Source organism: Canis lupus, chromosome 3, assembly GCF_003254725.2.
Source record: "Canis lupus dingo isolate Sandy chromosome 3, ASM325472v2, whole genome shotgun sequence".
NCBI lineage: Eukaryota > Metazoa > Chordata > Mammalia > Carnivora > Canidae > Canis > Canis lupus.
This window is the reverse complement of record NC_064245.1, coordinates 16,754,663-16,826,751: the sequence shown is the minus strand read 5'-3', so window position 1 is coordinate 16,826,751 and position 72,089 is coordinate 16,754,663. Positions and strand designations below refer to the sequence as shown.

The following is a 72,089-nucleotide window of genomic DNA, read 5'->3' as shown; positions in this document are numbered from 1 at the left end:
CACGATAGCCAAACTGTGGAAGGAGCCTCGGTGTCCAACGAAAGATGAATGGATAAAGAAGATGTGGTTTATGTATACAATGGAATATTACTCAGCTATTAGAAATGACAAATACCCACCATTTGCTTCAACGTGGATGGAACTGGAGGGTATTATGCTGAGTGAAGTAAGTCAGTCGGAGAAGGACAAACATTATATGTTCTCATTCATTTGGGGAATATAAATAATAGTGAAAGGGAAAATAAGGGAAGGGAGAAGAAATGTGTGGGAAATATCAGAAAGGGAGACAGAACGTAAAGACTGCTAACTCTGGGAAAAGAACTAGGGGTGGTAGAAGGGGAGGAGGGCGGGGGGTGGGAGTGAATGGGTGACGGGCACTGGGTGTTATTCTGTATGTTAGTAAATTGAACACCAATAAAAAAAAAAATAAATAAATAAATAAATAAATAAATAAATAATAAATAAATAAATAAAAAAGAAACACATCAAACTGTGGAAAAAAAAAAAAAGATAGTTGGGGGTTTCCTTCTAGAAGTTAGGTTATTGATAAGAATGCTTTTATCTTGTAAATCACTAAGACATTTTGTAAACTCTGGGAGACTCCAGTCTAGAGGACTATATAGACTATAGTCTAGAGGACTAACCCTATAAATTAACTATTTGTTTTCCTTTCCCTTAGTTTTAGGGCAGCCAGGAGTACCTGACAAATGCCACACATATCCCCACTCTGGGTTGGGGGGGGCTCAGTTGGGGGGTGTCAGCTTGTGGTTTGTCCTCAGATAGCCTTCTGTTCCCTCATCAATTATATTATGGGGTAACAAAACCATATTACATATTACCTCCCAGAATTTACAGATCTTCAGGAAAACATTAAATTCACTCAAAACAGGAGAACTATCTTCTCTAGAAGTTACCTTATGTAACTTAGGTAGGTATTTACGTAAGAAGTTACCTTACGTAACTTAGGTATTTATACCACCAGAGGTACAATCTGAGGTCACTCTGTGAATTAATACCCCAGATATCTAGGTCTCTGTGAGATGCTAAAACCAAGTAATATTTTGTCATGAATATTAAAATCAAAAACCAATTCAGAGTCATAGCAATACGAGTGCATAGCAGTTACCAATTTGCTATGCCTCCAACTAAGATACAATATGATGAACAAGGATGGAGATTAGAATTTTTCCACAGGTAGGAATAAATGGCATGGTAAACTTTAAGCCCATTAAGAATTGCTGCTAAAGATTTGGATTATTTCAATCTTTCTAGAAGCTTATTTTATTTGAGTAAACATACTCTGAGTTGAGTAAACATACTTTACACTATACTAAGTTGAGTAAACATACTTTACACTAAGAACAAGAAAGTATATTTCTCAGAGGTTTGCCTTTATAGATGAAAATTTAATCTTGGGAGTGGAATGGGGAACATGTGTTTGGTGTGCCTCATGATTGAATTGTAGCCTTAATTATAGGTTTTATAGTTTAAAGGCCACTGGATCTCATCTTTCATTTCAACACTGCTACCTATGAGGATACTCTAGCCATTTTGTATCAAAGTTATCCTGTTTTCAAAATAATTACAAATGATAACTATGTTCATCTGACAGATGAGGCTGTGTTTTAATAAGGTAATACATATAAAAACACTTTAAAACTACAAATTTCTAAATATCTTTTTTTAATTTTTTTTTTAAATTTTTATTTGTTTATGATAGTCACAGAGAGAGAGAGAGAGAGAGAGAGAGGCAGAGACACAGGCAGAGGGAGAAGCAGGCTCCATGCACCGGGAGCCCGACGTGGGATTCGATCCCGGGTCTCCAGGATCGCGCCCTGGGCCAAAGGCAGGCGCCAAACCGCTGCGCCACGCAGGGATCCCAAAACTACAAATTTCTGTACAGCTATGTGGTGTTGTTACTATTTTGATTGTATGTGCCTCAAGATGTGAGCCTTTGGCAGAAGAAATATGAAAAAGATTGAATGTAGGCATCGGATTGTTTGAATATGGGAACACTCACTTTTTGCTCTGGATCCCTTTAAATACTTAAATTATTGAGGACACCCAGCAGGCTTGTGTGTATGTATTATGTATACTGTTAAAATACAAAATGGAAACTGACTAAATTCAACTTATTGGCTTCCTTAAACAATTCAGGAATCCGGCAGCCTCCCACCTAGCAAGTAGAGGGGGATTCTAAGGAGTTACAAAATGGAGGGTTTTTACAGGAGGGTGGGATGAGAAAGTTATTAGCAAAAGAAAAGGATTTTTCTAGGCATGGTTGCTTTCCCCTAGGAGGAAGAACAAGGGCATTTATTATGCAGATTTACCTCATCTTCCTCTGGGGGTTGGAGAAGGCCCCTGTAGCAGATTACTTTAATGGTATTTACGGGAAAATTCTTGAATAGTGAAAAGTAAGTTTCTGGGGGAGGTTAAAAATGCAGTTAGATTAGGTATTAAGCTCCAGTTTGAAGATTCAGCCTCAATGATGCCATTGTGAGCTTGTGGTCTTGTCTGTCTTTCTTCTTTCTTTCTTTCTTTTTTTTTTCTTTCTTTCTTTCTTTCTTTCTTTCTTTCTTTCTTTCTTTCTTTCTTTCTTTCTTTCTTTCTTTCTTTTTCTTTCTTTCTCTTTATTTAAATTCCATTTAGTTAACATATACTGTATGTTTCAGGGGTAGAATTTAGTGATTTATCAGTTGCATATAACACCCAGTGCTCATTATCTCAACTGCTGTCCTTAATGCCCATCACCCAGTTACCCCATCCTTCCAACCCACCTCCCCTCCAGCCACCCGCAGTTTGTTTTCTAGGGTTCAAGGTCTCTTATGGTTTGCCTCCCTCTCTATTTTCATCTTATTTTACTTTTCCTTCCCTTTCCCTTTGTTCATCTGTTCATTTCTTAAATTCCACATATGAGGTTTTGGGTTTTTTTTTTTAACAATACATTGATAACCAGCTAGAGGTTAAATCAGAAATTTTTTAAAAAAAGTTTATATATAACAGCCATAGGAAACCGATTATTTGTTAATATAAATAAAAGATTTTTTAATAAAAAAGCCTTATTTTTGAAAGCCAAAAATTAGCAAGAAGAATGGCATTGTTTAAAGTTTTGCAGTTTCTTTAATGTCTGGCTTATGAGAAGACATCTGAATTCTCATATCTATTTCTGCATTCATTCTGGTGACATGTTGCTTTAGTTGAAGTATTGAAAGAAAATTCATTCTTACACAGGTATGTGATCAGAAAAGGGAGTTCGTCTTGGACTGCTCATAGCTCTTAGGGACCACTAAGCATTTTCTCACTAACTTTAAGAACTGCTGCTCAAGAAAAAGATAATTGAAAGAATTAACAATATTAGAGTTATACCACTTAACTCCTTATTTCTAAGTGTTCTGGCATAAGGGTAGGCATGAAAACTTTGATATTTTGGCTGATGGAAATCATTCTATCCCAAACTTGACCTTTTTATTACTTTCAGGGAACAGCTCTTTGATTTTGAGGGAAAATACAGTTTTTAATAAGAGAAAAGAGCTTTAAGTTGCCAACTGAATTCAGAGTCACACTTTAAAATCTAATGTAACCTTAGGTAAATTTTACTTGCTCTTAAGGGATTTTTCTGAGAATCAAACAAGGTAGGCTGTTCTGAATAAAGAAAAGTCTATCTTTGTTATCCTTCAATTTGGAGAGAGGCCATCTGCAGTTGAGGTATTGAGATATGGGAATTGAGATATTGCATGCCCCATTTGCTAAATGTGACATACTGGTTTAAAAACTATTGCTCTCTCAAAGGCTAGTTCCAGTAGCCTTGGTTTGAAGTAGAAATTAATGATTGGTCTACTGCTTATAGGTGGAGTAGGTGGTGGACACTTACCTTCTGGTCAAATAGGGACTATTGGGTCTGATTCAGACACTATAAACAACAGAAGGTAATGTGACACAGTATTTGGTCTCTCCACCTACAGTATTTCCTCAGCCTTCACAACAATTTGGAAATGAGTCTGTTATTTTATAATTATTATAGAGGTAAGGGATTTGAGATCTGTACAAATCGACTCTCTCCCTCAAAAAAATCCCTGATCTGGTAAGGAGCAGAACTTGGAAATTGTCCCACACCTTTGAAGCCCATGTATTTTCCTAGATCATTTTTAAAGATATTTAGGAAGAAATGATTTCCCACTTTTAAGAATTTACTGAAATGGGGAGAAGGGGGAAGAGAGGTTTTTTATGAAGTTAGATGCCCAAAGTGCAAGCATGCGATTTGTCACAGCAGTTTCACAAGAATTTGTGCTATGCAGAAGTCTGTTGGAAGTATTCAAGACTTCATGGCTCAAAAACAGAGTTGAACACAGACTCAAAATTTCTTAACTACTGCATTTTGGGTATTTAAATCATACAATCTGAAAACCTCAAATACAGAAACATGTTTGTCACTGACAAACCTGGTTAGGTTCTTGAGCTATATAAGCTGCACTCTGGGAGAGAGGCTTTATTACTATGAGGCAAAGTCAAATTTGGCAACTAAAATATTAAGAAAATAGAAGGTTACTGGTTTGCAAGTGGTCATGGGGTGGTGATCTGATTGATTAATTAGTGACCTATGTAGGTTGGGTCTAATCCTCACCTGTGTGCATTCTAGAAACTTGTGGGAAGAAACCTGCTTTGATCTTGTTAGGAAAAAACAAGAGTAAAGACTAGAGTAAAAGATGATCATTTCTTTCAAAGTATGGATGAGGATGGATAGAGGAACAATAGCCATGCCTTCTCTAGATTTATAGACAAAGTCACTGTGGCTCTGAGCTCCAGACCTGATGTGAGCTTTAACAACGTGCATTCCTTAATGTACCTTTGTGGATATATCCACTTTTAATTCCATAATGATTCAGATGTACTTGATTTAACTCTTCTGTTTCCTTTTTGGCATAGAGTAGGTCATTTGAAACCGAGGCACATAAGCTACACACATGCACACAAATACAGACTTAAGGTTTTAGAAGCAGAGTCTTTTTGAGTGGCATTCCAACAGAATCTTAAAGGCCACTTTGTCTCGTACTACTGCTAACTTACCTACTGAGGTCATTCTGTCCTCTTTTCTAGACAACCAGTGTTGGGAATAATCACTATTAGCATTTTATTTTTTAAAGATTTTATGTATTTATTCATGAAAGAGAGAGGCAGAAACATGGGCAGAGGGAGAAGCAGGCTCCATGCAGGGAGCCTGACGTGGGACTCGATCCCAGGTCTCCAGGATCACGCCCTGGGCTGAAGGCAGGTGCTAAACCGCTGAGCCATCCGGCTGCCCACTAAGAAGAGCATTTTAGATGAGGTAACCTAAGTCTTGGGGGAAATAGCGTCAGTCGATTTTTCTTTGCTCCTTTTAACAGAGGAATAGGTATGCGATACTTGCAAAGTAAATTTAAGCTATTTATCAGTGATGTCTCACATTCTCACTGGAAATTCTAGATCTTATTAGTTTCTTCCTTCCTTTTTTTTTCCTTTCTTCTTTCCTTCTTTCTAATTTTTTCAAATATTATCACTATGCCAGCCTTTGTCCCAGGATAAGAACTGGGAGTCGTAATGCTTAACTTTTTTTTTGGTTGCAATTTTCTAATTTTTTAATAAATGACTTAGGAACCTTAGAGTGTTGGGAGGCCTGGGTGCCTCAGGGGTTGAGCTTCTGCCTTTGGCTCAGGGTGTGATCCCAGACTCCCTGGATAAAGTCCCACATTGGGCTCCCCACAGGGAGCCTGCTTCTCCCTCTGCCTGTGTCTCTTATGAATAAATAAATACACTCTTAAAAAAAAAAAAAAAAGGACCTTAGAGTAGTTGAACAGGAAATTAGTATAGTGAAAGTAAAATAAACATTTAGAAAAAAAATAAGTACATGGATAAATCATAGGTGATTTCTAAATAGTCATTTAGGGAATTAAATACTGAATAGTTTTCCTGGAAATGTTATTCTCTCTCTGATAAAATGAGCATTCTGAAAATCATGACAATTTTTTTATTTCTAGAGGTTTCCTATTGCAGCCAAAAAATACACACATATATATTTAACTTAAGCTAGAAGGTGGTACTGGAAACAGTTTTTTTCATTTACTGTATTACAGGATGCTTGAATATTATAGAACAATCAGTTCTTTCCTGCCATCAAAAAAGCCTTCAAGAGATATGGGATAAGAAAATAGTCATACTGTGAAAGTCATTCGCTTTGAATCCTGATTCCATGTATTTGAAAAAGGACTACCAAATTTGGTGTTATATCTTAATATATTTTGGTGTATTGATAACAATAGTATAGGAAAATGAAGAGCAGTCTTTAAGAAATATTTTAGGATTTTTAGTTTCAAGGATTGCTTTATTTTTGACTTCTAAAATACCCTAAGTCAGTTCTAGATAAAACCTATTATTTTGTCTCAATTACAGATAATCTAAAGAACAAAAACCAGTTATTTAATGGCTTACTAGAAATATAACAGCTTTATTTTCTCTCTAAACTAAATTACTATAGTACTGCCATTTTAATATAACTTTTTAAAAGATATGATCAAGGATATGATTTCTTTATTTCCATTCTGCATTTCCATTTATTTACTTTTTAAGATGGTCCTTTACATTAATAACTTAAAGATATTCAAGTACTATAGATAGCTAGAGGCATCATTGTTAGACTTGAAAATATGTGGGATTCTGATCCTTCGCTGGGCTTTATTGATTTAGTCATAAGGCACCTAAACACACAGTACTCTTTTGTACTATAAGTTGAAAAGCCTTTCCCATGCAGTTAATGTTGCAACTTTTGCCCCAATCAATATTTAGTTAGCAGCCCGCAGGAATGGTGGTAAACTTTGTTCTACACCAGTATTTTAGGTAATAAAATATTAAATCATTTCTTGAAATATAACAAGATTTCTTTTTCAGATTTAATGTGACAAGATAGTATTTTATACTGTTTTTATTAGCAGTATAACAAATGGTGAGTAAAAAATTCAGATACAGTGCAGACAGACTTAGGCTGTCAGAACTAGTGCGGTGGCTTTGTCTGGCTCTTAGAGCACAAAACCCTTAGGTAGGATACATACAGAAAATCTGTTGTCAACAAATGACAAATATTTTAGGGTTCAGTTTATAGTTATTTTCTGTAGGATATTACTACTCATATAAAACACATATTCCAGGATATTCAATTAGACACAAAATGTGTATAAATTATTTTCAATTTCTATAGAAATTAAACATTTCCTAATATCCTTATATGGCACTATTTAACTATAGATGTTTTGGAGGGAGAGACACAATATCATACCTCCTCTAACTTTTCATGTTACCTAGAAAAATGTTATGTATTTGTATTTATTGACTAGCCAATATTTGGTACTCAACTGTTTGCTGGAAAAATGTGAAGCAGAGAATTTCTAAGAATGGTGCAATCACATCTGCATTAGAAATCTGGAATTGCCACTCACTGGTTATGTATATTTGAATAAGTTACTTAAAGCCTCTGGATTTCAGTTCTCTCATCCATAAAATAAGGCAAGATTTTTTGAATGTACACTTAAATATCTAGCAGTATTTCCCCCTAAGATGGTAAAATGGCCCTATTTAAATCGGTTCCTTTTCAAGACACCTTAAAATGAGAACAAAAAAGGGGTGGGTGGTAAGAAAAGGAACCGTCACAAATCTTGAATTCTAGGTTATTATGTGAATCCTTAGTTATTAAAGGAAAGTGCACTGAGACATGAAAAGGACTGAAAAATTGTACCAAAATAAAAAAAAAAAGACAATCAGTCTCTTGTAGACTGAATCTCAGAGATAGTCATTTGTCTTCCGGACAAATATTTGAGTATTCTGGTCTAGATAATTTATATTAAAAAATCTTAGAAAACTAAAATAGTTGGTTCAGGTTATGGTAAAAGCCCTCTCCCTTTCTGGCAATTGAATATCACAGAATAATGAATCAACCTACAATAATACACCTCAACCAAAACCTGCTACTTTTCACACAGAGCCAGTACTTAACTTTCTATTACTCATTTAAAAATATTGTACTAGTTTCTGCAATTGAATGAATTTTTATGCCACCCTCTCGCCAAAAAAAATTTATATGTTGAAATCCTAACCCCGCTATTGTGATGTCATTATGAGGTAAGGTTTGGGGAAGTGATTAGGTCATGAGGGAGATCTCATAAAAGTGGAATTAGTTCCTTATAAGAGAGACCCCAGAGAGCTCTCTTGCCCTGTATACTATGTGAAGATACAATAAAAAGTTTGTAACGTGGAAAAGGGTGGACCCTCACCAAAATCCATACTGACACCCTGACCTTGGACTTTCAAGCTCTGAAACTATGAGAAATAAAATGTTGTTGGTTATAAGATGCTCAGTCTATGGTATGCTGTTATAGGAGCCCAAAACTGATTACACCTTTCTCTAGGAAGGTTGTAACAAATTACCATAAACTGAGTGGCTTAAAACAGTGGAAATGTATTTTCTCACTGCTCTGGTGGCCAGAAATCTGAAATCAAAATATCAGCAAGTCTGTGCTCCCTTCAAAGGCACTAGAAGAAAATCTTTACTTGATTCTTGTGGCTTTTATGGTAGCTTTAGGTTTTAGTGGCTTGTGGCTGTGTAACTTACATATCTCCTTCGGACTCTGTGTGAGTTATTCCTCTTCTATTGGTCTCAAATTTCCCTCTTCTCTCTCTTTTTTTTTAATGTATTTATTTATGTGAGACACAGAGAGAGGGACAGAGACATGGACAGAGGGATAAGTAGGCTTCCTGGGGGGAGTTGAATGTGAGCCTCGATCCCAGGACCTGGGATCACAACCTGAGCTAAAGGCAGATGCTCAACCACTGAGCCACCCAGGCATCCCTCCCTCTTCTTTTTCTTATAAGAACTCCCATTACTGTACTTAGGGCCCAACTGGATGATCCAGAATGATTATCTCAAAATCCTTAATATGTCTGCAGAGACCCTTTCTCCAAATAAAGTCAAGAATTGTAAGTGAACATATCTTTTAGAGAAGCCCACTTTCCAATTCATTAAAGAATGAAAAAGTAACCAAAAAAATCACACTTTTGAGAAAACTATTAAGAAAACAAATATAAAAATATAAGGGGATTGTGATTTCAATAATATCAGAGTATTTTAATCAGACTGCCCAGAATTATAAACTAGTAAGGAAATATACATAAATATATTTTTGATGATAGTGAAAGATGACTGAAAATAGACATAGGATGACATTATACCCTTTTTCCTAAGTTTTTAAGTTTTATTTTCACTATAGTGAACATGCAGTGTTATATTAGTTTCAAGCATCCTATATAGTGATTCACCACTTCTATACATTACTCAGTGCTCATTGCTCTTAATCCCCATCACTTATTTTACACATTCTCCCTCAACTCCCCTCTAATAACCATCCATTTGTTCTCTATAGTTAAGAGTCCACTTTTTTGGTTAGTCTCTCTCACCCCCTTTTCTTTTGATTTTTTTTTGTTCCTTAAATTTCAGATATGTGTAAAATTATGTGGTATTTGTCTTTCTCTGACTGATTTTTCTTGACACAATACTCTCTAACTCCTTCCCTGTTGTTGCAAAAGGCAAGATTTCATTCTTTGTACAGGCTGAATAATATTCTTGTGTTTGTGCATGTGCGTATGTGCTTATGCATTCATCTATGAATGGACACTCAGGCTGTTTCCATAATTTGTCAGTTGTAAATAGTGTTGCAATAACATAGAAGTGCATATATCCTTTCAAATTAGCATTCTTGTATTGTTTTGGTACTATGCAGTAGTGTGATTACTGTCATAGAGTAGTACCATTTAAAAGTTTTGAGGAACCTCCATTCTGTTTTCCACAGTGACTGCACCAGTCTCCATTCCCACCAACAGTGCAAGAGGGTTCCTTTTTCTCCACGTCCGCACTAACACTTACTGTTTTTTGTATTTTTTATTTTAGTCATTCTCACAGGTATTAGGTGATATGTCATTAGAGATTTGATTTACGTTTCCCTAATGATGAGAAATATTGAGCATCTTTTCATGTATATGTTGGCCATGTGGATGTCTTCTTTGGAGAATGTGTATTCATGTCTGCCCATTTTTTAAAGATTTATATTATTTTAGAGGGAGAGAGAGAGAGCTCATGGGGTGAGAAAAGGCAGAGGAAGAGAGAGATTCTGAAGCAGATCCCCTGCTGAATGTGGAGCCTGACTGAGGGGTTGATCCCACAACCCATGAGATCATGACCTGAACTGGAAATCAAGAACCCTACACTTAACCATCTGAGCCACCAGGGTGCTGGTCTTCTCCCCATTTCTTGATTGTTTTTTGATTGTTTTTTGATTGTTTTTTGATTGTTTTTTTTTTTTTAAGATTTTATTTATTCATTCATGAGAGACACAGAGAGAGGGAGGCAGAGACACAGGCAGAGGGAGAAGCAGGCTCCATGCAGGGAGCCCGAAGCGGGACTTGATCCCAGGTCTCCAGGATCATGCCCTGGGCCAAAGGCAGCACTAAACTGCTGAGCCACCCGGGCTGCCCCTGAGCTACCTGAGCTGCCCTGTTTTTTCTGTGTTGAGTTGTATTAGTTCTTTATATATTTTGGATACTAACCCTTTATTTGATAATTCACTTGTAAATCTCTTTCTCCCATTCTGTTAGTTTTGTTGAGTCTTTCATTTACTGTACAGAAGCTTTTTATGTTAAGGTAGTCCCAATAGTTTATTTTTGCTTTTATTTCCCTTGCTTCAGGAGACTTGTCTAGAAAAATTTTGCTATGGCCAGTGTCAGAAATTATTGCCTGTATTCTCTTTTAGGATTTTTATGGTTTTATACCTGAGAGGTCTTTAATCCATTTTGAGTTTATTTTTGTGTATGGTGTGAGGAAGTGGTCCAGATTCATTCTTTTGCATGTAGCTGTCTAGTTTTCCTGACACCATTTGTTGAAGAAACATTTTCTCATTGCATATTTTTGCCTCTTTTATCAAAAATTGACCATGTAATTGTGGGTTTGTTTCTGGGCTTTCTATCCTGTTCATCAATCTGTGTGTCTATATTTGTGCTAGTCCCATACTGTTTTGATTACTCTAGCATTGTAGTGTAACTTGAAACCTGGATTATGATATCTCCAGTTTTGTTTTTCCTTTTCAAGATTGTTTTTGGGCTATTCAGGGATTCAATTTTAGGATTATTGGTTCTAGTTTTGTGAAAAATGGTGTTGGTATTTTGAGAGAGATTGAATCTGTGGATTGCTTTGGTTAGTATGGTAACCAAATGTTAGTATGGTAACATTTTAACAATATTTGTTCTTTCAACCAGTGAACATGGAACGTCTTCTCCTTTGTGTCCTTTTCAGTTTCTTTCACCAATGCTTTATAGTTTTCAAAGTACAGATCTTTTGCCTCTTTGGTTAAATTTATTTCTAGGTATTTTATTCTTTTTGGTGCAGTTGTGCATGGGATTGCTTTCTTAATTACTCCTTTTATTGCTTCATTATTAGTGTTTAGAAATGCAACATGGGCAGCCCCAGTGGCTCAGTGGATCAGCCCAGGGCGTGATCCTGGAGTCCTAGGATCAAGTCCCACGTCAGGTTCCCTGCATGGAGCCTGCTTCTCCCTCTGCTTGTGTCTTTGCCCCCCCCCCCCACCTCTCTCTCTCTCTCTCTCTCTGTGTGTGTCTCTCATGAATAAATAAATAAAAACTTAAAAAAATGCAACAGATTTCTATATATTGAATTGATGTCCTATGGCCTTCCTGAATTCGATTATCAGTTCAAGTAGGTTTCGTGGAGTCTTTAGGGTTTTCTATATATAGTATCATGTCATCTACAAATATTGTAAGTTTTACTTCTTCCTACCAATTTGGGTGCCTTTTATTTCTTTTTGTTGTCTTATAGTTATTGCTTGGACTTACACTACTATGTGGAATAAAAGTGGTGAAAATGGACGTCCTTGTCTTACTCCTGACCTTAGAGGAAAAGCTCTCAGTTTTACACCATTGAGTATGATGTTCACTGTGGGTTTTCATATATGGCCTTTATTACATTGAGGTATGTTCCCTCTAAATCTACTTTGTGGAGGGTTTTTATCGTGAATGGAGGTTTTACTTTGTCAAATGTTATTTTTGCTTCTGTTGAGATAATCATATGGTTTTTATCCTTCCTCTATGGATATGTATCATGTTGACTGATCTGCAAACATTGAACCACACTTGCATCCCAGGAATAAATCCGACTTGATCATGGTGAATGATTTTTTTAATGCATTTTTGGATTCATCTTAGTAATATTTTGTTGAAAATTATTCTATGTCCATCATAGATAATGTTCTGTAGTTCTCTCTCTCTTTTTTTTTTTTTTTTTTGATGAGTCTGGGTAAAGGTTTATCAATTCTAATAATCTTTCAGAGAACCAGCTCCAGGTTTCATTGATCTGTTCTATTGGTGTCTTTGGTTTGTTTCTGTTTTATTTCTGCTCTAATATTTATTATCTTTGTTTTGCTTGTTGGAGTTTCATTCTTTTTCTAATTCCTTTAGGAGTAAGGTTTAGATTGTTTATTTGAAAAAAAATTTTAAAGATTTTATTTATTTATTCATGAGAGGCACATAACAGAGAGAGACAGAGAGGCACAGACACAGGCAGAGAGAGAAGCAGGCTCCATGCAGGGACCCTGATGTGGGATTTGATCCCAGGACTCCAGGATCATGCTTTGAGCCAAAGGCAGGCGCTAAACCTCTGAGCCACCCAGGGATCTCCTATTTGAAAATTTTCTTTTTGAGGTAGCCAGCATTGCTACAGACTTCCCTCTAGAACAGTGGTTGCTGTATCTTAAAGATTTTTGGCCATTATGTTTTCATTTTCACTTGTTTCCATGTATTTTTAAATTTTCTTTTTGATTTTCTGGTTGACCTGGTCATGGTTGAGTAGCATGTTATTTAACTTCCATGTATTTGTGGTCTTTCCAGATTTTTTTCTTGTGGTTGATTTCTAGTTTATAGCATTGTGGTCAGAAAAGATAAATGGAATGACTTTAATCTTTTTTGAATTTGTTGAGACTTATTTTTCTGGCCTATTATGTCATGTATTTTAGAAGAAAGTTTTGTGTGCACTTGAAAAATATATTCTGCTGTTTCAGGATGGGATGTTCTGAATGTATCTATTAAATGCATCTGGTCTTATGCGTCACTCAAAGTGTCTATTTCATTATTGATTTTCTGTTTGGATAATATACCCATTGATGTAAGTGGAATACTAAAATCTCTTACCTTTAATGGATTACTATCAATTGGTTCCTTCGTGTATGTTATTAACTGCTTCAAGTATTTGGTCCCATGTTGTGTGCAGAAATATTTATAATTGTTATATATTCTTGTTTGGATGTCCCCTGAATGATTAGCGTCTTCCTTTGTTTCTTGTTATAGTCTTTGTTTCAAAGTCTATTTTCTTCAATATAAGTATTGCTACTCCAGCTTGCTTTTTACATCCATTTGCATGATAAATGCTTCTCCATCCTTCCACTTTGAAATCTGCATATGTCTTGAGGTCTGAAATGCCTTTCTGTACAGATGGGTCTTGTTTGTTTTTTTTAATCCATTTCTTCACCCTGTCTTTTGATTAGAGCATTTATTCCATTTACCTTCAAAGTAATTATTGGTATGTATGTATTTATTGCCATTTTGTTACTTGTTTCATGTTTGTTTTGGTAGTTTTTCTCTGTTCCTATATTCTCTTGCTCTCTTCAATCACAATTTGTTGGGTTTCTTTAGTAATTTACTTGACTTTCTTTCTCCTTATTTTTTGCATATCTATTAAAAACATGGAACCCTTCACAAATTTGCGTGTTGTTTTGCACAGGGACCATGCTAATTTTTTTTGTATCATTCCAATTTTGTATATGTGCTGCTGAAGCAAGCATGGCATTATACCCTTTAGGAAAGGAAAGTACACTGGATAAATTTTACTTTTGTCTGTGTGGGTCCTCTTCTCCCAGAGGGTACCACCCAGTTTAACTTATATAAGGTTGGTTAAATTTGAGCAGAAATCTCATTAAAACTTATTCCTACTGGTTAGAGGAATTTGCAGGAAAGCTGGAAAGTGAGGGGAAAAAAATCAAGGAGAGAAAAGAGTCATGGTGTGGGGAGGGGCTCAAATATATGTGTCATCTCTGTCTAAATTGTTGGCTGGTATATGAATAAACCTGTGTGGGTAAAGTCCAGTAGTACAAAGGAATAGGTACAAGGTTAATAATAATTAGCAAAGACATCAGCTGCCTTCCATGGCAGGTTTATTACGTTTTGAGTTGGAGTCCTACCAATTTAGGTATCAAATAAGACAAAAACCAAAGGGCAACAACAACAACAAAACCCAGAATTCTTCGGAGGTAACTAATATATGACAGAATCTATCATTCACATGTTCCACATGCAGGAGAAAATTCTAGACCTGTAAAGAAACAGGTACATGTGACATGTAGTCACGAGAAAAAACAATAATAGAAGGTCACCCAGACAACAATATCTCGATGTTGGAATTAGTAAACAAATGTAAAGGAAGGAGTATAACTGTTCTTCTATAAAGATGATACATTGTCTACATGGAAATTTATAGACTGTTTGAAGTTATTACTAGACTAATAAGTGAGTTAAACTGGATTTAAGAATCAGTATGCATATATTAAATACATATTTGAAAACAAATGGGAAGTAAAATAAAGTAATTTTTGAGGGGGGCATAATTATAAGAAAATAAAGGTTTAAATAATAAAAAAAGGAGCCTGCCTGGCTCAGTCAGTAGAGAATGTAATTCTTGATCTTGGGGTCATGAGTTCAAGTCCCACATTGAGCACAGAACTTACTTTAAAAATTGAATGAATGAATAAATAGAAAGATATATCATGCTCTTGGAATCAAAGACAAAATGCTGTTCAGGTATTTTTAGCCTAGTTTCTTCCCAAATTGGTCAATAAATTGAACACCTCAGCCATAAACTTATCTAACTTTTTTAAATTGAAAATTGAAAAATTGTTCTAGAATTTATAGTTACTTTCTAAAATCCACTTTTACAAGTGACATTGTATAGCCAAAACAAAATTAAAGAAGAAAAAATAATAATGTAGGAAAGCTTACAATAGACATTAAGATTACTAAAAAGTTGGATTTAAGAAATTGTGTCACTATTTAAAGAAAAGAAATGGATCACTATAATAATGAAATTTGAGAAAAAGACAAACACATATGTGATTCATTCATTTCAAATCTGATGTCAAAAATATTCCATAGGAAAAATATCTTCAATAAATAGTGCTGGAACAACTACATATCCATTTGGGTGTGGAAACAAAACTTGATATCCATTTTACATATACACAAAATTTAATTTGAACTGAATCATAGACCTAAATATAAATACTAACACTGTAAAGACTTGAGAAGAAAATATAACTAAAAGGATTAATTAGCCTGGTCACAGAAAACAACTGTAAAGGACAAATGATAAGTTAAACTTTATGAAAATAAAAATCTGATCCTCAAAAGATACTATTAACAAAATAAAAGTAGGATAAAAACAAACTGGGGTAAAATATTGTCAAAATACATATTTTAACAAAGAATTCACTTCCAGAATACATAAAGATTCTCTAAACTCCACGTAAAAGACTAACAACACAATAAAATTTGTACAAATTATTTGAAAACAAACATCACAAAATGCATGTGTGTGTGTGTGTGTGTGAGAGCGAGAGAGAGATATTAAAACATCTGTTAAAACACTGTGGATACATCATGCAGGGGAAAATAACTGGATACAGAGTAGTAATCTCATTGACAAAGTCTGTATAGCTGGTGAGAATGACAGTTACCTTTACCAATTGTAAAGTAAGGTGGTAAGCCTGTCACATCTCTTTGAGGGAGAATTCCAGGATGTTATTCTAAAGGACAAGAATTTTTCCACCAGAGATCTATTGTGAGTCTATATATAGCAACTATTTTCTACATGCTTTGTATTCAGAGTTTGTAGCTTTATTGGGCCATGTGGTCTTTTCAAAACACTTAATTATACATGACTGGATATTAGAAAGATGTTATTTTCTGGCTGGAGCCAGGGCTTGATCATAGGGTCTAGGTTCGATTAATGGGATTGTTTCCCCTGAATTTTGAAACTCCAAGGAATGAATGCAAGATACAAGAACAGAAAGAAACTATTCTAGGTGGTAGTAGTGGTGGAGAGAGAAAAGTTCAGCTTATCAACAAAGTGTGTTAATGGCAGTAGCTTTGCCAACATAATTTTTAACTTAGGTTTTCTTTTTTTTTTTTTTTTAATTTTTTTTTTTTAATTTATTTATGATAGTCACACAGAGAGAGAGAGAGAGGCAGAGACACAGGCAGAGGGAGAAGCAGGCTCCATGCACCAGGAGCCCGACGTGGGATTCGATCCCGGGTCTCCAGGATCACGCACTGGGCCAAAGGCAGGCGCCAAACCGCTGCGCCACCCAGGGATCCCTAACTTAGGTTTTCTATGTTGATTCTTGGTTTTCCTTTTCGTACCTTACTTCTATTTCTCAAACCTGATTTTCCAGTTTTCCATAATCCAGTCTGCCATGCCCTAGCCTTTTAGCAAATGCATTTTCTAATTAAGGTACCCAGAGCCATTTTCTGTTTTTTTTTTTTTTCAACCAAGTTTGCAAGGATGTTATTACAACCTAATTGTACACTTACATAAACCCCAGTACATTTGAGCATATAAATTTTAAGAAATTCTCTAACTGAATGGACATGGATAATTCTCGAATCTCTATCCATAGCAATTTTTAAATACTGCATTAGTTTGCTTAAAAATGCAGGTAGCTAATCTAACAGCTGCACAGTGCTCCCTCTGTTGGGTGCCACCTGAATGAGAGTCAAGAGGTTGGTGGTGCAGGGAAAGGAGAATGCTGCTTGTCACATGTGCCTTCTCCTGGTTTACTGAATCAGAATTTTTAATATGTATATGTATTCAGGTACATGTCAGAAGTTGAGGTCCACTGCAATATATATATGCTAACTTTGATTTCAAAGTGAGTTGTTTTCTGTTAACTTTATTACATTTTTAGTACACATATGAACAGAAACATTTATGTATGTATGCATGGTATGTATTTATTTGTGTTTTTTAATCTGCCCAGAAAATGTGCTATTTGAGTGACCTGATATATTTCAGTTGCTTGATACTAATGTTTGTGGTGGAAAAAAAAAAAAAAAGCAATTTGAGGTCTTTAAAACCAGGCGATGTGAACCGGTTAAGGATTAGGAGATAGCAAGAGTGGGTAAGGGTTGTCTGACTCACTCTCTTAATGAGTGGGTTCCTGTGGGGGTGGGAGGGGAGGGAGGAGGCTGACCAGCTGTTTTCCATCTCCACTGAAGCTAGTCAAAATAAATACAAGTAGACTGTTGTTGGACTAGATGTTAGAGGCTGAGGTAAGGTGGGTAAAGGGAAGAGGAAATGGCTTACTCAAATAGCTTTAAATGTGGGAAAGAATACTAAGATGAATACTGAGGTACATTTCTGACTAAAGAACAATGAGATAGCTTAAATTATCTCCTTAGTTTCCTTTAAGCCCTTGGAGCCCAGAATTCAGGATCTGAGGGGAACATCCAACTTCTTAGCAGCCAAAGAAACTATATTAAGGAACACATTTACTACTAAATTGTTACTGAATTTAAAGGGAGCTGATGAATGGCTGGCAAAAGGAGGCTGTCTCATGATGTTCTGAAAGCAAAACCAGTTAAGAGGGTCAGCAGATCTCTAATTATAATGGAGCAGTTAACACCACTATAATTAAAGCTGCATCAGCATTTCCATTGCAAACTAATGTTTTTCATGGGTTGAAACTCAGCTGTAAAGATTCAGTCTTGGCTGAAAGTTGGCATATAGGGCTCAGGAACTCAGCAGGGAAGGGGCAAAGAAGGGAGATTTTAAAAAATTTATTTACTGAACTGTCAAACACAAAATATAGCCATTAAGATCTGTTGAGGAAATAATAAATAATACATTCTCTCAAAATTAGTATGCATAGCAAACCCTGAGTGCCATAGGCATGGTGGAAAAAAAAAACATTTAAGTTATACAGATTGGGAAACAAAAAAAAATACTTGAACTGAAGGATGAGTTTTTAATCCTGTGAGTCGTGTCTCTTTTACAGAGAATATTTAGATGTTGCTAAAAACATATTTAGTGTTCTTAAATATTTATTTGCCCAAGAAATTTAGATGACTCCAATGAAGCTGCAAAATGTACACCAGCACAGTGGGGTTAGTTACATAGGACGTTATATCACTTTCTTCCTCTGATTCCTTTGATAGATAACTTTAATCTAAATTCCCTCATTTCTATGAATGTTAACACTTTTCTTTTTATACATGAATTTCTGGATGTTTCTTAATAATGATACACTGATTTACTGTGATATGTTAATTTTTATACATACTCCATTTTTGTACTTTAAAAGGTACAGTTAATAACTCATGAAGGAAAATTACAAGATGTTAAGGGCCTACTATGCACCGGACACATACCTAGTGGCTTGTTTTCAACTTTATGATTCTGCTTGGAATTATTTTTATTTTTGAATATTTATATTAAAAATAATTTATATTATTGCTTTAATTTATGTTACTTTATTATTACCTTGCTTTTTATTTTGCCCTGTAAAATCTCAAAGCTCTTTGTTCTTTGAATGTAATGACACTATTTAGGTAAGGGCCAGTTTGATCATTCTTGTCTAATCTATAACTTTATTTATTATGGTCAAGATTATAAAACCAAGTAAGAAAATCTCACAGAAAAGCCATTTCAGAGAACTTTGATATCAAGGAAAATAAGTTGAATATTCATTATATATTGACAAATACCTGGAAGGATAATAACCAAACTGATAAATGTGATGTGACAGGAGACAAGTAGGTGAGAAATCAGCTTAAGGATGATAATAAACTGACTTTAAACTTAACTGTTGTATTTTGAACTTTCATGGAGAAATACATTTTTGTACTTTTGTGTTTCTGAATGAGTTTTAACAATAAAAATTGAAAGAAAAACCTGTTCTAGCAAATGTGGCAATTAAAAAAAATGAACAGAAGATATGAGGTTCAGTTGTATACATAAGAATATCTTTCTCTTATCTGAACCTGCATTTATGGTTCAAAAGACTTTTAAATATATGTTAACTCAGTAGGAATAAGGAAACCTCTTACAGAATAAAAACAGCCTACTGGTATCTAAAAATGTTCTACAAACTAATCCAAAAGTATTTTGTGTTTTGCTTAGACCTTGCCAATAAACTTCCTGCTGAGTATGTGGTTTATTGCAATTAAAAGAGAAAAGATGGTAGATAATGGATTGGACATATCTTGTGGCTCTCCTTTTTCTCTTCCACCATTTTCCCTCACACGTGTTCCAAACTGTGCTTGACTGGCTACCTCTCTCTGGCAGCCATTCCATTAACAAATTCTTTGGAATACTGACCTAAGTAGCCACTCTCATTGCCTGTAAGTTACCAGCAGGAGGAAAGTGGTGGTTATTAAAAGTCAGCTAAGAAGTAAAAAATAGATTTTAAAGGCTGTGGACATGGAGGGGGGGAGGGGTCTTTGGAGTGGATCCAAACCAGGTTGGCCTGAATTGAGCAGCTATTAACTCTACAAAAGTTTTCTGAGAGAAAAGTTGCCATTCATATTTCAACTTAGAGAAGTCAAGAAGTTAGCCAAACAAGATGTAGATAATCAAGAACAACAGTTTGCAAACCTCAAGGAAACCATGGTGGAAAGGGGGGAAAATGGATATGAAAACCTCAGAGAAAAACCTAATCAAATCAGACTTCTTGAAGGTCCTGGCTCCTCATTCATGGAGTCAGTTACCCAGGCGATGAAAGTATTGAGCATCTATTCCATGTCATTTTTGATTCTGGCCTGGGGATACAAAAATAAATGAGCCATGATGTGATTTTCATATTTATGATCATTTAAAATACATTTTCTCACTTTAGATCACAACTTCCTGCTGAAAGCTAGTTTGATATAGGACTGGTCAAAGTTGAAAGTTGTTTTAGGATTATCTTCTCTGTTTAGTGCTTTAGTCTTCAAATAATTCTTTTTCCTTCTTCAGATATTCAGTTTCTGACTTCACTTAAGTCTCATGTCAATGTGTACATAAAAACATGTTCTCCTAGGATGGATTCAACCTATTAAAGGGTAAAAAAAGCAATTTATAGGCAAGGAATCAACATTAAAGACAAACAACAAAAGAAGGAATAAAATGAAATGACATAGAATAAGGTAGAAAATAAAATGAAGTGAGTTTCTAGTGGTACAGGTTAGCATATACTATGTTAGCATATATTTGTATACATATATTCAACTATATGTGTATATTAATTTATGCCAAAAATGCTTTCCTCCTTATGGTTATTTATATTTTACTTTATTTCTGTTTCTAGAATGTTATTTACATCATTAGTGGATTATAGGAAATGATGGTGATGATTTTCATTTTTTAACAAATACCAAGAAGATACTGCCCTTTTTTTGCCTATACATAAGGTCATGGTCTCACAGTTTTTATTAGGAAAAGCTCAGCAATTTCTGTGAGACTTTCTTTATCTCAGAGAGATAAAAATAAGCATCTTTTCTGAGTATTTTTGAGTGGGGAAGAATCTTTAAAATGTCTACTGGTTCTTCTATTTTCCTAGGGTTTTTTATTTAGCTTTGATTAAGTCAAGACCTATCAGTCACTGATAAAGAGTCATGGAATATTTTGCAGGAGAGTAGGATGATTGATTTCTACAGAAATATGAGTAAAACTAATATATTTCAGTGATCCTTTGATTACAAAAACTGAAAAACTACCTTAAAATAAGAATGGGGCATTTTGATTTACGGAATTGAACAGCACAAAATAAAGTCAGATTCAGTACCCTACCAGGTCTATTGGCTCAATGTCATCAATAAATAGTGACTTGTTCGGCCTATGTTGTCTTTTTTTTTTTTTTTTTTTTTTTTTCTTTTGTGATTTTACTCTCAGGTGTGGCCTCTCATCATATAAGAAAAGTATCCACAGCTGTAGACTGATATATTTTCAGTTTAACAACTGCCTAAAAAGAGTGTTCTCTTCTAGTAATTTCAGCAAAATCCAGTAGACTTGATTAGCTCTAATTGGCCTTATTTGGGTTACATTTAAAAACCTGAAGGACGCCTTGGTGGCTCAGCAGTTGAGCATCTGCCTTCGGCTCAGGGCGTGATCCCAGTCTGAGGATCGAGTCCCGCATGGGGCTCCGTGTGAGGCGCCTGCTTCTCTTTCTTCCTACGTCCTTGCCTCCCTCTCTGTGTCTCTCATGAATAAATAAATAAAATCTTAAAAAAAAAAAACTGAGCAAATCACCATGTCCAGGAGGATGCTATGCCTACATATGACCAATTCAGTTATAGAAGGAGAAGAAAAATCTGAATCATTCAAAGAAAACGAATATTTATGTTTCTGGGAAGATGGAGTAGATATACTTAGCAAGAGGAATACAAAAGTACAACTAATAACTTTGGCTATAATATGTAAAATATAAGGAGACAAAGATGGACAGAAGAAGGCAGACCAAGGAAGGATCTTGAGATTCCAAGGGAAGACAAAGTGATGAGTTCCCTGGGTTTTTTTTTTTTTTTTTTTTTTTTTTTTTTTTTTTTTTGACTTGATATACTTCAGATTGGCAACTGAAGAACTGGCAACCTGGGAAAAGGAAGGAGTACATAAAAGATATCTCAAGAAAAGGATAGTCTTTCTAGTCAAAGGATCACGAAATGGGCTGGCTGGCAGGACAAAACACTAGGGTATATCTTCTCTGTACAAGCCAAATGAAACATACCCACAAAAAGAAGACAAAACAGCAGAGGCTCCACACCCTCTCTCCCAGCAAAGGTGAAGTAGAGAGCCTGAATATACAACCTAGAAAGCAGTAATAAACACCACTTACCACTTACGATGTCAAGATGTCATTGTTGACAACCTTTTGGACTAGAGTTTGGTGAAGAACATTAGCCATGATACCAAAATATTGATCTAGGCAAGAAAAAGATAAATTGGGCTTAATCAAAATTAAAATCTTTTGTTTTGGGAAAGACCATGTTGACAGGATGAAAATATAAACTATAGGCAGGGGAAACTATTTATAAGGTGACAAAGGGATCATAAGTAAAATATTTAAAGAGCTCTCAAAACTCAAATAATCCAATTAGAAAATGGGCAAAAGATATGAAGAGATACTTCACTGAAGAGAGTATATAGATGGGAAATAAGCACATATTAAGATATGCACATCCTGAGCCAATAGGGAAATGTAAATGAAGGTGATGATGACATGTTGCTATCCCCTTCAATAACAGGTAAAATAAAAATTAGTACTAATATCAAATGCTGGTAGGGACGCAAGGAAAGCGGATCTCTTGTACATTTCTGATGGGAATATAAAATGGTAGAGATGATATAGAGTATAGTTTGGCAGTTTCTTAAAAACTAAACACACATTTACCATATGACCAAGCAATTTCACTTTTCTTCTTTTGACCAAGAAAATGGAAATTTATCTTCATAAAGACGTGTATATGATTGTTCCCAGCAGCTTTGTCTTAATAGTTCAAACCTGGAAACAAATAATTTTCCTTCAGTAGATGAATAGCCAAAAAAACTATGGTATATCCATCCACACTATGAAGTAGTACTCAGCAATAAAAAAGAATGCACAATGATACCTGTAACAACTTTGAGAGATTTCAATAATGTGCCGAGTGAAAAATTCAGGATTTTATGTGATCCTATCTAAATAGTACTCTAAAAACAATAAAAGTTATATAAATGGAAAATCAGTAGTTTCTAGGGTTTAGGGGTGATTTGGACACAGGAGTGGGTGTGACTGCAAGGGAATAGTAAGAATAAGATCTTTGTGGTTATGAATTAAATAGTATTATATATTGATTGTAGTAGTGGCTACACAACCCTACACATGTGATACAGTGATAGAGAGCTATACACACACATTGTACCAATGTTACATTCCTGTTTTGGATATTGCTCTACAGCTACGTACCATGTACTTACTGGAGGAAATGGTGCAAAAAGTACAGTGGACCTCTGGACTATCTTCGCAATTTCTTGTAAAATATAATTATTTCAAAGTATGTAAAAGCTTTTTAAAAAGAAACAACAAACCCTGAAAGTCTGGTGATGCTATTTCAAGATGAAGGTAATTAGAGAAAACAAACCTATATCTACTACAGGGAAAAGACAAATTATTTGGTATTTGGTTTCTATCTATATTTACTTCCAAAGGAAATGATGTTACTTCATAAAATTAACAATTAAAAAAAAGATATAATTACTTTCATATTTGTTTTCCTTGAACTACAAAGCCAAATAATCATTTTAATTATGGTATTATGATAATTGCTATTATTATTGTTATTTTAGATTATCAACTTTCTTTTATAAAGTCAAATTTGAAAGAGAGAGGAAATGCTGCTTAGAAATCTTTGATACCAGTGTGCTCTTTCCAATTTGTCCAATTTAACATGCCTGCTATTTCTGTTCTTCTTTTCCCTCCAAGTGAAGTGTGTTAGTGGCAGTCACTAAATAATCATTTTATTTGCTTTTGTGAAATATGTCATAATCCAATGTGTAATGTGTTTTGAGAATAAAATGCTATTTCTGTGCATTTAAAAGTAAGGGAAAACAAGAGAGGATTCACTGTTTTACCAAATGATTAGCAAATTTTGATGAATTGGAATATTTTTCAAGTAGAAAATTTTAGATCAGAATTGATAGGCCTTTGGAAAAGTTTGTTATACCTTCTATATTCAGAAATCAATAAGAAACATTAAAAATAGTGTGCATTTTTTAATAGTAGTCACTATTTTTATCGTCTAAACATAGATTATATGTAGAATTTTCCTTGAACAGGCGGTATTGTTAAACTGGTGCACTGATCAGTTCCTAATGAAATTATTTTTAAAGTTAGTTTAGAGGCATTCCTAACCATCCAAGTCATTGCATAATTATATATATATATAATTGGAGAAGCAGGCTCCATGCAGGGAGCCTGACGTGGGACTCGATTCCAGGTCTCCAGGATCACACCCCAGGCTGAAGGCGGCGCTAAACCGCTGAGCCACCAGGGCTCCCCTAAAAAAAGTATATTAAAGAACTTAGAAAAAATAATCAAAAGGATTTGGTAAAATTTCAGATACCTTCAGAAAAATTTTTCACCAATATGTTCAGTTATCACACTACTCAAGCTTATACATATCTTTAGTTCTTATTTTATCATTCACAGATATCACTACTGAATGCCAGATTTCAATATTGTCAGGGTTCATGATTAAATGATGTAACATCCTCTTCCAAGTGGGCAGATTCGCTATTTGATAGTGGCCCTAGGAGAAAGGTACTAGAAATGTGTATCAATTAAGTTTTTATTGACTATTCATAAAAGCTTATAATAACCACCTGGATCCAGTAAACTGCACGGTGGGTATCCAACTCTATTTACCATCAACTCTGTAAACAATATGTATACTTTAATTTCAGGTTCACTAGCAAAAATTACCATCCAAAAATTGTACATCTTAGTGTTCCAAGCCAAAGTTAACAGAAGGCACAAGAAAGCAAGGAAATAGTGTACACTTAATTTTGGATCTTTCAAAATGAATAGCATTGTCTTAGAATCCCAAATACTTGAAAGAACTATTTACATTTTTCTGCTGACACATATGATGAATTCCAGCCTTCCATATAAGCCATCTTAATACAATGAACGAGAACAGTAGAATCTTTTCAAGTTGTTCAGACATTTATACTATAGTGCCAGAAGATAAGAACCTTGTAAAGTTTTCAAAATGTTAAAAAATCGTGATTTTTGTTAAATATTAAACATGTCAAGTATTTTATTTAACTCTTTCATTTAGGGAATGAGTAACGTGCTACAAACTGAGAATTTGACTTAGATTTATTACTACTGGACAGTGTTCATTTGCATTGTTAGGAACAAAAATCAGTTGTATTATCAGTTTTCTGGAATTTAATGGTTATACTATTTGTCAAACACAATTAAAAATGCACATGTTTATAGAATCAGATAATCCCCAGAGGCACCACTAGTCAATGTGATCATTGCATTTAAAAGATAATCAGTAAATCTTTTGTCTTTTTATTAAGTGTGACAGTTTCTCTTGACAACTTTGTCTCTTCACAGCTTATATAACCACACATAGAATTGTGCTTTGCTCAATATGTGATTTATATTTACCGAATGAATAGGTGAAAGAAGTCAAAGAAACTGGTAACACTTTTCCAAAACAAATGAAAAATCCAAAAAAAAAAAGAGAAAGACTTCTACTTTTAGAAGGTACAAGTTATTTTAGTGGTCATTTATCATAAATATCAGGTATGTAATATATCATAATTATAGATATCTATGTTAGAATTAGTCATACTGAAGTTTGGCTCATTTAGCAATTGTTTTATTATCTAAAGTCTTTAACTGATAAAACCCTTTCAAGCCCATGGTTTATATTATACTAACAATAACATACCTGGTCAGAAATCATGTATCTTTGTTCATCTTTTGCCTTCCTCTTTCTGAGTTTCAGAGCCATTGAGGTCAAATGCAGTCACATCCTTTCAAATAGGAATTTTTCCTTCAAAAAGTTCAAACAATTTTGCATTGAACTTTCATTTCTTTAGAGAATCCAGAAGTGGACCCTGAACATTATGGGCAACTAATATTCGATAAAGGAGGAAAGACTATCCATTGGAAGAAAGACAGTCTCTTCAATAAATGGTGCTGGGAAAATTGGACATCCACATGCAGAAGAATGAAACTAGACCACTCTCTTTCACCATACACAAAGATAAACTCAAAATGGATGAAAGATCTAAATGTGAGACAAGATTCCATCAAAATCCTAGAGAAGAACACAGGCAACACCCTTTTTGAACTCGGCCATAGTAACTTCTTGCAAGATACATCCACAAAGGCAAAAGAAACAAAAGCAAAAATGAACTATTGGGACTTCATCAAGATAAGAAGCTTTTGCACAGCAAAGGATACAGTCAACAAAACTCAAAGACAACCTACAGAATGGGAGAAGATATTTGCAAATGACATATCAGATAAAGGGCTAGTTTCCAAGATCTATAAAGAACTTATTAAACTCAACACCAAAGAAACAAACAATCCAATCATGAAATGGGCAAAAGACATGAACAGAAATCTCACAGAGGAAGACATAGACATGGCCAACATGCATATGAGAAAATGCTCTGCATCACTTGCCATCAGGGAAATACAAATCAAAACTACAATGAGATACCATCTCACACCAGTGAGAATGGGGAAAATTAACAAGGCAGGAAACAACAAATGTTGGAGAGGATGCGGAGAAAAGGGAACCCTCTTACACTGTTGGTGGGAATGTGAACTGGTGCAGCCACTCTGGAAAACTGTGTGGAGGTTCCTCAAACAGTTAAAAATATACCTGCCCTACGACCCAGCAATTGCACTGTTGGGGATTTACCCCAAAGATACAAATGCAATGAAACGCCGGGACACCTGCACCCCGATGTTTCTAGCAGCAATGGCCACGATAGCCAAACTGTGGAAGGAGCCTCGGTGTCCAACGAAAGATGAATGGATAAAGAAGATGTGGTTTATGTATACAATGGAATATTACTCAGCTATTAGAAATGACAAATACCCACCATTTGCTTCAACGTGGATGGAACTGGAGGGTATTATGCTGAGTGAAGTAAGTCAGTCGGAGAAGGACAAACATTATATGTTCTCATTCATTTGGGGAATATAAATAATAGTGAAAGGGAAAATAAGGGAAGGGAGAAGAAATGTGTGGGAAATATCAGAAAGGGAGACAGAACGTAAAGACTGCTAACTCTGGGAAACGAACTAGGGGTGGTAGAAGGGGAGGAGGGCGGGGGGTGGGAGTGAATGGGTGACGGGCACTGGGTATTATTCTGTATGTTAGTAAATTGAACACCAATAAAAAAAAAATAGAATAAAAAAAAAAAAAAAAGAACTTTCATTTCTTAATTAGAGAAATCAAAAGAAGAGGGAGACAGGAACAAGAGGGAAGTAAGATAAAGTAGGGGAAAATGAAGGCTTATTGATTAAGGTTTAATCAGAAAGTCTCTCTATACTTCTCTGTTTAATTCTCTTCTCGAGATAACTCAATATTTTAGATACTAAATAAATTCACAACATGGGTTTAATTGAAATTTTTTTAGTATGCATTTAACAAAGTCACTTTGGGTGGATTTTATGAACTGCAAATTGACTGAATAAGTGAATACAGGCAAAATACACATTTGCCATCAGGCAGTTACCTATCACAATGTCTTACATATATGTGAATCAAGTGAATGTGTTAAGATTGTGTTTTGAATTTGAATTTGAAAGTCCATCCATTTGAATAATTTTAAAAAATAAGCAAAGATAATGCTTTGTGATGGGTACTTTTTGCATAATATAAGTTTCAGGATTTGTAGAAGTGTTGTCTAAATCTATGATAAAGGGTAGCACTATATTTTTAAAGATCATATTCCCCTAGAATATCATATGTACCATATGATTGAACTAGATTTTTTTTCAGACATGATGTACTTTCTTCTTCAAAAATGCTGTATAATAATCATTATCCACTAAGTATCGTCGTGGAGAGGGAGATTTTAAATAGCAATTACTATTACTTCAGATTCATTAAATAATTAAGGGTTGTTGAATGAAAGTGGTAGGTATAATTTTTCAAAAGTAAATCTTTAATATAGGTAAATTCTGAAGAGTATATTTACATGTGGAAAATGAAAAAGAAATGTTTTTCTCTGATAAGATGATATGTTTCTTTTATTTATAAACTGCTAGGGATAACTTTTACATTTTGATCATCATGAGCACTTATTATTCACAATAAAACATCAAACAACCTTGTGAAGAGACAAAAGACTATAAAAGAAGTCTTTTACACATTGATTTTTATAAAAGCATTTTTCCTGTAGAATCGATAGATGCATAAAGGAATAAAAGACAACTGATTTTAGAGTATGAAAAGGGAGTTTATGAAGAGCTGGTCTCCAACTGCAGTATATTAATACTCCTTTGGGCATTCGTGCAGGGATTTAGGTGTTAAATGAAATCCTTTAGAAATTTTGAGTTAATCCGTGTTTTCTGTAGATGTTATTGCATTTTACTACTTATTTGAATCATAACTATAACTTGGACTTTGAATTGTCATATGTAGAAAGTTGAATTGAAGGAAAGAATCAAGAATCTATTTTTTAGGGATGCCTGGGTGGCTCAGCGGTTGAGCATCTGCCTTCCACTCAGGGCATGATCCCGGGGTCCTGGGGGTCCCACATTGGGCTCCACATAGGGAGCCTGCTATCCCTCTGCCTAAGTCTATGCCTCTTACTCTGTATCTCTTGTGAATGAATGAATGAATGGATGAATGAATGAATGAATTTTAAAAAAATATCTTTTATTCAGAGTTGTCAGAGCACTGGAGATCATGTATCTTTTAAAATATTCTTGAAATATTGATACAGTTTAAGAAATATACTAAAACTGCATTATAAATAATGGTTGAAATAAATTTGAATTATATTGCTTAAAATATTAAGAATCTACTAATATTTATCTTTATATTTGTTCACAAAAATATTTAAGAACAAAAAATTACTTTGTTGAAATGCAATTGTACTTTATAGTATTAAAGTTAAGGGACAGACCCATAAAACTTGAAATCTAAAAATTGTAAGCTACATTCATACGGTCCCAGTTCCTTTACCTGCATTCAACTTTGTGGGGTTATATAGGTTCTATTTATATAGAATAAGCCTCTAGACAAGCACTAAACTCCAGATTAAAAAGGAAACAGGTGCCTTTGATCCTCCATTACATTTATATTTTTGATTAATCAAATTAGTCATCTTTCCCTTAAGATCTGTTCCTTCTACATTCCGTATTTTGGAATTCCATATTTTGTGATATTTCCATGTTCCTCTTAGGCAAGCCAATAGTAGTTTTGGGGTAATTAGTCCTCTGACATTCTGACTCTCATTTTATCTAGGCCAGGTCCTTTGTATTTTATTTTCACAGGCTTCACAGTTCCATCTGTTTCAATTCTACACTATTCTCTACTAATCTTGCTTTGTTAGGACTTTTGTGTGTCACCTGAAGTTTAGTAGTTTAATTCATCTCCCCACCTCCAATATCAGTACATCTTTCAATCTGCTAACAGATTTAGATATGATTATGTTACTTCTCAGCCCCTAAATCTAATGGGTATACCTGCTGTTCAGAGAATAAAATATTTTGATGTATCATTTAGATTTCCCTAAGACCTGATCCTTGTCTATCTTTGTAGCTTTTTCTCCCACTCTACCCATTTACTATAAGTCCTATTCGTATATATATATGAATATATATGTGAATAGCTTACATATATATATATGTAAGCTTACATATATATATATAGATAGATAGATAGAGAGAGAGAGAGAGAGAGAGAGAGATGTGAGATATCTATATCTATATATCACACATCTTCTTTATCCATTCATCTATTGAAGGACATTGTGGCTCCTTCCACAGTTTGGCTATTGTGAACATTGCTGCTATAAACATTGGGGTGCAGGTATCCTGTTGTTTCACTATATCTATATCTTTGGGTAAATCCCCAATAATGCAATTGCTGGGTCGTAAGGTAGTTTTATTTTCAACTTGTTGAGGAATCTCCACAAAGTTTTCAAGAGTGGCTGCACGAGCTAGCATTCCCACCAACAGTGCGAGAGGGTTCCCCTTTCTTCTCATCCTCACCAACATTTGTTGTTTCCTGTCTTGTTGATTTTCACCATTCTCACTGGTGTGAGTTGTTATCTCATTGTGGTTTTGACTTGTATTTCCCTGATGGCAAGTGATGTGGAGCATTTTTTCATGTGCTTATTGGCCATGTGTGTAGATCTTTGGAGTCTGTCCATGTCTTCTGCCCATTTTTTGACTGGATTGTTTGTTTCTTGGATGTTGAGTTTGGTAAGTTCTTTATAGGTCTTGGATACTAGCCCTTTATCTGATAGGTCATTTGCAAATAGTTTCTCCCATTCTGTAGGTTGCCTTTTGGTTTTGTTGACTGTTTCTTTTGTTGTGTGGTAGACTTTTCCCTAATGAAGTCCCAATAGTTCATTATCGCTTTTGTTTCCCTTGCCTTTATAAGTGTGTCTTCCAAGAAGTTGCTGTAGCCAATTTCAAAAAGGTTGTTGCCTATATTCTTCTCTAGGATTTTGACATTTCCTATCTGACATTTAGGTCTTTCATCCATTTTGAGTTTATCTTTGTGTCTGGTGTAAGAGAATGGTCCAGTTTAATTCCCCTGAATGTGGCCGTCCAATTTTCCCAGCATCATTTATTGAAGAGACTGTCCTTTTTCCAGTGGATGGTCTTTCCTGCTTTGTCAAATATTAGTTGGCCATAGAGTTGAGGGCCCATTTCTGGATTCTCTATTCCGTTCCATTGATCTATGTGTCTTTTTTATGCCAGTGCCACACTGTCTTGATGATCACAGCTTTGTAGTACAGCTTGAAGTCAGGCATTGTGATGTCCCCAGCTTTGGTTTTCCTCTTCAACTTTTCTCTGACTATTCAGAATCTTTCTGATTCCATATAAATCCCTTAACTTTTGCTTCTTGGGAGGTTTTTAATGACTGCTTCAATTTCCTTGCTGGTTATTGGTCTATTCAGGTTTTTTTTATTTCTTCCTTTTTCTGTTTTGGTAATTTGTAGGTTTCCCAGAATGCATCCATTTTTTCCAGATTGCCTAATATATTGGCATATAGTTGCTCCTAATACATTTTTAAAATTGTTTGTATTTCCTTGGTCATCTCTCCTCTTTCATTCATGATTTTATTAATTTGAGTCTCTTTTTCTTTTTAATAAGTCTGGCCAGGTGCTTGTCTATCTTATTAATTCTTTCAAAGAACCAGCTCCTTGTTTCATTGATCTGTTCTATAGTTCTTATGATCTCTATTTCATTGAGTTCTGCTCTGCCCTAATCTTATTATTTCTCTTCTGTTTGTTCTGGGCTTTATTTGCTGTTCTTTCTCCAGTTCCTTTAGGTGTGAGGTTAACTTGTGTATTTGAGATTTTTCCAACTTTTTGATGGAGGCTTATATTGAAATGTACTTCCCTCTTAGGACCGCCTTTGTTCTAGCCCAAAGATTTTGAACAGTGGGGCTTTCAATCTTGTTAGTTTGCATGAATCTTTTTAATTGTTTTCTAATTTCCTAGTTGACTCATTCATTTTTTAGTAGGATGCTCTTTAACCTCCAAGTGTTTGAGTTCCTTCCAAATTTCCTCTTATGATTAAGCTCTAGTTTCAAAGCATTGTGCTCTGAAAATATTTACAGAATAATCCCAATCTTTTGGTATCAGTTGAGACCTCACTTGTGACCCAGTATGTGGTCTATTCTGGAGACAGTTCCATGTACATTTGAGAAGAATGTGTATCCTGCTTGTTGGATTGGGTGGAATGTTCTGTATATATTTGTGAAGTCCATTTGGTTCAGTGTGTCACTCAAAGCCCTTGTTTCTCTGCTAATCTTCTGCTAAGAAGATCTGACTTTGGCAGAGGGCAGAGTGTTGAAGTCTTCTACTATTAATGTATCATTATCTATGTGTCTCTTTGGTTATTAATTGGTTGATATAATTGGCTCTTCCCACTTTAGGGGCATATATACTCATAATTGTTAGGTCTTCTTGTTGGATATACCCTTTAAGTATGACATAGTGTCCCTCTTTATCTCTTAGTAAAGTCTTTGGTTTAAAATCTAATTTATGTTTTATGAGGATTGCTACTCCAGCTTTCTTTTGAGGTCCACTTGTATGGTAAATGATGCTCTACTTCCTCAGTTTCAGTCTGAAGGTGTCCTTAGGTCTTAAATGAGTCTCCTGTAGATAGCAGGAGATATCTACTATCTACTTTTTTATCTAGCCTGATACCCTGTCTTTTGACTGAATCATTTAGTCTATTCATGTTCAGAGTAACTGTTGAAGGATATGAATTTAGTGTCATGGTATAACCTTGTACAGTCCCTGTTTCTTCAGATTGTTTCTTTGGGCTCCCTCTTTGCTTATTGGGGTCCCCCTTAATATTTTTTGCAGGGCTGTTTAGTGAATACACATTATTTCAGTTTATGTCTATCCTGGAAGCTCTTTCTCTTTCCTTCTATTCTGAATGACAGCCTTGCTGAATAAAGTATTCTTGGCTACATGATTTTCTCATTTAGTACCTGGAATATGTCATGCCAGCTCCTTCTGGCCTGCCAGGTCTCTGTAGATAGGTCTGCTGTTAATCTGATATTTCTCCCCATATATGTTAGGAATCTCTTGTCTTGAACTGTTTTTAGGATTTTCTTTTTATCTTTGAAATTTGCAAGCTTCATATTTTATGTCAGAGTGTTGATCAGTTTTTGTTGATTTTTTTTGGCAGGGGAGGGTTCCTGTCTCCCTCTCCACACCCTCTGGAATCCCAATTAGTTGGATGTTCTTCTTCTCTAAACTATTACTTAATTCTTAGAGGCTCTACTCATGGGCTCTTAGGTTTTTTTCCTCTCTTTTCCTTAGCTTCCTTCCTTTCCATCAACTTGTCTTCTATGTCACTTACTTTCTCTTCTGCCTTACGTACCCTAGTTGTTAGAGCATCCAATTTAGACTATATCTCAGTTAAAGTACTTTTAATTTTGGCCTAGTTATATGTCATTCCTGCAGTATAAGATTCTCTAAAGTGTTTTGTGCTTTTTCAAGATTCACCGGTAATTTTATAATTGTAATCCTGAATTCTATCTCTGACATCTTACTTAAATCCATATCCATCCGATCTGTGGCAGTGAGTGTTACCTCTGGTTCTTTCTTCTGTGTTGAATTCTTCCTTCTAGTCATTTTATCCGATGCAGAATGACTGTAGGAGTGAGCAGAGTCAAAAATATCAACCACGACCAAGCAAAATACACACTTGCAAGAAGTGGTCACTTTTCTATTTGTAGCATTCCAGCTGTTCTCTCTTTACCTCTAAGGTTGAATTCATAGGTGTTCAGGATGGTTTGAAAGTTATCTAGCTAAATTTGGGAGACCAGATGAAATGAGGACCCCTACTCTTCCACCATCTTCCCTCTCTCCTTTATATCCTATTCTTAAATAATTCAGTGGTCCTGGAATGGAATGTATTCCTTCTACCACAGTTTCAAAGAAAATGTTCTCTTATTAGCCTCAAAATCAAGCAGTGTAGTAATTTTAGAATTTAAGCTAATAAATAGATGAATGCATGATACTTTTTTTTTTGTTTTTTTTCATGATACTGTTTTAAGAGAAAAAATCTTCAGGGACATAACATCTAATCACATTAACAAAATATATTGGAAAATGCACAAAATTATGTTAAGTTAGTTTTGTTCTAAATAGCATGAGCCTGTAGATGACTGATGAAATGTAGATGCCCTAATACCAAATAATTGAAAACCTTGAGCTTCAGGGCTCAAGATAAAAGTGAAAAAGTATATGAAAAACATGTCAGGTGATTCTATTTATTTGTCAATTTTTCATATTACTTGAATAAATGCATTTTGTAATAGTTTTGGTAATTCTTCCTTTAAAAAGTTTTTAGAAAGTCATTAAATACAGTTATATAATAGTCTGCATGAAATTTCACAAACTTTAGGAGACTCCAGTTTACAAAAAGTGAAGTATGCTTGAAAGGTTTTATCATTTATGTTCTTTGTTGAGTAAAATATTAACTTTAAAAGTTAATAACTTACTTTTTTGTTAAATATCTAAAGTCATTTATTGACATTCTTTTGATGATTGAATATTTTGTCCTAGGCAACTAAAAAGAAGATAAATAGCTATGATGATTTTAACATTATTCAAAATACATGAGAAAATAAGTGAAGTGTCAAAAAAAAGATTGAATAGGAAAGATATATCAATGAGAGAAAATATTTTTAGTCTTCTTAGAATATTATACAATGGAAAGTAAATGAAAGATTTGAAAAACAAAAATGACAGCATTCTTTTCATAAGATGTTGAAAACAAGAAAATGAAAACAAAAGAAGGGGAAAATAACTGTCTTAATTTTTTTTTTCTCTCTTAAACTGTCATGAAAATGTGAGAATAGTAATCAGAGATTTTAAGTCATGGGAAGAAATAAAGTAAACATGCTTTTAAAGCATCAAAATATTTATTTTACATATTTTAATGAAGGAACAACTATTGTATGATTTATATTAGACATAGAAACTTAAAGTTTTAAACATTATGATTTTTTTTTTTACTATTTGTGCCATTTGCTTTGGGCCTAAGTTTTTATTTTTAAACCTTGAGTATAAGTTGGATGTGGGGCTTAAAATACATTAAATTTGAAATTTATGCTGCTCAGCTAAATGTAACATAATATGATTAAAAATGATTAAAAATGATGGACAAAAATATGTCTTTAATCAAGTCATATTTCTTAGGTGAAGTAGATAAATAAATATTAATATGAAAGACATTTCAAATTTACATAGGAAGTATATCAGTTGGAAATTAAAATAAATGTTGGAAATAATACATTCAGTATTTCATTCACTTAGGAAAATTTTTTCATGGTCAGTATGTGGCAGGCACTGTGTTAAACACTGACAATGCCAGATCCCATGTATATGTATGCTCACACATACCCATGTTATGTATTTTCATACACACAGAAGTGCACATGCACAAATAAACACACATTTCACTTTTCCCTCTTATAGTAATGCATGTATGCAGACATGCTGGCATACACAAATATGCACATGCATGTTGACACACTCATATTTAGTGCATATGTGTATATCTGCACACATATACTGAAGCATACATTAATACTTTCCTCTATACAAAAATACACATTTGCACTCACAAAACCACAATTTAGGGGGTCCCGGGGTAGCTCAGCAGTTTGGTGCCTGCCTTTGGCCCAGGGTGTGATCCTGGGGACCCAAGATCGAGTCCCAAATCAGTCTCCCAGCATGCTTCTCCCTCTGTCTGTGTCTCTGCCTGCCCCCCTCCCACCCCGTGTCTTTCATGAACGAATAAGTAAATAAATAAAATCTAAAAAAACAAAAACAAACAAAATACCACAATTTGGATTAAGTACTATAATGGAGTACACACAGAGTGAGCTATGTATTATATAATAACAGTTCATAATATGGGTTAGTATTTAAAATTAAAAAATAAAATTAAAATTAAAAAAAAAATTTAAAAAGATTTTAAAATTAAAGAAAAACCCCACAGAACCATGTAGTGTAGTTTGTTTTCTTTTGATATCATGACACAAAAATATCATATTTGTCATATTTATGTAATAAATCCTTGTTGGTTAAGTAAAGTTAAATATTTTTAAAAAGTTAAGGAATTTTCAGACTTTTTTATAACAAATATTCCAAAGTACATTACCTTTTTTAACTTAGAAAACTCTTTTTGCTGATTTTTCCTCTGACCAATGTCCCAGGGTTAAATGTCAATTCAAAATCAAGAAAAAAAATAGATCTAATGAGAAAAACAGTAAATAGTCTTTCCCCACAGATAACTTCATTATGACAATAAACTTCATTATGATAATAGAAGTATTTGCAGTACTAGATGAAATTATTCAACTTTAACCAGTTTTTTCATGGGCTCCCATGACAAAGTACCACAAATTGTGTGTCTTTAACAGAAATTTATTTTCTTTCAATTCTGGAGACCAGAAATCTAAGAGCAAGGTTTGAGCAGGATTAATTTTCTCAGATGCCTTTGCGCTTTGCTCTCTCCATTCTTGTTGACTCTTTTCTTGTTTTCCAGTGGTCTGACCTCTGTTTGAATCTGTATCCTAATCTCCTATTTTTATAAGTACATAAACTGTATTGGATTATGGTCCACCCTACTAACTTTATTTTACTGTAATTCTTAAAAAACAGTCTCCAAATATAGTCACGTTCTAAAGTACTGGGGATTAGGACTTCCTCATAGGAATTTTGAGGGGGAAGTAATTCAGCTTATAACACATTGAGTTTCAGAATATACTAATACTGTACCTAGATCTAGCTTCAGTTAGTTGAATTGAAACAACAACAACAACAAAAAAACCTTTCAAGTTCTATTATATCAAAATTATTCAAATGTTTCTTTTTTTTTCTTTTTTTTTTTAGTTTGGAGTTCTACATAATTGAGTCAATGTATAATATGTTTAATTAATGTATATTATGCATTTAGAAAATAAAGATGCAACTTATTTTCTATTCAATAAGTTTTTTGATCCACATCAGAGATTGTTTTATTAACTAAAGTCGATAGCAATGTCAGGAATCCTTTCCTCTAGGTTTTCTTCTAATTGTTTTATGGCATCCTTTTATATTTATTTTTTTTTAAAGATTTTATTTATTTATTCATAGACACAGAGAGAGGCAGAAGGAAGAGAAGCAGGCTCCATGCAGGGAGCCCAATGCGTGACTCCATCCTAGGTCTCCAGGATCACACCCCAGGCTGCAGGCGGCGCCAAACCGCTGCGCCACCAGGGCTGCCCATCCTTTTATGTTTAAATCGTTTTTTTTTTTTTTTTTTTTAACATTTAAATCATTATCCCATTTTGAGTTGGTTTTTGTATATATAGAGAGGTAGGAGTCCAGTTTCCTTCTTCTGCATGTAGAAAACCATTTTTACAACCAACATTTATTAAAAAGAGACAATCCTTTTCCCATTGTGTGGTCCTTGCTCTTGACAACTTTGTCAAAGAATTAGTGATCATAAATACAAAGATTTATTTCTGTGCTGTCTGTTCCATTCCATTGAACTTTGTGTCTGTTTTTGTGCTGGTACCATACTATTTTGATTACTTTAGCTTTATAATATATTGAAATCATAAAGTCTCATGTATCAACTTTGCGTATCTTGCTAAAGATTACATCAGATTTTGGGGTATTTATTGTTCATACAAATTTTAGGAATTTTTTTCTATTTCTGCGAAAAATTCCATTGGACTTTTGATAGAGATTCCAATAAATCTGTATATTATTTTGGACAATGTGGACATTTTAACAATATCAATTCTTCCAGTTAATGGGCATGGAATATCTCCATTTGCATCTTCTATTCTTTTTATCAATGTTATATACTTTTCTATATGTCAATCTTTTACTTCCTTGATTAATTTATTGCTCAGTATTTTTTTATGCTATTGTAAATGACATTATTTTCTTTTTTTCTGATAAATTGTATTTTCAATCTTTTTTTTTTCTATTTTGATATTGTATCCTGCAACTATTGAGTTTATTTATCAATTCTAAGTTTTTTGGTAAAATATTGAGAGTTTTCCCTACATAAGATGATGTCTATAAATAAATGTTTTTACTTCTCCCTTTCTGATTTGGATGACTTTTATTTCTTTTACTTGATTAATTGCTCTAACTAGGACTTCCTGTACTGTGTTGAAATCGAGTAGTAAGAGTGGGAATCTTTGTCTTGTTTCTTAGAGGAACACCTTAGAGGAATGGCTAGCAGCTTTTCAACATTGAGTATGATGTTAGCAATGGGCTTGTCATATACAGCTTTTAATATGTTGAGATATATTTCTAATATGCCTAATATATTGAGGGCTCAATCATTAAAGGATGTTGTTTACTAATTCAAATTCCTTACTAGTAATTGGTCTTTCTGAATTTTCTATTTCTTCATAATTCAGTCTTAGTAGGTTGCATATTTCCAGGGATTTATCCATTACTTTTAGGTTATCCAATTTCTTGGTGTAGAATTGTTCATAGTTTCTTAAGATCTTTTGTATTACTGTGTTATCAGTTGAAACATCTCTTTCTTTTCTAATTTTGTTTGAGGCTCTTTTATTTTTAAGGAAGTGCCTAGAGTTTTTTTATTTATTTTTTTCTCTCTAAGTTTTTATTTAAATATCAGTTAGTTAACATATAGTATAATAATAGTTTCAGGTATAGAATTTAGTGATTCATCACTTAAATACGACACGCACTGTTCCTCACAAAAAAGAGCCATCCTTAATCCCCATCACCTATTTAAACCATCCTCCATCCCCATACTTCACCTCCCTCCCCTCTAGTAGCCATTAATTTGTTCTCTCTAGTTAAGAGTCTTGAGGCTTCTCTTTTTTTCTTACTCTAGCCAAAGGTATGTCAATATTGTGTATATTTTCAAAAATAAACAGGGCACCTGGGTGGCTCACATGGTTAGGTGTCTGCCTTTGGCTCAGGTCATGATCCCAGAGTCCCGGGATGGAGCCCCATGTCCAGCACCCCGCTCAGGGAGAGTCTGCCTCTCCCTCTCCCTCTGTCCCTTCCCTGCTCCTTTTCTTTCTCTTTCTCTCTCACACACACTCTGTACCTCAAATAAATGAATAAAATCTTTAAAAAAACAAAAGGCCCCAAACCACACACACACACACACACACACACACACACACACACACACAAACCCTCTTAGTTTTGTTGAACTTTTCTATTAACTTCATAGTCTCTTTTTCATTTGTATCTGCATTGATCTTATTTCCCTCCTTCTACTAACTTTGAGCTTAGTTTGCTTTTCTGTTTCCATGAGGTATAAAGTTAGGTTAAGATAATCTTATATCTTAAACTAAGTATTAATTACTATGAATTTTTTTCTTAAAACGGCTATTGTTGCATTCTGTAAGATATGTTGTATTTTCATTGGTCTCAAGATATATTTTTATTTCTGTTGATTTTTTTATTTGAACCATTAGTTGTTGGGGAGCATGTTCTTTAATCTCCCCATATTTGCAAATTTTGCAGATTTCTTCCTGTTAGTGAATTATAGTTTCATACTGTTGTGATTGGAAAAGTTGCTTGATATAATTTCAGTCATCTTAAGTTTATTCAGTCTTATCTGGTTGCCTAACAATTATCTATTTTGGAGAATATTTTGTGTGAAATTGAGGATATGAGTTGTGCTACTGTTGGATGAAATGTTCTGTATATGTCTGTTAGGTCTATTTGATCTAACAAATAGTTCAAATCCTTTGTTTTCTTATTGGTTGTTTGGAAGATCTATTCATTGTTGAAAATGGAATTTTGAAGTCCCTTACTATTACTCTATCACTGCCTATTACTCCCTTCCAATTTTTTGGTATTTGCTTTATACATTCAGGTGCTCTGATGTTGGGTGCATAAATATTTATAATTGTTATATCTCATTGATAAATTAACCTCTTTGTCCTTATATAATGATCTTGTTACAGTTTTTGACTTAAAAATCTATTTTGTCAAGAAAAGTCTATTTTGTCTGATATAACTGTAGTTACCCCTTTACTCTTCTGATTTGCATCTGTGTCAAGTATTTTCCATCTTTTCACCTTCAACCCATACCCTTTTTAAAGCTGAAGTGAGTATCTTTACACAGCCTATAGTTGAGGTCCTTCTCCCTTTTTTTTTTTTTTTTATCATTCATCCACTCTTTGTCTTCTGACTGGAGATTTTAATCCATTTAAATTTAAAATGATAACTTATAGGTAAGAGCTTGCTATTGTCATTTCTTTAATTGTTTTCTGGTGTTTCATAGATCCTTTGTTACTTTCTAGCTTCCTTTTTATTGATTAATTTATTGATTTGATTTTGATATTTGATTTCTATTTCAATAATTGATTGGTTTGATTTCTTTATCTTTTGTGTATCTAATGCAGGTTTTGCTTTGTAGTTACCATAAGGTTTATATAAAACATCTGGTTGTTAAAACAGTCTATTTTAAGCTGATAACAACTTACCTTTGCCTACAAAAGCTATATATTTTTAATTGTTGTAATCCTTGCTATTCATTCATTTATTCATTATATGTTAAGATATTCAGACTTACTAGCAGATATCTACTGCTACTGGAAGAACATTTCACTGATAACTATTTTAACTCACCTTCCTGTTTCATTTCCTTTCTTTTTTTCCTCCCATAATTTCTTTCTAAAGATTTTTTTCTGTTAAATATAACTCCCCTTTCCCCCCATATTTTATATCTTCCTACAGAAGATAACTGATCCCCACATTTGTTGTACATACACCCTTAGACATATTAAATACCATCTTCAGGTATGTGAAGGCCCATGCATGATACTAAAGATGTTAACCTCATGCTAGGTTAGAATAAATACTCTTCCATTAGTAAAAACCATCTGTCTTGCAGATTACATATAAAATTATTTTTTAAAGTCTTCCCTGACATATATAACTAAAGGTAATACAGAATTTCTAAATTGTAGTCAATAGAAGTCCTTTATTCATATTCCATTTTATTGATGAAGAAACTGAGGCTCTAATCTATGTAACTTTACTAATAGCAGTAAGTACTATGTGCACTGTTCTTAACAAGCATATTATCATAACATCATCCCCATTTTTACCGATGTGAAAACTGAAGAACACTGACCTAACTTATTTAGGGTCCTATCACTGGCCAGTGGTAAATCAGAGAATTGAATTCATGAAATCTGTCACATAACTCTGTGCTCAAAATGCTATGCAGTCTTATGTATCTTTATACTTTCATTCAAATGCTCTTTCTCTTACCCAATAGTTATCTTATATGTCACCTGTTCAGGAAAATAAAACAAAAACAACTTACTAAATGAGATACTGATTACATTTCTTCCCCTTCTACTTGGGAAACATTATCATTAATAAAATTCAGGTGAGTTGTAGCTAGCCGTGGAACACGTAAATGACAATTCCTAAAAGGGATCTTTAATGTCTTTATGTAGCTGATAATTCAAGAAGAGAAAAGACCCAACTTTCTAGAAAGAAAGCAATATATGTTTTACTATTTATTTTAAATACACATAAGGGAATTAAAAGAATTGGACTTTAAAGCTAAATATGAGTATAGTTTCTCCTTTCAAAGAAATAATAGGACCAATTACTCTTATAAATATTATAGCTCTTAAAAATGTTACACACTGTGTATGCTATGAAAGGTCACCTTTATCCAGGGCCTATTAACATATACTTAAGTAATATTTATGCCAGTTCAAGTGATCAAGGTGAAAACGGCATCTAAATTCACCAGGTGACTTTGACAGAAATTCTCCCACCTAAATATTTTTTTTTTTTTGATTGCTTATTCACCTAAGGTTGTTTTGGTGTACTAACCTTGGCTTGTTTCTCTCTTTTAGTTACACTGCATTCTCTAATGCTGTGGCATTCAGAATAATTATAATTCATAACTTCTGATAGGCAGAGTCAATTTCTTATTTGGGTCCTGGCTGACAATGGCTGCTGCAGGCATTTTATCATGAAAGCTGTCTTTCCACCTCTTTATACTAAGGAGTAACTCAGGGATTCCTGTTCAACTATAACAGTGGGTAAGCTTGAATGAGTTGTCAATTTTTATTATGCCGATTCTGCATAAAATGTTCAAGGAGAAGAAAGTACTTCCATTATGGAAAGCAAAATTACAATGGAAAAACGTATTTTCATCTTTGTTATTGAGGAAATTTTAATTTATGCTTTGAAATGCCAGTTCCATTAGTATTTTGTTCCTTAAATCATGAACTTACTGATACTTGACTGTTTTTGCAAAGGATAGTATAATTTTAAAAGTGTTTTCCTCATTTAACAGCTTAATATCAAAGAAAAGGAATTATAAGTCTTTGAAACTCTAATCTTTTTATTATAAAGTATACCTCTTACTGTGTTCCTCTGTGTCAAAATATCTTTGCCTATTAGTCTGCATTGATTAATATTTTTCCTTTTTAAAAATTAAATATTATTAATCAAAACCTTTTGAATGTTATGAAAAACAATGTCATGACAGTGAAAAATAGCATCACAATAATTTCAGTCAAAATTAGGGAAGTTAACATTTTACTTTGCTATGTAGCCTTATCTCTGGTTTCCATTAATTATTTTAAAAGTCTAGACAGAAACTTGGTGACCTCAGTTACTGGTTTTACCATTGAAAGAATTCTGGAATCCCAAATTGAGACCACTTTTTATAAAGGAAGTTTTATTCATTTTTCTATTCTCATAAAACCCTTCCTTAAAAAATATAAAATATTTCCTTTTTTTTTTCTTAGTCAAAGAAGTTGTGTAAGTACTTGCTCATTTTCAGTTAACATAAAATATGTAATTTTTTGAATCCTTTCCTTTGGTGTTTTTAATGTCTCTGAAATCAAATGAACAAGATTTAACTACATGGCTCTAAATAGATAACAAAGCATATGAGCAAAATGAAAGTAGAAGAGATTTTACATCCTTAGGCCAGTGGCTTATCTCTTAGAGCATGTTGGGTTCCTGGTGTGGCACAATAACAGTTGGTTTCACTCTCACTTCAGAAAGAAATACCTCTGTATAAATGGTCCATGTAGCAATTTGATCATTTACAATTGAGGGGCCACTTTAAGCCACAGTAATACACCCAAGAGAGTCATGGTTTCCACCAAAAAAAAAAAAAAAATCACAATAGGTTTATGCAGTGGTTTCAGGTACCAGAGGGAACAGCTTCTTTACAGAAAAGTCTTAAATGAAGTAGCATGTTCCACAAAGAACAAAATGTCTTCTTAGAATGAACAAGTAAGTTGGTTTTGCTAAAACTACAGACAGTTTTCTCCAAAAATAGTGTGGTTAACTGATCTATTTCTACTTCTCTTCATCCTAAATCTTCTCTACCTTGACATGCAGCGACATTACATGAAATGTTTCAGGAATTTTAAAAATAGAAAACTTTATCCATTGGGCTAAGTTATATTCTCTTTTAAAAGAAAAGACATAGCTCTTTTGTACAGAGTATTATAGGCTGGACCTATAACACAGCAACATTTCCATGAGTGTGTGTGTGTATGTGTGACAGAAAGAAAGAAAAAGATACTTGAATTAGCAAAGGAGGTAGTGGAGGAACTTGAGAAACTTCAGCCTCAGCATTTTGAAATGAGTCATTAGCCACAGAAGGCTACAGCCAAAGGTGAATGAGAATGAGTGGGATATTCTTGGAAGGTTGAGTGTGAACAAGAATCAGTAACAAAAGGTAGACAAATGATCAGAATATATCACATAAAATTAAATATAAAAAAATTAAATATAAATGTAACATCTGAACATGTCAGGAAATTCTAGTTCTATTTGTATGCAGGTATGCCTTCGTTTGCTGAATAAGTTGTGGAGCCAAATTGCCTAAAAATTTCGGAGTGGTGTTCTTTGGTATTGGAAAAGATAAAAGATTTGAAATCAGATAGATTTGGACTTTAATCTCAATAATCGCACTCCTGATGGCTGGGTGAATATGGATAAGTTATTCACTAATTCAGCCACAGAATCTTTACCTGAAAAGTGAACAGGTAAAAGGTTTCAGGTTCCTGAGAGTATCAAATAAAAGATATATATGAAATACACATGTGTGGGCCCTAACACATGGGCATGTGGTTAATGCTGTTTATCTTTCTCCCTCTATTTTTAATTCCTTTCTTCCCATATCAATTCTAGTTTATTACTGGTTGCCAAATAAAATTAGATATGTTTATGAAAATTGCTCCTGTAAATTAACTTTTTCAAAAGATAGCAACAGAATGGCAAAAAACATTCTAGGTTTATCATATAGCAAGACTCACCTCTTCACTGACTAGAGGATTTAAAATTTTCCTTTGCTATCACAGATAATTCTCAATATCAAATCATTCCCATCTCAAAATTAACAATTTTTATTGATATGTCTATGAGGAATGTTGCATTGCCAAATAATATGAGGCCATATTAAGATTTAGTAGAAAAGAGTATCATGATTGACTATAATGTTTTATGTAAGTTTGATACTTCTCCCTCTCTGGGCTTGAGGTATGTTTAATGGTAAATGACATATCAGAGTCTACCTGATAGTATTTTTTTCTTTTTTAATCAAACCACAAAATAATGGTGTGTTTAATGATTGAAGGTATCTTAGAGTCAGTGAAATGTGGATGTCTGCTATAGGCATAGAAGAGACAGTGTAGACAAACCACCTATTTTGATGTAATATTTGAAAGAAACCTTCCCCAGTTTTTCTTTTTAAATATTTATTTATGAGACAGAGAAAAACAGAGGTAGATGCAGGGATGGGGGCAGAAAGAGTCTCAAGCAGACACCTTGCTGAGCATGGAACCCAAAATGAGGAGTTTGATCTCACAAGGATGAGATCATGACCTGAGCCAAAACCAAGAGTCAGACGCTTAAATGACTGTACTACCCAGCTGCCTCAAAACTTCCCTGAGTTTTTAAAATACTTGCAGAAGCCACTGATTTACTATAGAGATGTGGTTTTCTTCTTAACTTTGGACCCTTTGTTCATTATATATTATTTTATAACTTAAAGTGATTTAAAGACATATTCCAGAAAAAAGTAATAAAGTATGAAGTGTAATCCTGTTAAAATAAGTTAATTTGCTTCAACGTGGATGGAACTGGGGGGTATTATGCTGAGCGAAGTAAGTCAGTCAGAGAAGGACAATCATATGGTTTCATTCATACAGGGAATGTAAGAAATAGAGGGATTATAAGGGAAAGGAGGGAAAATGAGTGGGAAGAATTAGAGAGGGTGAAAAACATGAGAGACTCCTAACTCTAGGAAATGAACAAGGGGTAGTGGATGGGGAGGTGGGCGGGGGGATGGGGCTAGTGTGTGATGGGCACTGAGGGGGGCACTTGACGGGTTGAGCACTGGGTGTTACACTATATGTTGGCAAACCGAGTTTCAATTAAAAAATATATTAAAAAAATAAAAAAAATACACATACAAAAAATTTAAAGTATCATTAGAATCAGGGCCAGGGTGCTGTTTCTTTATCAGTATCTATTTACATTTAATGGTGTATATTATTACAATTATATACAGTTGACCCTTGAACAACATGGGAGATTACTTCAACCCTCACATAGAACTCCACATACAACTTTTGACTACCCAAACCTTAACTACAAATAACCTACAGTTGATTAGAAGCTTTAATGATAATATAAACTGTTGATTAATACATATTTTATATGTTATATGTATTATATACTGTATTCTTTCAAAAATAAGCTGGAGAAAAAAATATAAGGAAGAGAAAGATACATTTACAGGACTGTGCTGTAAAAAATCCCTGTATAAGTGGACCCAAACAGTTCAAAACCATGTTATTCAGGGTCAATCGTATAAGTATTTACATTTCTTTATACACTATATAACTCTGACTGTATATACATTAATTTTAAGGTATTAAATGTTAAGTTCCTTAAAAGAAGTTGTCTTATTATCAAAGATATCTTATAATTGGCAGAGACTTTTTTTTTCTCAGTGATACCAGAAATAATTGTATACTCTACAGTGAATGGAATCTTAGGTTTAATATAATAGGATAGAAAAAAAAATAGGATAGAAAGGTGGGCATAAAGGTAGATAAAATATAGATGGATTGATTTTGCATACATAGATGCCTGTACCGCACTCTCTTGTTTTTTTATCATCAGATAAACTACCCTTCTGGAAAACATATTGTAGGTAAATATATTACAAATTGATCATTACCTTTGAAAGCAGCTAAATTATTATGCTCAGTTTCTATATAACTCTACAAAATACTAACTAGTATTTTGAAGGTTTCCTTTTCATTCGGAAAGTATTACAGGAATCTTGATACTATTTGATGAGTGACAGTATTAAGTAAAGGAATGTAGATGGTGATGAAAGTCTCATTATTTTATTGATTGTTATTATTATTTTCTTTGCACAGAACCCGTTTGAGCTTAAAGATTAATTTTTCTAGTATCAAGAAACATATTTTTGAGCATATCAAGAAATTTATATTTTTGAAAAAAGTATTAAGTAAATTACATTCTCTTAATAGTATTTATAAATTTCAAATTTTAATTGAAAATGAATTAATGAAATATGTTTACATATTTATTAAAATATACATGTAAAAATAAAAGTAAGAACACATTGATCAAAAAGTTGTGGTATTTGTTAAAATTTACTAATTTGAGAATACTTTGTATTGTTAAATAATTAAGCATGTGTATAGTTATATAACTGTGAATATTCTTTCTTCTTAACAGTGTAAAAGTCAGAAAGATATTTAAATGTCTTCAGCTGTTGTGGCTTCAGTACATACATTGCAGCTCTTCGTACAACAGTAGAGAGTATACTGATGTTAAAAGTGAGATTATTTAAAAACAAAGCTTATATATGAAATAGAAATCAGTCATTCTAGTTTAAATGGTATTAAACTCTTAGAAAGCTACTCATTTTGGGGAAATACAAGTGCTTTTATATTTCTAACATGTTAAAAAATGTGTACACTTTTGATTTCTCTATCAGATGGTGACCATAACTAGTTTTGTGCCAAGAAAAAAATGAAAATAAAAAAGACACCAGTCAACAAAACTTAAAAATAAGAGCAGCTAGGAAATACGCACAAAAATATAAAGACAAACAATTTAGTCTTGTCATGCGTGTTCTTGCCTAGCATGTGTAAAGAAGGCGTAAGTGCATCATTTTGCTGATGATTAATTGAGTGCTTAACTTTAGGCAGGCAAAGGGATGTTGGAACCAGCACATGTACAAAAATAGCTCTCTCTATGTGGAGGCATTCCTTGCACAGTCTGCAGAGCCTATATGATCACCATCTCTCTCTCTTTCTCCCCTCTCTCTCTTTCTCTTCTCTTTCTCCCTAAATAATGACTTGATTGAACTTTGAAGCCTTCTTTTGCTCATATTGAAAGTCATCCCCAAAAGAAGTTGGTTCAGATTGTATCGTTAGTATTTGAACTGACAGCAGTGACCTGATCTGAGCACAGGGCCTTCTTCCCGACCTTTGATGTGCTGTCAGAAGATAAGTTAAATCCCAGGCTTTTTGGCATCAGGTTTTAATTTGATATCATGGAAATGAATTGCATACTCACTACTCGGACAGATAGTGTCTATTACTGGTCTTGTGAAGTGCTTGGAAGCATTGCTTAAGTTGAACAATCGGGAAAAAAATTATAATTTGTCAGCTTCATTATGTGTCTAGTAATTTGCCTCACTCATAATAAGTGTTTAGGACATTTTTGATTGGATGTCAGGCATTTATTGTCTTTGACACCAGACTCTGTTGCCTGTGTACTCTGGGAAAGCACTGGTTAACGGCATATGGGGACTGTTTCTCCTGCTTAAAGGAGTATGTAGCAGTACTACAGTTTTAGAAACTATGAGAAATCAAAGTGCTGAGATCAAAACAAAGAGGATGTAAACTTCTTACACTACTTAGTTCTTAAATGTCTTCTCTGTGACAACATACACATATACAGATATACATACATATATACACACACGTGCACATATAAGTGTATGTATGCATATAATGTTAAAAGAATGTCATAATATTTTTAAAGTAACAAGAAACCTTGGAGAATGAAAGTCGGTTTACCCTGAACAGTGGTTCAAAGTTCTGTTTTTAGGAAAAATTAAAAGCATATGTTCCAGAATTTAGCTCTAATTTGCAATGAATTGCTTAAGTAAAACCACTTATATCACTATTGTTAATCTTAATGGTTTACAAGCGACCCACATTTTAATAATCCAGATCGTCAGTTGAGTACAAATCTTTTTTTTTTTTTTTAATTAAGAATGTTTGACCACAAGAGGGAGTTCCTTGCCAACTGTTTGTTTATCCTCAACAGCTATTACAGGCCTGAATTTACAAAGAAAAATACCTTAAAATATGTTTAGTTTCTTCAGTATTTTTAGGTTAAGAAAATAATGACAATCTACTTAAATTTAGGTATTCATGAATTTCGAGAATGAAATATAATTTGTGCAATGAAATTCTCAGGCTAATACACTAAGCATTTTTCAGGAATGAAATAATATGCCATGTTTTTCAAAGAGCTTCCAAATTTGCACCTGCAAAATTGCAGTGTACCAGTTTATGAACAAAATCCACATTGACACACAGAGGTGCTTTTGAGGGCAGAGATTATGTTACTGTACTCCAATTTACTGAATTTGTGTTAGTAAAGATAGCTTTGTCAACATAAATTTATGCATGCATTTTTGCTGAATTTGGTAGCATCAGTGCAGAGTGTAGGATATGGAATGCAACTTTCAAAATACAAAATTAAATTAACATCTTTAAAGAGAAAAATGTTTTAACTAAAGTCCTTAGGATATAAATAGACTATTTTCTTCATAATTAGGTGCATAATATACACAATAACTCAACCATATGTTAGAGAACTAAAAATATTTCCTACCTTATGACTGTTTGACTTAAAATTACGTGTGACTCACAGCATCTCGGTAAAATGTGCACTGCTACAACTTTGGAAAAGTATTAACATTATTAGAAAATGCTGCCATTCCATACTGATGCATGCTTCTTTTCATGTAAAGTAAAACAGTAGGATTGTCTTAGACCTTGTAAATGATTCCCCCAGGAATGTGATTTCTGTTGTGATTATTCCCAAAGTGTTACACTACAACATCCAGAAGTTATGTTGTTCAACAGTGTCCTTCCTCATCTTATGATTAGAGCAAAATTGCCTCCAGGTCAGAGCACATGGACATTTAGAGATAGACACTCCAGCAATACATATTGAGATAATTAATAAGTGTATCAGTAGTAAATGCAGTAATTTTGGCAAAACTTATTTGGAGAAAATGACTGCATCTCATATGTCTTCCTAGTGTGCCTTTATGGCACTGGCTGTAAATATGGGATATGGGGAAAGAAAATACCAGTAATTCTTTTTGCTGTTGCCTCCCACCCCCTATGGTTCTTGCAATTGTATTATTTTAAACCATTTTTGACACATTTGGCCACATGAAGTCATGCATTTTTAAGAGCTGTTCTTTTTACAGTAACTTGAACTGACAAGTCAGGAAAACAGACTTCTTTGGTGACCCAAGTAGTCATGCAGCTCACTGAATGAGTTTTCCCCACCTGTTTCCAAAACAAACACAGTGAGGAATGAAAGGATAGTGAAAATTTACGTATATTCAGAAGTAGGAATTCAAGTAGATAAGATACAGGGTAAGTCGCAAGATACTGTGAAGACACATACATACAAATTATATACAAGTATATGTTTGAAATGAATATTCTTTGTTAGTGTGGAGATGAAGTCATGATAATTTCTTCCTTTCAGTCCGAGATCAAAATCAAGATGACATTAAGCTGGAGAAATGAAAACTCTTGCTTATTTTTTTCAGCAAGTGGTTGGAAGATATACTATGTTATTTTTTTTTAAGGTTTTATTTATTTATTCATGAGAGACACAGAGAGGGGGAGAGATGGCAAGAGAGAGAGAGAGAGAGACAGGCTCCACGCAGGGAGCCCGAGGTGGGACTCGATCCCAGGTCTCCAGGATCAGGCCCTGGGCTGAAGGCGGCGCTAAACCGCTGGGCCACCGGGGCTGCCCGATATACTATGTTATATTCTGGAGTAGGAAGTAGAAATTTTTCTTCTCTCCTGCTCTGTCTCTCTCTCATACACACACCCTGCCTATAGTCTTCTTTGGGGTTAGTAATACTGAGATCCTCAAGGGACATATTGACAATATGCCTAGCACTAAAACTCAGTGAAAACATCTGGATGTTTTGGTCTCCATAATGTAAAAGATCCAGATGTTTGAAAATATGCTCACTGAATGTTGTGTATTTGTGTATGTGAGCGTGTGTGTGTGTGTGTAATCTTTTGTGACACTACTTGGTATCTTGACGATAAAATCTTTATCTTCACATATTGTCATTATAAAGCAAATGATCTCCTAAATTCACCTCGTAATGATGGAACACATTTAGTTTTTGAACATTTGATTTTTTGGTACGTATCTCACACTATCAATCTATGCATATTTGAAGGTGATTTTGGAGTCACATCAGTCATCTGGAAGAAAGCTTAAAGATCAATAAGTACAACTCTTAAATTTAACAGCTTTCAATAGAAAGCCAGAGAGGTACATAGAGTGACTTGCTCACAGGGCTGTTTCTATCCAGCTCTTTCAAAGTGAGGCCAAACTCAAATTCTTAACTTAGCATCTCTGCCTAATAGGATGGAATTTTGACAGGGAACAAGATTTCAGCCTAAAAAGTCAGTAGGAATTTCATGTGTATGTGAACTTCTAACAGGGTCACACATTATTCTTTCTAATAATGTCTTGGTTTGACATTACTGATAAATATTACCAGTGCTTTTTTATGCCTCCGTTATCTTGATTATGACGTCAGTAAATTTTGATTTCACAACACACTTTACATACAAACACAATAAATAAATTTCCTCAATCAAGATGAATCCCCAAATAAGAACAGCTTCCTAGCTCTGAGTTCCAAGCCAGATAAAGTAAATAAGTTTTTTAGATCCTAATATCTTAGATAAATTCTAATAAGCTGTTCAAAAAAGCATGGTTTAAAATATGCCAAAATATCCACATGCTTCCACTGGACTGAGGGCTTCAGTTAATACTGCAAAAAGCTATCTTTAATAGCTATTGGATGCTCAGCAGGATGAGCAAGGCTGGGATTAGAGATAATGATACTTGTTGGAACGGCAGGGAAGCAGAGGAGAAAGTGATCGGCCTCCCTTGGCTTTGTAAAAGCATATTGGGAAGAAACTTATATTTAGAAGGACAAGATACTAGACAGTGATACACTTGATAATATAAATATTTCCTTTTTTAAAGTTATCTGAGACAGTGATTTCAAACTTAAATATAGTATTAAAATATATTAAGTCTCTTCATACGGGTACTTTCTTCCAATTTCTTGTCTTCATTCTCTTTCCATACTTGTCATCTTAGTAAATACTGGTGTACTGATGTTTCCTAAGTGATTGTGCAACACTTGCGGCCTCTCCAAAATAGTCCAAACTAATTGGGGAAGTCAGATGGATCTTTCTAATAGGCTGCTATGATTGTGTTACTTTCTTATTCTGAAATTTAGAGACTTGGCTTGCACAGTGTAATATAGATTTCATACACTGGCGATTTGGTTCCCTTCCTAGAAGACATCAGCCTCTCTTCCTTCCTTCCTTCTTTCTTTTTGATTTTTCTTTTTTTTCTTTTTTCTAACACTACTCTTGCATGAAACATTCTTTGAACAGCTATGTCATTTCAGATTCCTGTATCAAAGGAATTCTAATTCTACCAGGAGAAGAAAAATCCGCACCTTGCCTAAGAAAATATATCCACCATTTAAGGCCTACATCAGTTAGCATATGTTCTGTAAGTTTTTCTCTACATCTGTTATGAATGGATGCTTTAATGCTCATCTCCTCATAGCGCTTTATTTGTATCACCTACACCAAAATTATATAGTTACCTGTGTATAGGTGCTACCTCCCCTTTACATTTTGCTCACTCCGATAGTGCAAACCATGTCGTTTCCAATTTTATCCTACAAAACTGTTTGCTACATAAAATATGACACAAAATTCGAATTGACCAATTGATGAATTAGTCAATGTTTGAATAAAGTAGTTAATTGCATAGCTGTTCGTTTTGGCCAGAGGTCGTGGCTCCCATCAGGAAGGCCTGCCACAAGTGCTCCATGGGGGTCAAAAGCTATCTCTTCCTCTTGCTCTTCAGATCCAGGTGTGGCCCTAAATCTCTTCGGTTGCTAATAAGAGACTGCAGTGTTTCTTGTGGCCTCTCTGCATCCCACTCATGCCATAGATAGTCCTTTAAGTAAACTGTCTTCAAATTTTCCTATTGAATGGTGTGATCTGTTTCCTGAAAGGATTCTGAGTGGTATGTCTACAAATGTGCATGTATTTTTGGCACATACACATTGTATATCTACAAAGTGATAATTCTCAAGAACCATTGGGACTTAGATAAACTGTCAAATGACTATCTTTTATCATGAGTATTGTGGAAACAATCTGAAATAATTCAGTCAGCAATAACTCCATTAAATGAGCATTAGTTTAGGTTGGCTTTTAGTCATTATTATATAACAAAGAAAACAGATATATGTATAAATATTTGTCCTTTACAGAATATAGGATTACTAGAAGTATTCATAACCTATGTACAGCTAATGTCTATTTCCAATCAATGCCTATACAGAGTCAAGACACTAGTCGCTCAAATTCATACTTATGAGTTATACTTGCATCTTTGATTAAAAAGCAACAACACCAGTGTACCTGAGTGACTCAGTTAAGGGTCTGTCTGTGTTTGACTCAGGTCATGATCCCAGGGTCCCGGGATGGAGCCCCCTACTAAGCTGTCTGCTCAGTGGGGAGTCTGCTTCTCCCTCTCCCTCTGGCTGCTGCTCCACCTACTTGTGTTTTCCCTCTCTGTCAAATACATAAATAAAATTAAAAAAAAAAATAAAAAACAAAACTTTTGTATCACTTAAACTGCTTACCAACCTGAAGTTACCAAAGCAATTTGTTATTCATCCATAAGTAACCAACACTGATTCTAAAATTGTTCTTTAGGGCAGGCCAGGTGGCTCAGTGGTTTAGCACCACCTTCAGCCCAGGGCCTGATCCTGGGGACTGGGAATCGAGTCCAGCGTCGGGCTCCCTGCATGGAGCCTGCTTCTCTCTCTGCATGTGTCTCTGCCTCTCTCTCTCTCTCTCTCTCATGAATAAATAAATAAAATCTTTAAAAAATAAAAAATAAAATTATTGTTTGATAGGTATATACTACCTAGTGTCTTATTAAAAAAAAGAGAGATAAAAGTATTTGTTAAAATAAAGAGACTCAATATTAATATACAGTATGTAGTTTATCAAGAGCTGGTATGGTAAAACCATTAGTAAAACACGTATGTGAAGTAAATACTTTTGGAAGTTTGTCAAGAATTAAAACAGACAAATTACATATATAGTATTAGTCTTCAGGTGGGAGACCACACAAAATCAGCAAATATAAAATGCTACAATAAACCAGTTCTCTATCTTAAGCTGAAAACAACAACACATTCTTGCAAATTCAATTCAAATGACTTGTATTTTAAAATACAAGTATGTTTAGTATGTTTAAATGCTTTTCTCCAACTAAAATATGGCTGAACCAATTTGAATCCAATTTTGTAATTAAAAATTGCTCTCTCTCTGTGAACTTGTAGTAATGTTTCATCCAAAAGCAGGTTATTACAACCAAATTATGAACTCCTAAAAAGAAGGGGGGCATTATAAATGGAAACACCCACACAACCTTAAGTACAATATAGCAATGCAAACAGCATTGCTCTAATGACAGTAATCCTGCTTGCCTTAGCCGTATTCATGCAAATGACAATTTAGTACAGATGTGGTACACATTTGCATGGTTAATGGCATCATTTTTTTCTCCTTTTCTACTCCTCTATAGTATGATCAGCTGTTATGCTTAACATTACAAATTCTATGTGCTGTTCTTAACATTAGTGGAAACATAAGGCTGGTAGTTTCCTTGTCAGTGATTTAACTAAAACATGCATATGCACAAAAAAGCATGAGATGTGGGAAGAGGGATGAAGGTGGTAAGAGGTAGTGCCTAGCTGACGCTCTCTGCTTGTAAGAGATTTCCTTTCCTGGATAACTGTGGAATTCAGATTTTAATATCTGGGAAACCTCCATAGTTTCCCTCTGTTTCACCCACAAATTGTGACTGTTCCACATGTCACCTGAACTCACATAATAATTTCCTAACCAGATTTATCTCTACATCTTTCCCATTCCATTTGTAAATATGCATTTCAATTTCTTGAAAAACATTTTATATTTTGTAAGATTAGCAAAAATAAATATGAAAATATTAGTTCAGTCTAAGACGGTAATTAATAAACACATAAGGTATTTTTCTTGTTAAACATTTTTTCATGCTTACAATTGCAGTCTGAAACAGAAGGCATGGTATTATAAAGTAGACATATTTCAATATGACACTGCAATAAGTATTTCTAATTAATTGATTTTGAGGAATTATAGGAAATTCCTTCATGTTCATTTTTGAAATATGAATTTTACATTTTTCTCATCACTTTACTAATTTTCAGATTTGTATTAGTTATTAAATCTAACATGAAAAGTATCCCTAATTTTCAGTTAAATATTTTATTTTCAGCATTCTTAGTTTCTTATTTGGTTTACTTTCCCCAGAATCCCTACCCCAACACACATGCTATTTCTTACTATCCAAGGACATTCTTTTTAAATTAAAGAAATAATTCTGGTATAGTTGACATATACAGTGTTATATTAGTTTCAGGTATACAATATAGTGATTCAGCAATTGTATACATTGCTCAGTGCTCATCATATGAGTGTTTTCTGAGATACCAGGGCTGCCCTGATGAGTGTATTCTTAATCTCTTATTTATTTCACCCAACTCCATCCACCTACGTTCATTATAGTTAAGAATCTCTTTCTTAGTATGTCACTTCTTTTCTTTTATTGGTTTCCTAAATTCCATATATGGGTAAAATCATTGATATTTGTCTTTCTCTGACATTTCATTTAGCATAGTTCCTCATAGATTCATCCATGTTGCTGCAAATGCAGGAGTTCATTTTTTTTTTTTTTTTGAGGCTGTAATAGTCCATATGTGTGTGTGTGTGTCTGGGTGGTGGTGGTGGTGTGTTTTCAGGTCTCATATCCTTAAGCATTTTGAGTTTTGTTTTTTTTAAATATATGGTGTGGTTTCATTTTTATTGTGTGTAGCTATCCAATTTTCTCAGCACCATTTGGTGAAGCTACTGTATTTTTCTCCATGCATGTTCTTTTCTCCTTTTTTGGAAGATTACTTAATTGTATAATCATAGGTTTATTTCTGGATTCTCTATTCTGTTCCATTGATCTATGTTCTATATTTGTGCCAGTACCATACTGCTTTCATAACTGTAACTTGGTAATGTATCTTGAGGGATTGTAATACCTCCAGTTTTGTTCTTTTTTTTTTTAAGATTATTTATTTATTTATTTATTCATGAGAGACGGGTTGGGGTGGGGGAGAGGCAGAGACACAGGCAGAGGGAGAAGCAGGCTCCATGCAGGGATCCCAATGTGGGACTCGATCCGGGGTCTCCAGGATCACACCCTGGGCTGAAGGCAGTGCTAAACCTCTGAGCCACCTTGGCTGCCTAGTTTTGTTCTTTTTTTTTAAGATTGCTTTGGTTATTTAGGATCTTTCATGGCTCTATGCAAATTTTAGGATTATTTGTTCTAGTTCTGTGAAAAATGCTTTTGGCAATTTGTAAGTGATTACATTAAATCTGTAGATTGCTTTCGGTAGTATGACACTCTAACAATATTTATTCTTCCAATCCATGAGCTTGAAAAAAACTCTAAGGTTTTGATATGTAGCATCACATCATCTGCATATCGAAAATCTGACTTCTTTCTTATTGATTTAGATACCTTTTGTTTCTTTTGTTGTCTGATTGCTCTGGCTAGTATTTCCAGTACTGTGTTGGATAAAGGTGGTGAGAGTGTACATCCTTGTCTTCTTCCTGACCTTAGGGGAAAAGCTCTCAGTTTTTCCCATTGAGTGTGATTTTGCTGTGGTCTTTATTATATTGAGGTAAGTTCCCACTAATCCACTTTGTTGAGGTTTTAAAAATTATTATTATGAATGGATGTTGTGTTTTGTCAAATGCTTTTTCTGCATGTATTAAAATGATCATATGGTTTTTAACCTCTTATAGATATGATGTATAGGTTGATTAATTTGTGAATACTGAACCACCTTTGTATCCTAGGGGTAAACCCCACTTGATCATGGTGAATGATTTTTTTAAATGTATTGTTGAATTAAGTTCACTGATATTTTGTGTTGTTTTGTATCTGTGTTCATCAGAGATAGTGGCCTGCCCTCTTTTTTTGTTTTTATCTAGTTTTGGTATCAGGGTAATACAAACCTTGTAGTATGAATTTTGAATTTTTCTCTTCCTTTTCTATTTTTTTGGAATAGTTTGAGAAGAATAGATATTAACTCTTCTGTACTATTTGGCAGAATTCACCTGTGAAGCCTTCTGGTCCTGGATTTTTATTTATTGGGAGTTTATTACTGATTCAATTTCATTGCTGTAATCAGTTTATTCAGACTTTCTGTTTATTATTAATTCTCTTTAGGGAGATTACATGTTTCTAGTTGTCCTTTCTTCTAAGTTGTCCAATTTGTTGACATATTTTTCACAATATTTTCTTATAATATTTTGTATTTCTATGGTGTTGGTTTATTATTTCTCCTCTCATTTGTGATTTTATTTGAGTTTTTTTTTTTATATTTCTGGCTAGTGATTTATCAGTTCTGTTATTTTTCAGAGAATCACCTCCTGGTTTTATTGATCTGTTCTATTACGTTTTTAGTTTTTATTTCATTTATTTCTGCCATAATATTGATTATTTCCTTCCTTCTACTGGCTTGGGGTTTGGTTTTTCTTTTTGTTTTGTTTTGTTTTTTAATCTTTTTATATGTAAGATTGAGTTTTGTTTTGTTTTTGTTTGTTTGTTTGTTTGTTTGTTGAGACTTTCCTTGCCTTTATTGCTACAAACTTCACTCTAGAACAGCCTTTTCTATATCCCAAAGATTTGGACCATTGTGTTTCACTTTCATTTGTGTCCATGTATTTTTTAATTTCCTCTTTGCTTTTTTGATTGACTCAGTCATTGTTAAGAAGCTTATTGCTTAACCTCCATGTGTTGTGGTCTTTGAATTTTTTTTTCTTGCAGTTAATTTCTAGGTTCATAGTACTGTGGTCAGAAAATATATATGGTATGGCTTTTATCTTTTTTAATTTGTTGAGATTTGTTTTATGGCCTAATATGTGAATTGTTCTGGAGAATGTTCCATTGCACTTGAAAAAAAAAATTGTATTCTGCTCTTTTAGGTTGTAATGCAAATATATCTGTTAGATCCATCTAGTTCAATGTATGTTTCAAAGCCATTACCTCCTTCCTGATTTTTCTGTTTAAATGATTTATCCACTGATGTAAGTGGGATGTTAAAGTCTTCTACTATTACTATATTTACTATTGATGACTTTATTTATATTTGTTATTAGCTGTTTATGTATTTGGGTATCCCCATATTGGATGAATAAATCATTACAATTGTTATATCTTCTTATTAAATTCTTCTTTTTATGATTATTTAGTGTCATTTTTTGTCTCTTGTTATGTTTTTTTGTTGTTGTTGTTGTTAAAGTTTGCTTTGTCTGATACAAGTGCTGCCATCCTAGGTTTATTTCACATCCATTTGCATGATAAATATCTTTCTGTCCCTTCACTTTGAATCTGCATGTGTATTTAGGCCTGAATTTGTCTCTTTTAAGCAGCATATAAATGAGTCTTGCTTTTTTAGCCACTGTCATTCTATGTCTTTTGATTGGAACATTTAGTCCATTTACATGCAAAGTAATTATTAATAGGTATGTATTTATTTGCATTTTGTTTACTTTATGGTTGTATTTGTGGCTTTTCTGTTCCATTTTTATCTTGGTCTCTTATCTCATGCTTTGTTGGCTTTCTTCAGTGATATACTTGGATTCCTTGCTCCTTATTTTTTTGCAGGTCTATTAGCAGTTTTTGACATGTGGTTACCATGAGATTTGTATATAAACCTTAGCATTTATCAATCTATATTAACTTGATCACTTAAGTTTGAACTCGTTCTTTACTCCTCTCTCCACCATGGTTTAGGTATATAGGTGTCATAATTTATATCCTTTGATATTTTGAATACCTTGCCTGATTTTACAGATATATACAATTTTTTTACTGCTTTTGTGTTTCCTACTTTTTTTTAACTCCTACTTATGGTATTTCCTTTCCACCCAGAGAATCTCTTTTAGCATTAGTTGTAGGGCTAGTTTAGTGTTAATGAATTCCTTTAACTTTTCTTGTCTAGAAAACTCTTAACCTCTCCCTCTATTCTGAATGGCAGCCTTGCTGGATAGAATATTCTTGGAGGCAGGTTTGTTTTTGTTTTTGTTTTTGTTTCAGCAGTTTGAATATACCATGCCAGTCCTTTCTGGCTTAAAAGTTTCTTATAAAATATCAGCTGATAATTTTGTGCGTTTTCCCTTATATGTAACTGTTTTATTTTCTTTTACTGATTTTAAAATTCTCTCTTTATCACTAGTTTTTGCTATTTTAATTACTATGTGTCTTGGTTTGGGCATCCTTGGGTTGATTTTGTTGAGGGCTCTTTGTTCCTCCTGGATCTGGATTTCTGTCTCCTTCAGCATACTTGTAGAGTTTTCAGCTATCTTCAAATAAATTTTCTGCCCCATTTTCCCTCTCTTTTCCTTCCTTTATCCTATATAATATGAATGTTTATACACTTGATAGTGTCAATGAGTTATCTAAGTCTGTTTTCTTTTTTAAATTATTATTATTTTTTTCTCCTATCCAGTTTGATGGTTTTCCATTACCATGTTCTCCAAGTCACTGATGCATTCTTATGCTTTCACTAGTGTACTATTTATTCTATTGTATTTTTTTTGTTTTGAGTTTTTCAAATCTGATTATTTTTTATGTTTTTTTTAAATCTCTTCATTAGGGGTCTCATTATGGTCCTCCAGTCTTTTTTTCGAGTCTAGTCAGCATCTTTATGACCATTACTCAAAATTATCTCTTAGGCACATTACTTATCTCTATTCTGCTTATGTCTCTGGCTATGATTTTGTCTTTTCTTTCATTTGGGACAGATTCCTCTGTCCACTCATTTTGTCTAACTCTCTGTGTTTGTTTCTGTGTTTTAGGAAAATAAACTATATCTTCTGTTCTGAAAGCAGTGGCCTTATGTAGAAGAGGTCTGTAGTGCCCTGAAGTGCAATGTTCTTTGTTCACCAGATCCTTGTACTTGAAGGGTATCTCCTATGTGTGTGGTATATGCCCCCCTGTTGTGGGTAAGCCTCTTTTCCTTTCATCCCTTCTTCTGCAATGCCTCTCTTTGTCTGTTGTGAGCCTTGTTTGGTCCCTGTGTTGTTAGTGGGCAAGTCAGGAACCTCTTTGGGCTTAAGTTGAGTTAAACCAGGCATTTGCCAGGGATTCAGTAGCACTGTCTAGGAGAATATGGAGGTGGGGCATATGATACCAACAATGTCCCTGCTGGAGTGAGGGGACCTACAGCTGCTAGACTGAGGCAGGCCAGGTTGGAGGGCCTGGATCTGCAGAAGCATGTGGAGGCAGGATATAAGCTGTTAGCAAAATTTAGGTAGGTCTTCTTTGGGAGTATACCTGGAGCTGAGGCCTAGCTGAATGAGACATGTACCTGTGGGTGGGACATACTGTTAGCAAGTTGTGTTGGTTCTCACAGGCATTCCTTTGTTTATGCTGGGGAAAAGGAGAAAAATGGCACCTGCCAGTTCTCTTATTCCTAGAGAAATCTCCCAAGGATCCCTGATGCTCCAGCATGTGCTCCAAGATTAGTAAACAAATATCCCTCCCATATAGGCCAGGAAATTTTCAAATTTTTCTTCTATATCTCTGGAGAGGTGTTTGTTGTGCTGTCTCTTCAGGGCCAGGACTCCGTTTCCCCTCACCCATTCGAGCTCTCTTGGGCTTGGTGATTTTTAAAGTTACAGGTTTGAAGCCCAGCTAATTTTAAGAACTCATGAAATTTGGCCCTTTGATGTTCAAAGCCAAATGTTATGGGGAGTTGTCTTCCCCATGCAAGCTCCCTGGTGTGAGAGAGTGTTTCTGTTCCTCTCCATGCAAATGGTTATTGAAAGAAATCTGGAGTAGCAGTACTTATGTTGGACAAACTAGACTTTAAAACAAAGATCATAAACAAAAGGGACAAGGGAATTATAAAAGCATAGAAGGAACAATCCAAGAAGATACAATTATAAATTATGCCACCCAACATGGGAGCACCCAATTATATAAAACAATTAACACAGGGAACTGACTGATAATAACACCATAATAAGAGAAGAATCTAACACCCCACTTGCATCAATGGGCAGATCATCTTTTTTTTTTTAAAGGATATTTATTTATTTATTTATTTATTTATTTATTTATTTATTTATGAGAGACAGAGAGAGAGGGAGAGGCAGAGACACGGGCAGAGGGAGAAGCAGGCTCCATGCAGGGAACCTGACATGGGATTCAATCCCGGGTCTCCAGGATCATGCCCTGGGCCGAAGGTGGCGCTAAACCACTGGGCCACTGGGGCTGCCCAATGGGCAGATCATCTAAACAGAAAAATAAACAAGGAAACAATGGCTTTGAATGACATACTGGACCAGGTGAACTTAAGAGATGTATTCAGAACATTCCTCCTAAAACAGCAGAATATACATTCTTTTCAAATGCACATGGAACATTCTCCAGAATAGGTCATATAAGAGGTCACAAAGCAGGCCTCAACAAATACAAAAAAGATTGATATCATACAAGGTATCTCTTCTGATCCATGCTATGAAACTAGAAGTCAGCCACAAGAGAAAGCTTGGAAGACCACTAATACATTGAGGTTAATCAACATACTAGTAAACAATGAATGTGTCAACCAGGAAATCAAAAAGAACTTTAAAAATACATGGAAACAAAAAAAATAAAATAAAATAAAAAAATAAAAATAAAAAAAAATACATGGAAACAAATTAAAATGAAAACACATTGTTCAAAAACCTTTGAGATGCAGCAAAAGCAGTCCTAAGTGGGAAATCTATAGCAATACAAGCCTTAGGCCTATCTTGAGAAGCAAGAAAACTCTCAAATAAACAACCTAGTCTTACACATATGGGAGGTATAAAAAGAAAAAGAAAATAAAAAAACTAAAGCCAGAAGAAAGATGGAAATAATAAAGATTAGAGCAGAAATAAATGATAGTGGAGCTAAAACAAACAAACAACGACAACAACAAAAAACTCAGTAGGATGTATCAATGAAGCCAAGAGCAGGTTCATTGAAAAAATTAATAAAATTGATAAACCTCTAGCTAGATTTATCAAAAAGAAAAGAGAAAGGAAAAAAAAAGAGGACTCAAAAATCACAAGTGTGAGAGAAAAAATAACATTACGGAAATACAAATAAGTATAAGAGAATATTACAAAAAAAATATATGCCAACAAATTGGATATCCTGAAAATAATGAATAAATTCTTAGAAACAGGGTAGGCTGGGTGGCTGAAAACTCCACTAAAAAACTGCTAGAACTGATGCACAAATTCAGTAAAGTCGCAGGATACAAAATCAGGGTACACAAATCCATTGCATATACTAATAATGCAGGAAAAAGAAAAATTAAAGAATCAACTCTGTTTACAATTGTACAAAACACAAGATACCTAGAAATAAAACTAAGCAAAGAGGTGAATGAGTTATGCTCTGAAAACTATAAAACACTGGTGGGAGAAATTGAAAGGGCACAAAGAAATGGATAGACTTTCTGTGCTCATGAATTGGAAGAACAAATATTGTTAAAGTGTCTACTACCCAAAAAAATCGACACACTGAATGCAATTTCTTTTCTTTTCTTTTTTTTTTTTTAAAGATTTTATTTATTTGTTCATGAGAGAGAGAGAGACAGAGGCAGAGACATAGGCAGAGGGAGGTGCAGGCTCTCTGCAGGGAGCCCGAGGTGGGACTGGATCCTGGGACTCCAGGATCATGCCCTGAGCCAAAGGCAGACGCTCAACTGCTGATCCAAGCCAGTCAGGTGTCTCTGAATGCAATTTCTATCAAAATACCAATGGTATTTTTCACAGAACTAGAATAAAAAATTCTAAAAAAAAAAATTGAATGGAACCACAAAAGACCCTGCATAGCGAAAGCAATCTTGAAAAAGAGTAAGCTGGAGGCATCATAATTCTGAACTTCAGGTTATATTACAAAGCTGTAGTGATCAAAACAGTATGAATCTGTCACAAAAGTGGATACATAGATACATAGAACAGAATGGAAAATCCAAAAAGGAACCTACAATTATATGGTCAATTAATCTTCAACAAGCAGGATACAATATCCAATGGGAAAACCTGTCCAGGGAAAAATGGACAGCAATGTGCAAAAGTGAAACTGGATCATTTTCTTACACTATATACAAAAGTAAATGCAAAATGGAGGAAAGCCCTAAATGTGAGACTTGAAAGCATAAAAATTGAGGTCAGCCATAGCAACTGCTTTTTGATATGTCTCCTGAGGCAAGGGAAACAAAAGCAAAAATAAACTAATGGGACTTAATCAGGATAAAAAGTTTCTGCAATCAACAAAACTAAAAGATATGGAATGGGAGAAGGTATTTGCAAATGACACAGCTGATACAGGGTTAGTGTCTAAACTACATGAAGAACTTATAAAATTCAAGACCTAAGAATGAATAATCCATTTAAAAAATAAGCAGAAGACACAAATAAACATTTTTCCAAAGAAAGAGACAAAAGAAACAGGAAAAAATGTTCAATATCATTGATAATCAGGAAAATACATATAAAACTATAGTGACATATCAGCTCATACCTATAAGGATTACTAAAATCAACACAAGAAACAATAGGTTTGTTGGTGAGGATGTGGAAAAGTGGGAATCTCTTGCACTGTTGGTGGGAATGCAAACTGGTGCAGCTGCTCTGGAAAACAGTATGGAGGATCCTCAAGAAGTTAAAAATAGAATTACCATAAAATCTAGCAATTGCACTACTAAGTATTTACCCAAAGAATACAAAAATAGTAATTAAAAGGGATACACCCTTTTAAAAGGGATCACCAAGGATGCACCCCAATGTTAATAGTATTATCAACAATAGCCCAGTTATGGAAGAAGTCCAAATGTTTATTGACAAATGGATAAAGAAGTGATAAAAATCATAAAATCTTGCAATTTGCATAATGTGGATAGATTATTACATGAAGCAAAATAAGTCAGCCAGAGAAAGACAAATACCATATGATTTTACTCATATGTGGTATTTGAAAAAACAAAGGAGCAAAGGGGGAAAAAAAGAGGCAAAGTAAGAAATGGACTCAACTATAGAGAAAAAAACCCTGATGCTTCTTGCTTTCTCTCCCTTTGGCCTTCCCCACTGCCCATGCTCTCTCTCAAATAAATGAATAAAATCTTAAAAAACAAAAACAAAAACAAAAACAAAACCCATAACTGAGTTTATAAGATACTGATTCCTGAGGTCATTGTTTAAGCAACTGAAGGTGGATTAACACTGCATTTTTCAGTTTTCTTTTTCTTTTGCTAATTTGAGTTGGTTTCTTATACTGTTATGAAGGATATTTGTCTGATGAGCTAAGTGAGACTTGAATGGGATAGTTAAAGGCAGGTGTGGTTAACTGTGGGTTTTTTTTCTCTTTGTTTTTCTCCACTGGTATCAGGCTATATAAGGATGGTATGTGTTTTTCATGACCTTGTGGAGGTTGAAAAAAAATGGTATTTTTAAAAAGAGTTTATTCATTTATTTGGGAGAGAAAGAGTGAGCAAGAGAAAGAGAGCATATGCTGGGGAGGGCAGGAGAGGAGCAGAGGGAGAGGGAGAAGCAGTTTCCCCACTGAGCAGGGAGCACAATGTGGGCCTCAGTCCCAGGACTCTGGGATCATGACCCGAGCCAAAGACTGAGATACTCAGGTGCCCCAGGATATAGTATTTTTGATGTCTTCTTGTATCCTTTTTGTCATCACATTTCTCCTGTAGAATAATTGCTCTCTAGACTGGTAAGATATGAGATCTAAATTTATCATCCCTGATCATCAATAGATACCGTTGGTGTCTGATGCTAATATGATTGTGTTTCTAGCCTAACTTTTGATCTGCTGTTTGTTAGTTTGGCTAGGATACTGTTGTGCTACAGGCTGATTCATTTCAGTAAGAATCTCATTGGATATGAAATTCCTTTGAGCATCTGCCATTTTCCTTCATCTGGCTCATTGCTTACCCAGGCAATACCACAGCTTCTGCTATAGCCTCGTTTCGGGCTTTTATATAGTAGCCCTCATGGCATGCTTCATGGCTCTCAGTTCAGTTCCTTTATATGGTGCCACTTTGTGATACACAGAAACATTTGGTCTCATACATATCATGTAGGACTTAAAAGGTGCTGTAAAGGTAAAACACTTCTGTGGGCTTCCTCTACTCTCAGTACTCCAACTCTGATCATCCGATGTCACCACTTTCAGGATGTTATCTGTACTTCTGACTGACAGGCTATACATTGGAAGTTCCCTGATCCCCAAACTTAGGTTCCATTGATTTGCTACAACAGCTCACAAAACCCAGAAAATGTTTTCTTTACTACATTGTTGCATGATTACAAAAGTATATAGCTCAAGAACAGCCAGAGAGATGTGTAGGGCAAGCTGTGGGAGAAAGGAACAAGAAGCTTGCAAGCCCGCTATAGGGAGTGCCACTCTGCACCATTCACCTGTTCACTAACTCAGAAGCTCTCCTATATTTGTTCTTTTGGGTTATTAAGGAGGCTTCATTATATAGGCATGGCTGATTAAATTATTGGCAGTTGGTGATTGAATCAACCTCCAGCTTCTCTTCTCTCCCTGGATGCGGGGGGTGGGGAAGTAGTTGCTGAAAGTTCCAACCTTCTAATCAAATGTTTTGTTCCCCTGGCAACCAGCTCCCATTCTTAGGAGCTTTCTAAAAGTCACCTCATTAGCATAAACTCTAGTGTAGTTGAAAGGGGCTTCTCTAAAAACAATAGATATCTTTATTGTTTTTATTACTTATGAAATTCCAAGGATTTTAGGAGGGTTTTGTGCAAGGCATATGGAAAAGGACCAAAAACATTTATATATATTTTTTTATTATAAATCACACTATCACATGCACTTAGGAAAGTAACACTCCTGGCTTCCTTCTCATTAAATAGCTTTTCACTAAGACTTTCTCTGATATGGACACTCCCAACATTCTATTTTGGGGCACCCTCCAAGGGACTCTCCCTCCAGAAGTGAGACCAAGGCTCTTTTTTTTACATTTCATGATCTTACCTGCTCTCCACTCTGGGACCAAATAAGGACACAGGAGATCAATACACACACTTCAATCTTTGCTTCTCATTTGAGTCTTTTTCTTGTTCCATAGTCATAGTGATGTTGTAGACACTAGAATTTTGCCTTCTTCAAGACTCTTTCTATCAAAAAATGGTCTAATTTGCTTCTTGTTAATATAGGGGCGGAAAATATTTTCCTCAACTCTGAGGATTCCTGTCTGGTTCTGAAAATTAACCTGAGAAAAATAGATTAACAGGAAAAAAGCGTACAAGTTATATTGAATTTTTATATCTACATGGGAGCCTTCATAAGAAAATAAACAACCAAAGTAGTCATCAGAGCAAGAAGCTTTTAAATACTTTAGACAAAGAAATAACAATAAATTTGTGAAAAATTGATAAAACAAAGGAGTTTGAGTTAGAAGTAGTAAATGGTGAAGAAGTAGGAAGAGAAGGGTTAATTTAATAAGATTTGTTTGTACAGATTTTTTAGCCCCCAAATTCTCTCTCTTTGGTGATAAGAATGGTTTCTTTCCTCCTGGTACAGCAAGTGTACCTTTCATGGAGGAGATTTATCTCTTGCTTTCAGAGAAGAAGGGCGATTTGGAGGAGGTCATTGTGACCTTCCTGGTTCTGCCATTTTCTCATACTCCTTCAGTTTAAAATTTAAACATACCTCGGTGCCATATTTAAGGATAGTATGTCTTAAATCCCATCTTATATTATAGAACTAAATTTGAATAGTATTTTTTTATCTCTTCAGCAAACCTAGCTATCAAGCCTACTATTTAGATTGGACTTAAAAATCCTGCTTTGGTTGTCAGACAATATGTCTTAACTCTTGCTTTCTTGACATGATATATTTGAATAGAGGTGGTTAGTTGCAGAAAACACAAAATGCATTCCCAGACCTACAAAGAGAATGATTTTAGGCAGATATTTATTAAAAAAAAAAACTTTAAAATATTTTATTTATTTATTTGACAGAGTGAGAGAGTGCGCACAAGTACAGGAAGCAGCCGTCAGAAGGAGGAGGAGAAGCAGGCTACTTGCTTAGCAGGGAGCCTGATAGGGGGCTTGATCCCAGGACCTTGGGATCATGACCTGAGCCAGGGGCAAATGCTTAACCGACGGAGCCACCCTGGTGCCCCTGTTGCCAGATATTTGATGGCTAAAATATCTCTGAGCTTCTGGCCAAAGTTCAGAACAACTCTTAATCTTTAGAATCATACTGCGGAATTCAGCTCCACGGTTCAAAAATCCGGGCATTGGTAGCCCCAAATCAATTCTCCTAAGCCACACAAGAAACTGTATTACTAAGAGAGTCTCTGTATCAAATGGTCATTAAACATAGGGCCATATTGCTATTGATATCAACAAAATGGATCCTCATACTCTGCCTCTCTTCCCACTTTGCACAGTTCCAAATTCATATCATGTATGACAGCATATGATGGATAGATGCTAAATCAAATTTGGAATCCTGACTACAAGATAATCTGAAAATAAAAATTTTAAGTTTTCAGCATACAGGAAAGCACATAAGAAGGAAGTGGAAATGGATACTGAATGTGCTGATTTATCGTATCCATTATACATGCAAAGCATTAAAAGGAGTACAAGCCACAGGGTGATTTCAAGAAATGAAGTGTGTTTTTTGTTATTACTCTTGTTATTATTTTCATTAAAGTTTTAAAAAACGTATCCCCCTAACGCTCTGGTGCCTTTAGATAGCAAAGGGGAAGATTATGTACATGAAAATGCATGTGAGAAAACCACATTAGTATACATCTAGGTTATCCTTATATATTAATATAAATTTTTAAAACAAACAAAATTAAGGTAAGTTTACTATTCTCTGACCTTATTAGGTCTAAAATATTAAAATATTCAAGGTTCTATAGTGGACATTTGCCATTTGTTTAAACCCACCCAAAATGGAATTGTAAATAGTCAAAATGAATATCTTGGAATTTACCTTTTCTAAAGCTAATATCTCCTCTCTATTCTCATTTTCTTTGATTCATTCTATTCTCCTCCTTTCTCAGATTTTTCCACTCAGTCTTCTTACTTGATTACCTTTCCTCTTTGTCTTACCTTTTATCATTCCCCTGCCTTTTGTTTTTCTGTATTGCCTGGACATTTGGGAAGCATCCTTGTACTTTTATAGCATTTTCACATTAGCAATTAAATTGACTGAAATAATTATTCGTGTGTCTATATTTTAATAACATGCTATAAATTAACTTAATGTCTTGCCTATTTTAAAGATTGAATACTTACTTTAATTTTGTCCTTGTTAATAAGAGAATCAGATTTTTATCCAATAGAAATTATTCAGTGGTAGATGAAAATGATGTCATTTTGGGTTGCTTGTGACACTTTCATGTATTTCTAATACCTAATGTGTTATCATCATATGTTTATCCCCAACAGTACCTAGGAAAGTTTTCTCAGAGTAGACACTTAATTCTTTTCCATTTGGCTCCTCCTTTTACACCTGGTATTTATGAGAACATTCCTGAAGAGGTCAGCAAAGTGATCAAAGCCAGTCAGGCTAATGAGCAAAAAAGAGCATAGTATTTAAGAATGTAACAAAGTTCCAAATAAATAACTTACAAGTCAGATCAATTTGGCTTCAGGTGATAGGATGGATGAAAATTATGGTTAATAGATGAGAAGTCCAAAAAAAATTATGTTAGTTTTGCTCCTATACAGTGAAGTATTCTAGAGTCTATGAAGGAAATAAAAATAATTAAAAAGCAGAGCACTATCTTTATAAAATTTGTTTATAATCAATATACAACACAGAAACAGGTAGCAATTTATCTGACCATAGAAAACCATAGAAATGTCTCATCTAGGTAAACTTATTTTAAATGTCTCCTATATGTATTTTTTACAAATAACTTGCTCTTCAGTTAAAATATCTATTTTTAAAAGTTTAGTCAATTTAACATTTTTGCATATTACATTATTTTGTAAATATATATTTTTTCTAAACTACTGAGATTGAACACATTTTAGCTTTTTATTAACAATGTGGGTCATTGTGTGGAATATTTACCATTAAACATTTAACTTTAAACATTAATGCAAACCCATGTAAGTTTTTGTGTGTCCAAGCTTTCTTCTTTAGTACTGAGTGGTCACTTTTACTTTGCTTATCCTTTTCTTTTTTGTTTCTGTTACTAATGCACAATAAACTGGAAAGTTCACTATCCTGCTTAAACTTTGAATGATATAGTAGTTAATCAATCCCTAAGAGTAGTCATAACAAATTTAATATATAGCTTCAGCTCAGAGGATCCCTGTATTTGGTTTTCTCATATATCTAATGTACTAATTTCCAATTAGGAGATTTCCAAACTTACATGGTATTAAAGTATTGAAAAAAAAAAGATTCTTTAATTGCAGTACTTACCCAAAGAATACAGAAACACTAATTCAAGGGGAGACATACACACCTCTGTTTATTGCAGCACATTTATAATAGGCAAGATATGGAAGCAGCTCAAGTGTCTAGTAATTGATGAATGGATAAAGAAGATGTGGTATGTATATCCTGTGGCATATTATTCAGCCATAATAAAGAATGAAACCTTGACATTTGCAAGGACTTAGAGCTAGAGAGTATAATGCTACATGAAATAAATCAGAGAAAGACAAATACCATATGATTTCATTCACTGGTGGAATTTAAGAAATAAAACAAACAAGCAAAGGGAAAGAGAGAGGGAGAGAGAGGCAAACCAAGAAACAGACTCTTAACTATTGAGAATAAACTGATAATTATCAGTCGGGAGAGGTTTGGGAGGTGGGTGAAATAGATGATGGAGATTAAGGGGTGCATTTGTCATGATGAGCACGAGATACTCACTATATTGTATACATGAAACTAATACAGCGCTGTTAACGAACTGGAGTTAAAATCTTTTTAAAAATGAGGCAAAAAAATAAATAATAGGAGAGATTATACAGCAATTTTAGGAAGAACTTTACCTTATTACAGATGAGCATGTATAAATCAATGCATTACAGACTGAAGAGTTTAGATGTATTAAATAAGATCCAATAGAATTATATATTATGTTTTCTTTACTAGTTTTTATATTCCTAAAAATGAATTTTTTTCTGATTATTTGTGCTATGAACTTGTTTAAAAATCCTGTGCTGGCTTCTAAAGTATGTATGCATGTAAATATTGGCACATTTCAGAACACAATTTCTAGAGAGTCAGAGAAAGTCAGAGATTCACTATTTGTTTTATAGCTTTCCTAAAGGGGCAAAAGTTGGTAGTATCTTTTCCAAAGGGTGCTTTATTCACACTAACTAATTAAGTAAATGGGCTTTCTGGTTTTAATTAAGTGCAGTGTTTGTATATGTATATGCATGTTTGTATACTCAGAGGCAATAAGGATGAGATTTTAATATAGAAAGGAAGAAATAGCCACTAAGAAAGTTCAAGCCTGTTCAATTAAAAATCCTAACCTGATAGTTTTATGCAATGCAAAGTTAATGGGCTGGTTCAAATTCCATAAAGTGGTACTTTTTTTTATCATCTGAAATGGCTCATGGATCTCAAATGAACATGCCTAATATTTCTGGAGCATTACCTCTTCAGAGGTATAATCACACTGTGTATCAATAAAAGATAAAATACGTAGTAAGTGAAATTTTGCTTTCTGGCTGCTTTGGGATTATACGGTTAATGGCAGTGGGGCAGATACTCAGGCAATCAGAACGGAGAGATTCCTTAACTCTGAGAGCACAAGCAAGATTCCTAAGTGTGCAAAATGAGTATAAAGACTAGGGGCAAAGGTGGCAGATTTATATATGGTGGTAGGTTTTGTTTTTCAGGAATTTAAGGAGAAGTCTACTCAGGCTGTTATTTTATAAACAATAGAAGAAAAAGGATTAAGTACAATAACTGGGATATACATAGACCAACTTTATCACCTAATGTGGTATATAGTTCGGTAGAAGATTGATAAACCTAGAAAAATGGGGACTCCTAGTTCTGCCGGCAAATCAGCTGAATGGCTTTGGGAGGCTATTTGATATCTCTCTGAGTCTCAGTTTCCCCATTTGTAGCATAAAGCAATTCAGATACATTAGTTGAATGTCTCCCATGAGCCACCTTGTGAGGTAGGTTTGGGATACTAAGAAAGACAGCACTGTTCCTTCTTTGGATTGGGAGACTACCATTATAAAGCAGAAGGCAGGTGTCCAATAAGTGCTTTAAGGCACTGCAAGTGCTGTGGTTTTGCTTCTAATGAGGGCAAAGAGAGAGACAAATATGAGTGTACAATCTCATTTGTAGGTAGGGGCAGAGAAGTAAATTAAGTGGGTACATGTGAGGGATATGAAGACAAGATTTTAAGCTGGAAGAGGACTTCAGGAAGAGAAAGTACTTTGACAGAGTATAACGAAGACAGGAATATACAGAATAGCAAACAGTCAATTATAAAATCTTAAATGTCAAGGTATCTGAGGGAAGTCCTATATTCACATTGAGATAGTCAGTCATCATGCCAATCTTAGGAGTAGGGGGAGGACAGTATGATTTCAGTGCAAACAATTGTTAACAATTGTGATTCCATGCAACCTCCATTGATATGAATCCGGTAATTGTCCTGAGCCATGTAGAGTTACTTTTTGCAGTCACTTCTCATGTAATTTGATGGGTTCAGTATCCTTGAGAAACCACCTAATGTAAATGCCCTTTCAATTATCTGAGGCTATTAATCTACATCAGGCTGAGTGGTATAGCATCCCCAAAGTACCTATGAACTTTGAAATTTCATGTTTAGACTTCATCTTCCAGTGGGTCATGGCTGGAAAGATTTTTCAAGATAATGATGTAAAAAAAATCAATAGGGATAGCAAACATGATAAGTGTCTCAATAATTAGAATATAATATTACTTTCTGTTTAAAAGAGAGTATATTTACCCTTCAAGTTAAACTTTGGTTTTATAATCCCTTTTAATGAGACAAGAGAAAATAGCTTAGGTTTATCATGAAATCCTCAAAAAGCAGGCTGGAATATTGATCACAAAATTGCAGTCCAGGTAGCATTGAGATCCCTCATGTTGCTGAAGCCCTCTGAATATCTGAGCACTTAGAAAAACTCTGGAGTGTGTGTGCGACACTGCATGTGACAGAGACTAGAAATGAATCCTACAAATAGCTTACATCACATCAAGAAGGAACTAGATTACTTTGGGTAAATACGACCTTTATGCTGTAGGTGGTGATTAGAAACTTCTAACATAAAAGAAGTGGCCATTGTATCATGACTATCATCAAACTTTAGAACTGGAAGGAACTTGAGCATGCTCTTAGTAAATTCCTTGGACTATGAATTAGTCTAGTTCTCCAGAGAAATGGAACCAGCAAGATATACAGGAATACCTTGGAATATTATGGCTTCAGTTCCAGACAACTGCAATAAAGCAAATATCATACATAATAAAGCAAGTCACATACATTTTTAGTTTGCCAGTGTGTATTATACTGTACTGTCTTAAGTGTGAGACAGCATTATGTCTAAAAAACAACATATGTACCTTAATTAAAAAATACTCTAAGAAATGCTAAGCATTATGTGAGCTTTCAGTGAGTCATAATCACTATCACAGATCATTATAAAAATATAATAGTAATAAAATGGTTTGAAATATTGTGAGAATTATCAACATGAGCCACAGAGATATGAAGTGAGCAAATGCTATGACAAAAATGGTGCCAATAGACTGGTTGACACTGGGCTGCCACACACCTTCAATTTGTTAAAAAAGCAGTATCTGCAAAGTGCTATAAAACGAAGCGCAATAAATTGAGGTGTGCTGGTATTTCTCCCATTGAAAGAGAGATTTATCACATAATTGTTTTCTGTGATTATGGAGGCTGAGAAGTCCCACAGTGTGCCCTTTCCAAGCCAGGAACCGGGAAGGTTCCCAACTGGGAACTGTACTGTAATTCAGTCTGAGTTTGAAGGTCTGGGAATTAAGTGAGGTGGAGTAGATGGTGTAAATCCAGTCTGAATCCCAAGGCTTGAAAATCATTGATGTCCGAGGGCAGGAGAAGATGGATGACCCAGTT

The 72,089-nt window shown here is 34.4% G+C and overlaps 1 long non-coding RNA gene and 1 pseudogene across 3 annotated transcripts; both read right to left on the bottom strand.

Annotated features, from left to right (window-relative positions):
• Nucleotides 1-13,814: 13,814 nt before the first annotated feature.
• LOC112654182 (U6 spliceosomal RNA) lies at nucleotides 13,815-13,915 on the bottom strand (annotated as a pseudogene).
• Nucleotides 13,916-19,936: 6,021 nt separating this feature from the next.
• On the bottom strand, nucleotides 19,937-65,099 carry LOC112653889 (uncharacterized). 3 transcript variants are annotated; one of them, XR_003132599.3, is made up of 5 exons: nucleotides 64,982-65,086; nucleotides 25,606-25,710; nucleotides 22,551-22,661; nucleotides 21,996-22,081; nucleotides 19,937-20,216 (listed from the first exon to the last, which is right to left on the bottom strand). It is a non-coding gene; the product is annotated as an uncharacterized LOC112653889 (long non-coding RNA). The 3 variants fall into 3 exon arrangements; XR_007409717.1 differs by lacking the exon at nucleotides 25,606-25,710 and adding an exon at nucleotides 35,553-35,591 and having other exon boundaries at nucleotides 19,940-20,216; nucleotides 64,982-65,062; XR_003132598.3 differs by lacking the exon at nucleotides 25,606-25,710 and having other exon boundaries at nucleotides 19,950-20,216; nucleotides 64,982-65,099.
• Nucleotides 65,100-72,089: the final 6,990 nt, after the last annotated feature.